Raw genomic sequence first — 72,089 nt, forward strand, 5'->3', positions numbered from 1 at the left:
GAGGATGTGTCAGGTGTGTGTGAGATGTGTTTTGACTTACATATTCATAAATTGGTCGTTTTTTTATAATTAAAATAACTTTCCAAAGTGTTGGGATTACTTTATCGCCACAACTGTCCTTTGATGATCATACCAACAGAGACATTGGAATTCAAAGCCGCTTATGCAAATGGTAAGAGACACGATTGCGGCTCACAGTTGGGGGCGAGGTTCTGTAAACGGTGTGCATATGGGAGGATGATGTAGAATGCATGCTTCTTCATTTATTGTGTGATATCCAAGTAAAGCAACGTGTAATGTACATAATGTAATTACATGGAAACATTCAACAAATTACTATATGTGCTGCAGCACACGCGTGTGTGCATGCATTGTTCCATACACGCATTAACATCTCCCCTCACATGCACACAGTGAACACTTTATACATTAGTGTTGATTATCACACCCACACACTGAATGACTGACTTCATGCATCCCATTCAAAGTGTATGATTAACTGTATTACGGCTGATCTGCAACACAGGCCTCCTTAGCATGAGTAATTGATTTGTGAGAATTATGGCTGTACACTGTCTTTTGCCTTTTCATTAATCATGCAGGCGCTGTTTGACTAAAACAATGTTGTGAATAATGATATTGATGAAGTCTCGTCTGCACACAGTTGTCTGGGGAAATGGAAACATAAAGCTTAACAGAGCAGATGTCTCATAATGCCGGAATTAAGTGATTAGAATAATCGCCTTTGTGCAAATAATCTCAAACAGCAACATCCGCTCTGCCACAGCTGATTGTGCATTCTTGTGATGCTGAAAGAAGGCAGGCACACGCCTGTTTTGTCACTGCTGCAGCTAATTTCCCATAATCCACTCTGCTAAGGCTCCATGGTCCTCATCTACCTATCCTGCATAGCGATGTGATGCACATTAGTCAATTAATAGTGTGTTAAATGACAGAGGTTCCAGTCAATTGAGTTTCTCATGGGAGCGCGGCTGCCATTGTCCTACAATTCAAGACAGAGAGAGATGAAGACAAAGACTGAGATGCAGGAAAAAGCCTTTGTTACATTTAGACGTCACTTCACACATATGATGTATACTAGGCCCACTATAAGTTCTACTTACTGCACGTATTTAATAATATAGTATTTTTGTTTACAGAGCTCTCTTGCCAATAGCGTTCCAGTGCAACTTTGACCAAATTTTTTAATGCCAATCCATTCAACTTCATGTCCGTTATATTTGATAAGTCGGCACTTGTGAATAAGTATGTCTAACCCTACCTATTTGGAAATATCCACCCCACGCTGCCTCAGTCAAAAGGGTTGCGGCCTACGTATCAAACGGCGATCTTTAGTGTTGAGCATTCTCACTGGAGACGGAGGGGGAAAATGTCCCCCTATTATGCGACCCTCAGCCGAAACCTTACCTCCTGACAAGGGTATTAAAAAGAAATAAATCAGCCATTAAGAAGCAGGCGCTGGCAATTGAAACCTTATTAATGTGGCAGGCAGGGAGAGGTAGTCCCAGCGTGATGACAACGGAGCAACACAGTGCCCCCTTAATTGCATTTCGGCCAGGTTGTTTTTTAACACTTCCTCGGACCGGGTGAGGTTGACAGCCGTACGCCGGAGTTAAGTGTGTGTGAGATCACACAGTTGTAAACCTCCATGCACTTATGGACACACATAGGAGCAAAATGAAAACGATACTGCGAGTGTAGTGTATGTTAAAGCCTTTGAAGACATGAGAAAATGTGCATCCGTATCATTCCCTTCTTTTTTTTTTCATAATCCCATTAATTGTGATGGTCACTCCCTCAGTCAGCCAACAATGCCATTGTCCATGTGTTGTCGACGGCCAGGCCCCATCAATGTTGTATAGGTTCCTTTCCCATTACCTCCGCTGTTAGACTAGACACTGGGTGATGGATCGCGGCCCTGTCCGGACCTCATTTGGGTGATGTATCGCTGGTGTTTCCTGTGAAGTGTGTAGGTGATTATACACAGCCACAAAGACAAACACAAACACTCATACAGAGCGAAGGACGACAAATTGGTCCCCAGCTAATTTGAGGTTCCCACTTATGGTGTCCTTGATATGAACAACTTTATCACCATCACATACATGTTTGGTGGTATGAGTGACTACTGTCTTGTACAGCAATCGAAAGAAGTTATGAATGTACATGTCTGCAGGTGAAGTCCAGCACTGGTAACATTAGAGGACCAAAGACTAATGTGACATCAAATTCTGTAATATTTAGTAACCAAAATTTCTTAGGCAGTTCATAAATCTTGCTTATTTGAAAAATGTTCAAATATATATTTTAAATGTTGTAACATTTAAAATAGCTGCGGGTTCGCAGCTGTTAATTTTGTTCTTTCCTGCTTGCCTCGGCAGAATGTGCTGTGGCAAAACAAATGAAGGCATCCAGGAGAGGTGTTAGTGCTTATTTGAAATTTCATCAGTAGTACTCCTTCACCTGTCACTGGTTATTGATATATTCATTAGACGGCCCTATTCTCTTTCTCTGGTATCAGTTTCTCTTGACAGTAGCACTGTTGACAACATCAGTCAATGAATCACTTTACAATTATGATTGTTGATGGCCCATGACACAAACTTGGAGGGTATGTCATTATATGAACATTAAAGTGATACACGGGGATGCCGGGATGGAGGACCAGTGTGCTGCGACCCTCCCCCCACCCCGCTGATGCCTTCATTTAGAACAAGGCCCTGTCTTGTATGCCTTTATCCCTCACAATGATGTTAATACGTCTTTTTCAATGAAACCCACTGGAGAACATGATCGGGCAATGTTTGTTTGATTGCACTGATTTGCAAATATTGCTAATTCCGTTCATGAAATCTGTTGCTAATTATATTAGTCCACGTCCGTTTTGTTCTGTGAAGACAAGTGATGAGGAGATGGGGCCAACATCAGTGTACAATAACTGTGATCATATCAACATCAAAAATCACTAAAATGTAGTTTTGAAAATAAACTTCTACATGTAAAAAAAAATGTAGAAATGAAATTATCTTTTTTTCTCAAACAAATAAAAATAATCTTAAATGTCCATCTTTGGCCGTGCTGCACATTTCACTTCCAGTTCACTCTAATCATCATTCTGGTAATTCTGTACACCAGCAGCACAACCACGAATGCACTGACAACAGTGCTATACGTAGGTACACACTTAAATATTGGCTGTAAGAGATCGTATAACATACCGTCGACAGGAAAGAACATGTCGGCAACCAAACGGTTTGACATTTGGACCCGAATATAATGTTTCAGAGAGAAAAAGTGAGTGTGCTGGGAGAGAAGCCCCGAGGCTACAAATTCACTGGGAAAGAAAAACAGAAGCCTGAAGAGAATCGTAAAGGTGCACCTCACAGAAGTTCAGGTAACTGAACGTTGAGAAGTTGAATCATTCCACTTTACTCTTAAAGCCATATTAAGCGACTACTGAAGGCGTTGGTGTAACAGTATCCATTAGCATCCCACAAAAACGGAACATTTGTTACACGGCTTGCAGATGGACAGTTAGTAATCACTGACAGCCAGTAGCCCAGTTATCTATGGTGATTAAGGTTTTACTAAAGACAAGTTTGTTTTGGTGCAGTTAACATGTCACGAGAGTTAAATGACACAACTTAATTGCCATACACATTTCAGGTCTTGCCGATTTTGAATGGGTCCATGATATCTAAAAAGTTGTCTATTTGCTACAAAATGCACAGTGTATAATGTTCAAGATTTGTAGGTCTGTTAGGCTGTAGTTAGCTGTCTAGTGCATTGTGTGCTTTGTACTTTAACAGGCCACTTTTTTTCATTTACAAATGTATTTGAACAGTAGTGTGCAAACTGTCATTAACACATCTAGTACAACACTACCACTAAGGCTTACAGAATTACAGAATAAAATCAACACCTCTCTGGCAGAGTCCTGACAAAACTGATGAAACCATTATAATGGGTGGGATTTATTGCTGGGCAAGTTTTTGTGAAACTTGCCTGAATGCCAGTTTTTGTGAAATCCCAAGTCCCTGGAATCACCACTCCTGCAATTGTTTAGTAGAAAAGCAAAGTGTGTGTTCACGCATCTGGATCTTCTGGTGTGATCATTTTAACTATATATATATATATATATATATATATATATATATATATATATATATATATATATATATATATAGATTCACACTGTTGCTGCTAGTAATTGTGTCCATCTTTGAGAGACTCATCTCATTTCACATTGCTCTCCTTCTCAGTACTCACAGTACAGTACAGACACACAAATACACAGAGAAAAACACATGTGACTGGCCTTGTTGACATAGCAGGCTAATGGGTTGCGGTAGCAGCAGATTTGATTGCCCGCCTGGCGCTGAAGTGAAGAAGAGGAGACAGGACTAAATGAAACTCCATCCATCTTAATGAAACACAATTATTTTCCACTTATTAATCATTGAAAAATCAATGTGTCTCTTCTCGTCGCCCAGTGTCAGCTGGATTTGTCATGTGGGGCCGAGCTGTTATGTATCATCCTTTGATGCCAGGACAGTCATGAGTTCAGTCACCTGTGTCCTATAGGAGGGAAGGGGAGAGAGAGGAGCGTTACAGAGAGAGAGGGAGAGGAACATATCTGGAGATGGTGGAACAAGGAACAGGAAAGTCATTTGAGAGGAAGAAGAGAAGAGAGCAGGGGGAAAGAGGAGAATAAATGAATGAAAGAGAAGAAAGAGGGATGAGGGGCAGCTCACTCTGTCTCTTGCCCACTCTCCGAGACAAATGGGAACTCATTAGTGGCTGTTGGTGACTGTGTTTTTTCAGGGATCAATTTACTAAACACATTGTTTAATGGCTCATGATTAAAGTCCAAGGCTTCGTGTTGAGTGGGACATTGAAATGTAAGGGAGAAAAATTGACCTATTATTCTTTAATATGTTTTGTTTTTATTAAAATGCAATAGATGTTAAAGGTTTTTTTTATTGCCAACCTTTTGTTTAACTTACATATCGAAACTGAGAAGTGTTGTCACACTAGTACATCTTCTCAATCATATACTAAGCTTAATGCTGTTTACATATCCTTTGAAATACACATACAGTGGGGTCCACAGTGGTGTTCTTACCCACTGTATTGAAAAGGCACACAAGTAAGTACATTCTGGATGGTAAGGAATCCTACATTATGTTGTTCATCAACATTATGAGAAAATAAAAGTTACACCATCTACAGTAATTATCAACATCAGAGCGCATTCCGTGGAAAAACATTCTGACTGAACATAATCCAGTTATTATGTTCCAGTTCCAACATAGAAGGCAATAATAATTTATACAACCATAATGATTTATCCATTCTTTGATTACAATTCCTTGTGTATTTCTGTTAAGTTACCTTTGTTATCCCTTGTGTTTCCTGTATCTTTAGTTTGTTTTTTCCTGTTTTATTTTGAATATACTTTCCTTGTATCTCTTTACTTCCTTTTCCCCTGTGTCTTGTTTTTGTTCTCTTTACTCGTCCTCTTTCTCCCTCCCTTGTGATTGTCTACACTCGTCCCTAATCTTTCACCTGTGTTCAATCATCCCTGCTTCCCTTGTGTATTGAGTCTCTGTGCTCCCAGTCCTCGGTGTCAGTTCGTCTGTTCTGTTCTGCTCCCATCTATGGATCCCCGTGCTGTTCTGTTTTGTCTTTTTTTTTCGTTTCGCTTCTAATACTTCAGTCTGTTTTTAGAACTCTCTCTGCACACATGTGGGTCCTGCTTCATCTCCCCACCTTGACACTTCCTCTACAATGGAATAATTCAAATGTAAATAACCAAAAGAGAAGGAAAAAAAACAGGAACATAGAAAACACCGTAAGCAAACAGTCAGATTTTGAATGGGGTAAGAGACTAATCAATCAATTAGTAGGTGTTCAAATGGTTATGCAATGAGATATCTGCATACATTATCATTTAGACTCGTTCTCAAGGACAACATTTCCCTGCGGCCCTGTGTCAGATATTTGTAGAAAATGGCTCAATAAATAAAAGCCACCAAGTACTTTTACTAAAAACTGCTTCTTTAATCACTCGTGCATGCAAATGCCTTGGTCAGCCTCTCCATCAGCAATAAGTTTCTTTTTCAAACTTTCAATACGTAAAAAAAAAATGTGTGCATCTCTCTTGTTTTTCTCCTCGGCCGAGGAATGAAATCCATCAATCTGCCATTCATCAATTTTATCGCCCATTCACTCCTCCTCGGCCACCCCAAAACCCCAAAAGGAAAGCTCTTGGTGCTGTTTTGAAAAATCGTCCCGAGAAAAAATGATTCCAAACAGCTCAACCCTTTGTTTTCCCTCTCAATAAAGCAAGCGACAAGGCCGACACTTGATGTACGAGCGTTGCGGGCGCCGGGGCGTGCAGCAGAGTGCATAAGAAAAGCCATGTTTCACGGTGAGCAGAGTGTTCTTTCCCCTTCTTTACCTTTACCACACCACCCAGATGAGAATATAATGTTCTACACGACATAACTGCTTCAGGTCAATACTTGATTTGCCCCAGCATGTTGTAGACCCTCTGTTGTGGTAGAGTTCTGGGGGAGCATTAGGGGCTCCAGACACAGGACACAGAGGTGGTGGGTTGGGGAGAGACATGGGGGCTGGGGCTGAGAGGTGTGGGCTGCTTCTCCGTGTCAGAACTGGGGTGTCGATTGGACCAGATTCCCTTGAGTCCCCGAAATAATTTTCTAATGTGTGTGTGAGAGAGCGAGATTGGAATACCGGGCACATCATTTCAAATATGTGTTCCATATGTAGCCTCTACCAAATGTCTACCAAACAGTTTGTTCATGTCTGCACGTCCCCACCAAGCGACGCAAACAAGGATCCAGGCCTGATTCCGCATCGCAAATAGATACACTTCTGTGTGTCGCCTTTGAGCATCTCTGCAGTTTCAGTGTGTGTGGACTATTATTTGGACGCTGCCTGTGTGTCACCCCGGGACAGCAATCCGTGAGTGTCAGCGAGCATCCAAATAATGGATGAGGGCGAGGCCAGTTGCTGACGATCCTTAAATATTAATGTTGTTGAACTGCAGTCCATCTCAACCCTGACACAGCAGTAAAAGAAAATCACTTGCCCTTTCAATGAGATAAAACGCACTGTAGACACCCATGTCCATATGACTCTATATATAGATAGATGGATGACATAATCTCTTGTGAGGACGCAGATGCTGACTGGCACCTAGCTTCTGAGGATTTACAGTTAAGTTAAGTTAAAAAAAAAAAAACGCCTGGGGCCGGTAGTGACAGGATTGGGTACATGCCATGGGCTTGCAATGTTTTGAGTCTAACTCATGACTTTTGTTGCCACTGTCGTTGCTTTTGTCTTCCATCTTTATCACTCATACACTCACCCAGGGAAGCTGTCATTGTTTTATTTTGGCCATTCTCTCTCCTGCCATTCTCCAACAACTCACCGGATGCCCTCGGTTTCTCCCACTGGTCCCCCTTTTTTGACTTTCACATAAATATGCCCTGCAGTATCTTCCCCATCCACTCACAGACCTGTATCCAGATGCCTCATTATCCCAACCAGTATTTTTAACCTGCCTGATCCACCTGCTCCCTGCAGGGTCATTGTCCCACATGCTGCCAAAGATTTGTTGTCGTTGTTGTTGTTGTCGTTGTTGTTGTTCTTGTCCTCTTCCTGTGACCATATGGTCAGCAGTCGGCCTGCCTGTTTGCCCCTAAATCTTGGCCGATATTATTTCTACTAAACAGTCTTCACATCACCTGCCAGCAAGAGTGATGGCATGACGGTCCTCCTCTCTGAACTCCATACACTCATTCATGATGATCTGGACAAAACATGGACCTAACGTCACCCTGAGGAGGACCTAGAGGAGCTAACATATGTCACAGAGTACCAAAAAATCTCCAGCTTGGATCACCAGATGTAGCTCCGGCATTAGCCATTAAACAGGTTACGTCAACACTTTGGTTAATGAAGGTTCCTGCTGTCTCTGAGTTAACAGCCTCTCGGCCAAAAGTCATAATTTCTTTGGATTCACCTCAGAGAGCATTTGCATCTCTGCGTCTGTACCTACCCGCTTCTCCTGCTCCATCCCAGGTCATTGTATGACCTCTTCCTTTTACCTTTATGCCTTGGTTAATATCATTTCTATTAAATGCACTCCAGCGGACCTGCCAGCCAGATTGTTGACATTTTGGTCCAAATCTTGTGCTGCATGCACTCATTTGTGACAGTCTCAATAATAATGCATATATCATAATCAAATTAACTCCAGACTTACTCTGAGTAATAGACCACTTATATAAAAATCTATACAGAAATACCAATGATTGACAAAATGTGTTTTCTCCAATGATATATGATATCATTACATAACATTTTTATAGTATAGTCTAAGAAAAATAAATGGATACACACACAAAAAAAATAGGCAATTATGTCTGATATTTGTCATTTGTAATGCAAAATTAATGAGTCTACTCTGGAACAAGTTTGCCTTCTGGAGGAAAGTATTAATTGGTCGTGTTGGCCTGTAAAGCGCCCTTTGTTTTTGTTTTTTTCTTTGACTTTTTAACACAGCTTGTTTCAGTGGCAGGCATGGAGCTTCCAAAACCGAGTGCAGGGAGTGTGTTTTTATTGTGGTACTAATCCAGAGGCCCTGGGTCCCCCACATTGACCAGATGAAAGACCTTGCCCAGATGTTTACACCCTGTGAAAGTGGCGGGGAGCTAGTATCGGATGTTGGCGCAGCCGCCGACAAACAGAAAACATGTCCGTAAAGCCCCACGCTGTTTATGTAGAGTGTAGGAAACGGGAGGAAAGAACGTGTGTCAGAGGGAAATGATGGAATCGTGAGGTCTGAAGAGCACGCCTTAACGTGTGTTCTGTGAAGGTGCACATACGGAACAGAATGGGGTGCATTTTTGCATAGTACGAACAGGTATTGCAGATGCAATGCAATTAAATGCAAACATAACAGAATACAATCAGAATACAAAAAGAGTGTAATCCGTCTGATGACCACAGATTTAGTGACTGCGCTCAGTTTGTTCAGGTCACAACTCCCGAAGGTGTAACCTTGATCCCAGTTTGCCAGATGGCACTCACAGTGGCACTGCCATACTTAGCACATTGTCCTCTGCAACACTGTTGAGAATTAGTGAGTGTGTGTGTATGAAGCTGTACGAATGGGTGGGGAGCATGTTTGCATTTCCACGTGAATGTGACACTGAGAAGTCTTGTTTAACCGTGCCGGTCTATCTAAAGCCCAGCCCATCTGGTGCCCTGTGTCAGAGCACTCATATTCAGCTCTCCTAAAAAGGAAAAAGAAAGAAAAAGAACTCAGAAACTCTGTATGTAGGAGGACAGACTTTTCTCTGCCAAGGTCAACTAACCACAGTGCTGATTTGAGGATGAGCTGAATCTTTATTCATAGATGCTATGTAGCATTTTATAAATTAATGTTTCCCAGATTAATTCTGAGAAGCTCAAATTTGCATTAAGACCAGGAATGGCAGCATCTACACTACACTTCAGACTGGGAGCTGCTGGAATATATATATATATATATATATATATATATTGTTTTTACAATAATATATGTTTTATTGCTTCACAGTTTAAGAAAATTCCTCTATGGCTGCTTATTGAGTGGCGCCTCAAATGAAGAAAAAGACATCAGTTCCTTGTAGATGGTGAACAAGTGAAGAGACTAACAGGATAAAGAATTATAAAGTAGCTAACTAATTATCAGCAGAGGACCAGGGTTTACAAGGGACACTGAAAACAGGGCCAACTTATCATGTACCTCTGCCAATAGAAGGCATACACAGCTACAGCAGCGAATAATTGAGTTAAAAACAACAAAGGCTTTGGTGTAAGGAGGCTAAAAACATCCTGACCTGCAGATTGAGGGCTTTAACAATGCTTTTATTTACTGTTTCTAAGGAAATATTCAAATGTGGTGCCCTTATTAACCTCATAGCTATTGACCTGATCTTGTGTTTCAATATTTGTGCAAAGTCTGGCCTCGGGGCCCCTCTGCTAAATGTGAATTATGTAGATGTTGCCTCATTATTGCAATTATATATCGTGTCCACTGGGTTGCTAATAAACAAATGAGCAAATGTTCTAAAGGAGGGTTTCTGTGATTTGAAATAAAGTGTCATTTGCACCTCTTGCCTCCTTTCCACCAACCCCAATTAGAGAGCCTCGCTAAATGAATGTGCCGTGTGTTGCCGGAGCGCCGCCCGCTTGTGACTTAATCTGGATTGAGCAGAGCACCCTTTCATTAGGTTATGCACGGCTGCAATGTGTCTTGTCACTTTGCGGCGAGCGCAACCAATAAAATCCTGCTGAACGGAATTAGATTGTCATTGATGTGTCAGTGAGATCGTGGGAACAACAGATCGATGGCAGAATCACCCGCGTGATATGTGAAAATGCAGATGATGGACAAATAAACAAAAGGAATTCAGCAGTGGGAAGTGTGTGGATCTGTGCACAACCTGTGGTCGTGTCTCTAGTCGTAGACACACATGTAGACACACATACATGCACACGCATGCACACACATAAACAGGTCTTCAAACTTTAGCTTGGAGCGATCTCACAACACTGAACAGCAGAGAGTCAGAGGGAAAGGGAAGGAGACAGAAGCCAAACCAATTCCAATACAGCACTAATGGGCCACATCATGCCAATACAATAAATAATGGCCCTTTCAGCTCACTCAATAGTGAGTAAATGAAAATTTAACCTTTCATTAAATGTGGTCGTATTATTTCCCAACTTGTTTCCCAGCTCTATTTCCCTCTGACAGATTTTTTTTTTCTTCTTTCTATTGTCCTCAAGAACAATGTGCAAATGTTATGATGTAGGGCTGCACACCAGTGTTCAGGGGTGTATTTTAATATAACGGGCTGGTTTACTGCTGTTATAGTGCATACAGTGAGGTCTACGGAGCACAGAGGTGAGTATTGTTACTGTGGAGGTGCGCTGGATATCCATAAAATTAATCAACAATTGGTCAGTGAAGAAAGGGTAGTTATGGATATCACGCAAGGGTTTGAAAAGTGTGTTTTCACAGTACAGTTTTCATATGCTGAATACCGCTACTTAAATTCCCATTTATTTCTAATCGGATGTGCAGTGGCATTATTGGGAGGGGAGGCAATAAGTCTCCAGGCGCGCTGTCTGGTAGAAGCTGGAGCGGCTCTGGGCCCGCTCTCCGCTGTGGCCAACCTGCCCTCTTAATTAATTAGTGCTAGCTGGAAGTTGTGGCCCACAGGGGGGAGGAGGACCCTCCAGAGGACTGGACAAGGTGATGATGTCCTAAAGGGGACACCAAGTCCTGTATGCTTGCGTAGCTATAGCAGAACCTACAGTGTAGCTAAAAAAAATGCACTGTAGGGATCAGTAGGGATGATTTTTCTCCTGCCATGCACATATGTGTCCTGCATCTGTAGGCTTCAACAAATTTGGAAACTTCATATCATGAGTGTGTGTGTTTGTAACTGGTGAAGCCGCAATGTCTTTTAGGAACTATGTTTACATATAATTTACAATTTGTAAGAAAATACAATGTACCTGGATTATGTCCCCTGCTTTTAATGTTGTGTAGGAAGAGCTTCATCTGCGTACATTGTGTGATTGTGACAAAGTGCAGAGCTTGGTTTGAGGTAAATGTTGATTAACTAGACTTGTTTCCTTGCTCTTGAGTTCCTGGAAATGTAGCTTTATTTCCTACAAGTTTGCGTTGTGTTCCAAAGGCAGATTGTTTTATTCCCCAAGAAATTGAACAAGTCATGAGTAATTTACTGATTTACTCAGTTTCAACATGTTAGCAGCAGGTCAAGCTAGAGGTCTCCAAACCGTGAGGCATCGTCTGCAAGGCATAAGACAAAAATGAATTTCAGTCAAGAACTATAATCCTTGTCAGAGTGATGACTCAGTCCAATAATTATCTCCTATGTTCGAAAATCGTCAAGACGCCCCAGTTCAACATTCACACGATTTAAATTAGTGCTTGATTTACACAAATTCTCGTGACCCATGTACTTTTGGCAGATATGTGGTGTTGTAACTTCTTACCGTTTTGTTTGTGTGTATGTTCACGTGCGTGTGTGTGTGTCTGTCTCTGTGTGTGTGTGTGTTTGTGCGCAAACTTCTGCCGGTTTCTCTCTGTGTCTCCAATAATAAGCGTGTGCACCTTCTCCGCCCGCGGCCTTCATACACAATTTAGCCAGAAAGCCATAGCTGATCATGATTTAGCTTGTGACACGGCTCGCCCCGAGGCAGGGGGGGACTAATACAGATATCTGACTCCCAGAGCGCGATGCGGGGAAGGAGGGAGAGAAAGTGAGAGGCCTTTTATTGACTAAATGATAAAGAGGTTGGTAATGATAAATAACAGTCATTTTATTGTGGAATTCCCAGAAAAGACACATTCTACACAATGTATAAAAGGAGAAATAATAGATGAGGAAGTTGCTTGGCGGGGTCTCGACGCAGCCGCTCCCCACAGAGCCGCCCATTGTTAAACTCCTATATTCTTCTGCCAGGGTGGAGGTCATAAATTGGGTTAGAGGACCTGCTGCTATGAATACTACATAAGACTGATGCAGAGTGGCAGTGTCATCCCTGTCCCTGGCACTAGGAGGAGGGCCCAGGCTGGACAGCGCCAGTCTTGCCCATGGGCATCTCTCTCTCTCTCTCTCTCTCTCTCTGTCAGTATCTCTACTCTGTGAATCTCTCTTCCTCAGTCTCTCTCTTTTTCCCTTCCTCCCTCTCCTTTTCATTCACTCCCTCTCTGTCTGCACAGCGTGCTCCTTGCGCTGTTTTCCCAGCACATCACGGTGGCAGGGGGAGCCTCTGCTGCTTTTTCGCTTTCTGCTGCCTCTGAGTCGCCAGGTCTCAGCTCTCGGCGAGACAAGATGGCGGACCCTCTGAGGACAGATACAAGTCCTCTGTGGTGCGGCGTGAACGACATTGCACGCAGGATATGAGCTCATGTGGTTGGAGGTCATGGCGTTGCCTGCTTTAAAGAGCAATCCCTCTGTTGAAGTGTAAAAAAAAAAGTAGAATACAGCGTAAGTGTGAGTTCTCAGACAGATAATAGTGACCAAACCTTGTATTTTGTTTCACTTTGTCTTTTCATACCAGTGTGTATGCATAATATCTAAAGAAAAAGAAAAAGCTAGCCAGCTGTCCCCTGTCTGATCAACCTCTGCTATCTAGTGGGAAGTTTCCAGCTCTGTTGGTGTGAGAGACTGGTGGCAGTGTGTGTGTGTGTGTGTGTGTTTGCCTCAGGATACCTCTGCAGCTCACGCAGTTCTTGAATACTGAGTGGAGAGTGGCCCAGAAATGAGCAGTCAAATCCAATTAAATTACTCAAATTAAATTGTACAATGGTTATGGAATACCTGATCAAATTACTCACATTCAGGGGATTTCGACAGCAACCAATTAGTTCAAAGTATAAAGTTCACACGCTCAAATTAACACCAAGAGAGGACAGGGCCTTTATTTGAGGGAAATGATACATCATAATTACATCACGTTGGAAAAATTACGAATTAGAGAGTATGCATTTAATAAGAAAAAGGAAATGGTTAATAGGTCTTGATAAAACAAATCTGGCCCTGTCAACGGCGCAATGTGGCTTGGTTAGCTAAATTAAAGAGGAGAAGTTATTATTGTTTCAAAGGAGCTTAAGGGCCAATTGTGGCTCAGTCAGAACACAGGCACTCGGGGCGCCGTCCTCCCGGTCAGAAACAACAGCAAAAACCAAAATAAGAGAGATAAATAAAAACTGTCAGAGCAGTCTGTAGTTAACTCTCCCTCTCTGGTAATTGAAATATGTTGAACAGGCTGGTCCGACAGTTAACAAGATTTCATTTTGAAGTAGGTCTTTCTCATTAGATTGGCCAAAATAGACACTTTGTCATTCCCTCAATAGTGATGGAATTCTTTAGAAACTCCTGGCTTAATTGTGCAAGGGACTTCCTGACCTTTTTAGTTTTTAAATTTAGCTTCTCAAGGTGCCTTTCCAAGGTGAAACATGTGAGTAATGAGATATAAAACCAGCGCGTTAATTGACTTTCAGCAAATTTAGCTCCACTAGACCAACGTATACATTTCCCTCTTTTAAAAGTGAACCATTTTAGCTAATACAGTTATTAATCTTGCCCATACAGTAATTATCGCTGTAATTATGCTGTAATTGCACATACATCAAGGCCACCTCATATAGCGGGAATTAAGGCTTGAGCATGTTCCCAATGATTTTCTTCACATCATGTAAAGAAATCAGTCGTACTCACAGAAACTGGATGGAACTGGCAAGTGATCAGCATTGTTTAATGTTGTGAATGTAAAAAAAAATATACTGTGTAATCCTCATTTGTTTAGGATTAGCAATGTGACCATAGCTTTATTACAATAGAGCTTCTATGGCAGCCACATCCGTAGGGGCAAAATAGACTTTAGAGTAAGTAAACCCTAATACACTGAGAAGTGACCTTTCCACTGATGCATCCAGCTTGACCCTGACACCCCAGCTTGTTCCTCGCATTGTTTTTTTTCCTCCTTGACTGTCTTGCTAGATATGTTTGGATGGCATATAGAGCCATGGCAGCACCATAAACCACGTAACATGATAATGCTGCTTTAATTACCCCTTGGTCAGCCCACTTACAAACCTATTGCCGCAGCAGTCAATATCCCCAAAGATCCATTCATGCCTTGGCTGATGGTTAACTTGGGAGCCTTTGCTGAGTGCTTTAGCCTAATTGATATCCTTATTTAGCAATGAGCCAGTGGGAGTCGGAGGGGAGTTAAATGGAGCAGTTTACCAGGCAGCGAGCGAGCTAAACCCGATCCCTGACACCACCACCGCCATGCTTTGCTGCAGCCCGGACAGTGATTTATACTGGCTAATTTACTGTTTCAAATTGATTAATGCCACTTTTTTTTTTCACTAATGATTGCTTTGCGCCATTTGTCCTTTTCTTTCTATTTTTCTTTTCCAATAATCAGAACCCGACGCAGGTTTAGTCACAGATTTATTACATTTGACTTTTCCCAGGCCACTAACTAACCCTGGGGTCACTAAAGACTGAGACTTCAGCAGCTTGGGACATTTAGACCTACCCAGTGAACACACACACATGCAAACGTGATCAAAAGGGGTCTCTCCTTACATATTTTCATGAATTGTCTCTGATTTATCTATTAATGTTATTTTTGCTAAATGATGCAATATACAGGACGTGACGCCGTTCACATCCGCAGCATTTTGTGCCATTCACATCCGCCGATCATATCAACAAGCATAGCCCAACAGACTGGCCATATGAGAACAATACATATCTAACGGGTCAAACAAAGCTATCGGGAGCAATGGGAAAATCAGATTCTTCTATTAAACTGGGTTTGTAGGTCTCTTCCTCCTGTCTGTCTCCCCAGATATGTCTCCCTTAACAGCTCAAAGTAATTAGCAACGACCACATGCCAAAGGTAGGGTAGCTACCGTACACAGAATAGGCAGACCCTATCTTTCGTTTGAGACAATGAGATGCACAGTGGGGGCTCGAGGAGAGCTGGGAGCTAAAAGGTAGGCGGGAAGACTTCCCCCGCCTCCCCCTCCAAAGGTTGCTTCACTGAGACAAGATAGTCTGGGGATAAAGGATACCCGCTGCATGTGAGCGTTTAATTATCAATTTCAGAAGCAACCCATTTCTTTTTCTTTTTTTCACAAACCAAAATTCATCTTCTTTGCATTGAAAATAGGCATTTTCAAATTCTAAAAAAAATATTCATTACTAAGTATACAGCAACCATCTTTTGAGCGATGCCTCCAAAAGTCCTCCAGGGCTACCCATTAGTCACATTGTTGAGCACAGAGCTCAGCCACAAAATGGCCTCCAATCTTGAAAGAGCGCCGTCAGCCCATTCTTTATACTGTCAGGATGAAGAAGAGCATAAAAAATCAGTCAATAAAGTCACAGAAAATGCTTGATATCGAAACACGGTGCGCCCCTGTGACTGATTAAGTGTCTCGGTCCGGTTTTGATGCAACTCGCATGGCGGTGGGAAAAAAAGGGGGAAGCCGAAAGGGAGAAAGAAAACTCAATACCGTAGCGTTTGAAATGAATGCTTTTTCTACGCCAAAAAGGGCTGGCATGAATATTGTCTTTAAGTCTTACATTTTTGTTTGATAGTCGGCAAGAATATTATCATTTAGTTTTAACTTGATAACAGTAATCGGTGCAGTAATAACATCCAGTGAGAAGGATGAAATGTATTTGGGCAAGTCCAGTCTTCTATCCATCCATTATCTGTACCGCTTATCCTTTGAGGTCTGCAGGGGAGCTGGAGCCAATCCCAGCTGACATTGGGCAAGAGACCTGCACAGACTTTCTACAGTTAAAACATACCAGTTACTTGAGCATTATTTCCTTTGTCTGGAAATATAGAAACTATGTAATCAATACCGACTGTCGAGATGAGAAAAACGGAATGACTGAGATTAAAAATGAAAGAGAGTGCCACTTTTTGTCCAGATAGTTTTTTTAGCCGGCAGCACCTGTATGACTCATCTTTTCTAACTGAAATCCTCAGTGGTATTTGATCAAACTCGAACCTCAGCTCACTTTATGCTTGAGACAGATCTCCATAAGTTAAAGGTCCTTCCAAGTGAATGTTTACACGGAGGTAAAAGTTGGCTATAGCCTGAGGCGGAGAAATACACTGTTACCACCATACAAACGGGCATTTCTGTCTAAACTTTACATGAATTTTACTGTTTCAATGAGCACGAGCGAAATTCAATTTCCACTGCAGAAAGTCTGAAACTGGAGCTTTAATCCGTTTCAACGCTATAAATCTGATGCCACAAACTGATAACGGAGAACCTCGCTCTTCCCCGCACGGAATTTTCGGTTAGTGTTAAACTCCTCAGACTAATGCAAACAAACATTCTTTGTCGGGCTGCACCTCCAATTTGACATTAACACACAGAAACATTCCTGACTTTGAGTGGACCACGAACCTGACATCAATGTTTTTTGCACATGCAAAGAGGAGAGAGGGAGAGAGAGAGAGAGAGAGAGAGAGAGAGTTTTGGACAGACCAAGTTAAGATCAGTGCTCGGGGCTAGGCAGGTTGCTATGCGCTGAAATGCTAATAAGCTTCCTGGCTCTCGGTGCAGGTCGTCTAGCCTGTGCCGACTCGTCTTGACACTTCACACACATGCTGTCTTCCACCATTTTTAATCATTTTGATAGGCCTCCCTGGGATGTCATCCATTTAATTTGAAAGGGTTGAGCCACCCAAACATTTTCACCATCTTTAAATAGGGGTCTGCCTCGACACGCCTGCCGCATTGTGATTCAACAAGGAGCAGAGTAGAATCCAGTTTGGGTATAGGGGGATAATATAAGGCCAACACTTTTAACTCTTGGGAAAGATGAGTAAGTGATGCTGTAATGGGTAAATGAAAGAGAAAAAGATGTGTAATTCTAACAATACAAAAGCAGTCGACACAGGTGTGGACGCACAGTCCCTGTTAAAGATAACATAATATTGTAGAGGCTTATTTCTTTTGGAAGGAACGCAGGGGTTTATCCTATCAAAAAGACACAAATTAGATTAAAAACATAGATAAAATATTAAAATGTGAGGCCAAATGATTCTGGCATCTGCCTTAAACTGCTGCAGTCAAAGATTGAGTATACACTATATGGGTCAAATGTAATCAAGGCAGCACAATGTACCGACTAAGCTTCCAAATCAGTTTGGAAAACCATTTCTGTTTTTGAGAAACAGCTCGAGAAATGTGTTTTCCCTCACAGAGTTTAACAGCCGCTGTCCTACTTTATATACCTTATAGTTCTCTCTGAAAAATCTCAGAGCCTGCAGCAAACACAGTATGGTCAGAGATGAACCCTTGCCATGTTGTATGATTCATAGGGAAGAAATAACATATCTTATTGGGGTCTGAGAGATTTATTTACTGGCACTGTGCTGGATGTGTAAGGGACAGAATCACCGGGGACCTTACCATCCAATTTGCTGGTGTACTCTTCTATAAACATCAGTCAGTAAGAAACTGGACAAATTCTACAAAAAAAAAATGTAATCATAAACAAACCATTACATTGCATTTTGGTAATTGTCAGGAGACGCTCTTGAGGATGACTATCCACTTAGAGTCAAAGGCAGAAAAGCCCAAAAGGCAAGTGGGGATGTCTGTGTGTTAGATGATATTACCGTGACTCTCAAGATAAAGATATCATACATTATTGGTTTAGACTGGCAAAGAAAAAGAGAGGGAGAGACCAGCAGAAACAGATAGCGTGGGCGAGAGACAGACACATGTAGACAGAAAGGGAGAATGTACAAATACATTGCCTCTCAGCAAAGGCAGAGAGTTCTGAGTCTATTGATGTCCTTCTATGTGAGACAGCTGGAGCTCTGCATGAAAACCGTGTTCAGCCCCACAACAAGCCTGCTTGTTAGTGTCTTACACTGACTGATCCCATTCTCTTCTCCCTCTCCACTCGCACCCTGTGCAACATGCACGGTTACACCATCACTTACTCGGGTCTAATGTAGTCGTAAGCATTTGCCCAGGACCCAGTATACAGAATTGCTGCGCTTGCTTTCATCATCATCAAAAAAAAAGCACGGCTGCAATCACGGTCACGAACCAGCATGTAACCAAAAGCTGGAAAGGAGGAATTGACATAATTATTAATTAGTCGATATTACTGAATGGAAAAAGTCTGTCTTTGGTTTCCTCCCCAGAGCTTAATCGAACACAGCCAAGATGAAGCTTAGCTAAACAATACCAGGCAGTTAATCTCCACTACCATACAGTTCAGATGCTGATAATGTCCACGGGTCTTAAATAAGCGAGCAGGCCCACGTTTTTCAGATTTACTTGTTTGCTGTTGTTTGCGGTCTTTAAGTGGTCTTTTATTAAAGCCAGTCATCTTCCATAGAGCCCTAATGCATTTACCTATTCCGATGCTAATGATAGCCTAAGAACACATTATTCAGCATTAGTTTCATTTCCCTTTGAGCCTCAAATGGCGACAAACTGTCTTGTAACCATTAGTGCCTTAACGTGCATAAGGCACGCCACCCGCAGTCCCTCTGACGATGGAACTATTTAAACTTACCGGGAGCAAACAGCTCAAGACAACAGGCCGACTGTGTGTGTGCGAAACAATCCTCAGAATTATCACTTAAATACATACAGAGAGCCCCATGAGGGAATGACTGCTGAAAACAAAACTTGTAAAAGTCGAGGCTACCGCACAAGAATGGAGGCTTTCTCGATTGCTCCTCGTCTTCTTTGTGTCCTCGTATGTGAATGTGCTTTTGTGCTCGCACGTGTTTCTGTGCACATGTTGAAAAACTTTATGTGATGTGACTGTGCGTGCGTGCATGCGCGTGTGTAGGCTGAAGAATCTCCATTTACCTGCTGTTTGTGTGAAGCCAGACAGACAGAGTGGAACTGGCCATATTACTGTTCGTACCCTGCCATCTGCTGGCTCACATCATTCTAGGCCGTGCATCGATTCCCTCTGTCATTAACAGGCCCCCAACCCCCCCCCCCCCCCCCCCCCCCCCCCCGTCTGGTCTCGCTCTCACATGCAGCCACGTCTCTTTCTTTTTGTGTTTGTCTATCCCTTCCTCTGTTTTCCTTTCGCTGCTTTCCGAAGTTTTTTCTTTGTCTCTTCTCCCTCTTTTCATTTCTCTTCACACAGGAGCATCATCTGCCCTCCATGTACACTTTACAAAGAGGGAGACAGCAGAGAGAGAGAGAGCAGAGGTGGAGGGGACTAGAGGGGAGCGGCAGACGATTGTTATCAAAAAATAAGCATGGCGTTTGAAAGGGATTTTAATTGAGGCATTCGTTATATTTGAAAAGGTGAAGTCCTGAGGGTACAGAGGAAGAGGAGTGGCGACCCTATTCATACCCTCAGACATTCATAAAGAATGGCATCTTTTGACTTTCCTTTTTAAAACCGTGCAACCTTAAATGGCCTAAATATAAAGGAGGGAAGCAGATACTGTAATTCCCTGCACCTTGGGGGGTGCCACCAGAGTCCGGGACAGTAGGATACAGCTGAGGACTCCAATTAACTATGAGAGAGGGTCCAGCCACACTAAAAAGAGGGAAAAACTCCCCGAAAGGGAATGTCAAATTCGTCTCTTTTTTTTCTTAAAAACCATCCTCACTCTACTTCTACTTTACCAGTTTTTCTTTGTTTTCCTTTTACACTCGCTCACCGTCTTCGTCCTTCTCCCTCATTCTGTGTCTGTTTGGCAATTGTGTCATTAATAATGCGAGGGCCCTGAAGATTGTCCTGCTGATACCAGTTGTCCAGTTTGTATTTCGACAGCTTAGCTTCGGAGGAAGTGGACAGAGTGCACATTTGTTGTTGTTGGGTAAGGTCAGCACTTTATGCGCCCTATTTCCACTGAGGCAGACAGCCCCTGATGTTGTCTTCGACTATATTTTGACTGTCTGACCACTGAGTTAAACTTAGATTGTTAGTTTATTGTAAAGCTGAACAACAGCTCCAGGCAACGCACGGTAGGTTTGAAGGTTTTTGTCCGTGCGGTGTCTCTCCAAATTCATCCCGCTTGCAGATGTGTGCCCTTTCTGGCGGAGACATTGCCCCACGTCTGCAGTTCTGCGCTGACAACAGTGATCATCCTTTAGCGTAGAACTTCTTTATCCTGTCATGTGATGTCTTGTGCAGTTTTACAGTGACTAAGTGAGGAAGTCTTCCTGTATTATTAGTGAAATGTTTTATCCCCGTGCCTCGGGAAATACGTGCAGGCACGGCACTGTGTAAGCATCGCTGGTGATTTATGAAGTGTAACTGTAACCAAGGCGGCATCCTTGATGATGAAGTTATGAAACTTTGTTGGGACAACCTAGAGAAGGTGTTTGTCATCAGCCTTCGTCTTTCGATGTCAGAATTTCTACAGTATCACACAGCATATGTGAAATGCTTGTAAAGGTGTGTGACAGATGATGTTGATAGCATAAGGTTCTTTGTTCTTTTGTCCGTTCGTGATGCGTAAATTAGGATAATCTCCCAGCAGTGAGGAGAAAGTGATGCCAGCTACATGAAAGAGCTTGAATGCTCAATAATTGTGAGGCTCCAAAACTTGTTTTTCTGCTCACTAACCTCTGCTTGTGTGAAGCAACTGGTACAAATTAATGTGTGTATGTGTGTGTGTGTGTGTGTGTGTGTGTGTGTGTGTGTGTATGTGTGTGTGTGCTGCTGCCAGTAATCACCTGAAAGATTGTTTAGCTTCAGAAATGCTACCTGACATTCCATGTCGGATGGGATGGGGCATGTTCAGCCTCATGACTGAGGTCTGACTGGCTAAGTGGTCTATTGTCAAACAGAAGGTGAATGAAATAATGACAGCCAGATTATAAGATCTGCAGAGGATAAGTATTCTGGAAAAATTGAAATGACGTGCGGATGCATACACGAGAAAGCAGGACGTACGCCCATGCAATGTAGAAACGTTTATGTGCACATGAACAAAGACATACACACACAAAATACTTCTGATCTTACAAAATCCCAGATAATAACAATGCTGATCATAATCACAGATCAGCCATAATAACTCATAAAAACTGCCTCAGTTGTTCCTTGAGCTGCATTCCAAATAAAATATAACTTTGGTCGCGTTTAATTTTAACTTTTACAGTGAGTAATAAAAATCTCAATCAAACTCAAAGGCATGCTGGCCAAGTTGAGTTTCTGTCTGAACCCCTTGGGATGTGGCTTATAACTGCATGCCTAAATAAGGTGAAGGATATTTGTTAAGATAAAAAAAGGATGTGAACAGTTTTATTTGACCACCTTTTAGCCTGGTGTGTGTCACTTCGATGCAGAACAACACTCTGCACATTCCTGACCGCACGTCGAAGGCCTGCGAGAAACAACTGCGTTGTAGACAGCAGGCACACAGACACACTTCATGCATTCCTTACTGTAAGTGTGCTCACCTATCTCGTGCATTAGCAACTATGTGCAGCCTTCGTACGAGCAGCGAGGCACAAACTGATTTGTGCACAATGCATATACAAAAACACAAAAATCACTACTGTACGCATGCAGAGACACGGATGCTCCCATCCAAACACACGACAGCCCCTCAACAGTTCATTTGTCTCATAATTACGTTAATAGCGCGCACTGAGCAAACCTCAAACCCCTTCGGAGCTGCAGCAGGAGAACTGTGGAGTAAAGCAAGCTCCCCTCCATGCTTAGTTTTACAATTTTTTTAGCTTAAGAGGTATTTCTTTAACTCATTTGATCAATTTATTTCCACGACCGTTTGTCCCCTGTGCCAATAAATTAAATGTAATTTTATACTTTACTTGTGCAACAAACGTGAGCTGCCACACCGGGTTGCATAGTGGAACTCATTTGCAGCAAAAGCACATTTCTAATATCAGAGAGCATGTTCTGAGCAAGTGACCAAGTTGAGGTGTGATCTGTTATTTAGACAGGTTGGATGCACTTCCCCACAGCCTGAAATTTCCCCCGGGGCTTTCTTCCATTTCTCACTGTCATGGATTTGAATCTTTCTACCACTGAACTCTTACAATTACTGAACATTCATCACCTGCCTACCCTCTTTGCTACCTAGATACTGTATGGAGAGCAGAGATATGGGGCAGACCGGAGCAGTCGGGAATACCAAGTATTCACTGCTGTTAACCCAGTAATGAATTCTCATATCCTGGGATGGCAGGGATATATATATTTTTTTTCTTGTTTTGGTGTCTTCAAGTGCATGTTTTTGCAGCTGATCAAAGATTTTGAGAGCTTACATTTCTGATTTATACCTCTCAAAATCTTTGATCTTTGCAAACAAATGCAGCTTATATATGTATATACACATTTGATAATTAATTTACAAATGTTTATAGTATGCACAAAGTAAAGCAATACATTTGTTTCGCTCAGTGATTCATGACGTCTCACAAAAGGTTCCCCGAACTGTGAATCCTCCACGATAATGCAAAATGATCTTTGGTAGCACTGTATATCTCTGCAGCTTCCAGCTCATGAATAAAAGGCCTTCTCTGTGAGGTGAGAGGATTTGCCCCCAGTGGCATTCCGCGCTCATGCCCTCCAGTCTGCTGTGTTACTCGTGCTCATTTGTAGGAGTCTCTTAACACTAACCCAGGAACCATAAATATATTATAATCTCATCGCCTGTCCATATATACAGGTGTCACACTGCCTCGCAAGTTGATTTCCAGGAGGGCAGCCGTTTTTCCTGTGGCGGCGACTGAAGTCACAGCGTTATTATCAGGCAAAATGTATTCATGATAGCAGAGGTCTGAAGGCCCCCTGGGCATTGTTATATAATACCAGACCTCTTTATCAAATTTAACAGTTTATTGGAAACAACTTGTACACATGATTTAAGCATGGGGCGATAAAGAAAGGCTCTGCGTATCCTCCTAACACACCTCACATATACACACCTCCACAAACAAGCCGACTGCACATACACACATTTTGAAAACCAACAAACACACACTTATTTTATCACTCTTCGTCCTCCACCTCCTGCGCAGCAGCTCTCCTCTCCCCAATCATATCTGATGCAAACATGGATGAGGCTGTGGTTTTTCTGTGGAGCTCTTTTCTCTGAAGAGCAGAGACCACAAACTTTCAAAAAAAACAACTTAATTCGACCTTCTCAGTTCATATTTCAATGATTTTTATTTCTATCTAAAATTGTGGGGTTTTTTTGTTACCTTTTGTCTTGATGCTTTAAAATTATTCATGTTTTATGCAAGGAACTTTCAATTCTGGAAATGTGCTTTACAAATTAACTTGTCATGTTTTATCCAATATATGGATTATATCACTAATTATATATTTCAAATTCTGTGCTTGATTATTTTATGTGTGTTTGGGACCATAAATCTTGGTATTTAATAGTATTTTAAAAATATTGGATCATTGAAAGGATGTTTTTGTTCTGGACTCTGCACCATCTTCAACTTCATCACATTGCACCAAGTGCAGCTTGTATTACTTATTCTTATATATGAAGAGCCAAGTTTAAAATACAGTCCAGACTTTTTAAAGTTATTAATTTATCTCCTCTTTGACTCAACTAACTAAATACAACACATACACTCCACTGTCACAATATCCAACAATAACAGACCTTCCTCCCTCCATAAGATCTCCTGTGGGGACGGTAAATAGAAACCATTGGGTTGGCCGGCTAATGATTTAAAGGAATGGTCAGAGGTCGTACGAGGGCTATTAATGATCCCTTTTAACAAAAAGCACACACAAGATCCGTCCAATCAGAGGGAGCCAAGAAGTCACCTGGGGCCTCCAGAAGAAGATGTGTCTGGTTAAGGTTATAGGCTGAGGAAGAGCAGAGGCAAAGCGATCTGCTCTGATGTCTGTGCATGCCTACGTGTGTGTGTGTGTGTGTGTGTGTGTGTGAGAGAGAGAGAGAGAGAGAGAGAGAGTGCTTGTATGTGTGTGTGTGTGTGTGTGTGTGTGTGTGTGTGTGTGTGTGTGTGTGTGTGTGTGTGTGTGTGCACAAAAAAAGAAGAGGTCAGTCAACTGCCTATCAAAATTTGTACAAAAACTGCGTGATTTGAAGTTCACAGGTTTGATCTATTTATACTTGTAAATGTATCATACCTTTTTTCACATACAGTATTTATATACAAACAGTATTTATATACCGTTTTCACCCTATTTTGATTGTTGTATTTTTCTTAAGTTATAGTCATCTAAATTACTTACGTGTTATGTTTTATATGGCAACATGCTGGTATCTAAATAGGAACGAATACAGGTCTGTGCAGTGTTGAAATATCTCTAACATTCTGAACAGAAATAAAATATGAATAATATTTGGGACTGTGACTACAAAATATGTATACTTCAGTCTGACAATTTCAAATTTGGAAGAACTCTTCGACTGGAAAAAAAAAAAAATAATAATAAAAAATTTAAAAAATCACTGGAGCTCCAGATTTACCAGACATAGCCTCTGGATAATACAGTTAACATTCTACCCTGCTCATATTGTTGGCAAAAGCGCCATATTCAGAATGCTGGTTTAAAATGTTGCCGGCGTGCCACAGCTTAAAGGTTTCCAAACATGTTCAGCATTTGCAGAGCTTTAGGTATAAACATTTATTAATCCTTTCAGCCAGTTCTGCCCACGACAGGAGCTTTCTGTATGATGGAGGTTATCTGCATAAAAAAAGGAGTAGGCTTTAAGCATGACTGACCCAAGACCTCTGTCAAATGAAATCTTTGTCTGTTTACTTGTAGCCTGTATTATCATTGTCTCTTCTCCTGCGTTTGCATCTTCAATTTCAATACTATCGTATTCTATTCCTGTTGCCTCTCACTAAGGCTTCCATCAGTCCTGTGGAAGTTAATTATGGGCGCCGAGCTGTTGACGGGTTCAGGAGAAGCTTCTTTCTTTTTTTGCCTGAATACTGGATATACACCAAGTCTGGCAACGCCACTGAGCATTGTCTGCTGTGATAAAATATGGACGGAAATGCTGCTAGGCAAATCGTTTATCAGCCAGGTTTAGTATGCACATGTTAAAATGAAAGACTGTGCTATCTGCATAGGTTGTGTGAGCTTAGTTTAGTGTAGCCAACACCGTTTGTTGTGTATAAATGGCATGCTGGCTGTCGCCCCTGTGGGACGTGATCAATCACACATTGCCTTGCTTTGCTCTCTCAGCTATGGGCAAATCTATTCACAATATTCAGACTAACGTTTCAGTACCCACCTTAGCTGCACACTTTGTTGCTTTGTACTTTCTGTGCCTTTGTTTTTTGGCAACTCTGTTAGAATATTAAAAACATGATTTCCATCGTGCTTAACCTAAAAAACAATATTAACTTGACTTGGCTCCAAACTCCGGTGGCACACTCTGCAAGTAACTATTTAGCATCTTGGCGCAGAAGGTGCATTATGATAGTTAAGTCTATCATATTTCTTCCACCCCGACAAGCTATTATAATGGAGCATGAGCTGGCATGTTTGCTCTGTCACAAAGTGGCCGCTGAAATAACTTTGCTCGCTCAGTTTAGTCTCACCGCTCCCAATTTGCCTTAATGAGCCAGTTCAAGCTGTCAAGCCACTGAGAGAAAGGAGCTCTCACGACTGTCAGTCTGTGGTGAGTAGTAGGGGATGGGGGATGAATGGATGGATGGAAGGAGGGGAGGAACAGCGAGAGGTTTAAGGAGGTGGAGAAAGGTCAGGCACAGATTACACTGGCAGTCACCAGAGCTCCAGGCAGAAGAAAGAAGCGAAAGGATGAGAAAGAGAAGGAGGAATCCTTCTGCTGACGGCTGGTGTTAACAAGATAATCTACCTATAAACTTTGCAGATATTCTGTCTTTCTATTAACACGAGAAAAATGTCACCTACAGACGTCATACACTTACCTTTAGAGAGTCTTTTGTACAAATGTCAAGTATTTGCAGATGTAACAGAGAAAGACAAAGGCGGCGAGGAGTATTAAATCTACATATCACTTTAACTTCACTTTGACATATCTTAATGACTTAATCATTGACCGAAACAATGTCATTCTCATAAAAAAAAAGCTGAATTCCCAGTGTTTTTGTCAAATTACTGGGGGGACCATTAGTATATGGCTATTAACAAGTAATCACAAGAGGTGTAATAATGAAGAATGCCCTTCATTTTTGCAGAGGGCAAGGTAGACACCGGTGTCCAGCCCTCGTCTTCAGAGGAAAATATGGAGGGAACTTAGGTGTTTGATGATGCGTTTAATTCACAAAGGAATACATTAATATGATAGTCAGCAGAGCGGCAAAGCCCTCAAGTAAGGTTCTCTCATTAGTATGTTTCTCTATTTCTTTTTTTAATTATTCAACAAAAAAATGAGGAGCCACATGACAGATGTATTGGCGGTGTCAAGAAGGAATGATTTGAATTTGAATTGTGCATAAAATCGTGTGATTATGAGGGCTCGTTTGTGTATGGGAACAAAGTGTTTGCCTCTAATGAGTGTTGGCTCTGAAGTACCAGTCAAATACATTTAATATAATATTTATTCTGTTGTCTTCTTTTCTTTTAAGGATCTGCGCCACAAAATATTCCAAAATGCACCATCCTGAGCATAAACAGTGTCCCGGTAATGTATTTCAGTGAGGTGGACCAGACGGAGTCTGCCACACCCCTCGGTTTCCCTGACTTCAAAAGCATACCGTTTCAATTGTGCAATGCCCCGTACGAGCTTGACACTTGCACGAGTCATTCTCAGTTCATCCTGATGGGCTATTATCTCACTTCGCCATTGTCACAACTGGTTGGGCGAGGCTTTCATCATGCTTATGAGGTAAGCACCTGAACTCGCACACTGGGGTATTGTCTTCTGGGTTCTTCTCAGACAGAACACAGGGGCCAACTGCGTGAAGACGGGGACCTCTTCGTGACAATGCTAGTTTTAATCATGAGAGAAACAATATTGTACATGTAACACATCAACATTTTGGCAACCATTTTTTTTTTTTTTCATGTGGCTGGTTTTGAAAAAGCTTCATGAATCAAAGGGTTGTGCAATTTTCTCACCACATGAATAAGTTACAAGTTATGACAACAGCATTGTACGTGCATTCAAGTTACAAAGCCAAGGGTTTTGTTTAACACAGTATTTTTGAAGTGGTGTATCTTTAAACGCTGACAAATACTGAGATTTGCTACGAGCGAACCCCTCTTTCTTTGTCCATTGGAGGAATAACCTTTGAATGTGCATTTCTTCCCACTTGTTTTGAGGTCTCACGTTACTTATTAATCAGTGTCCTTTTTCAAACAATGGGCCCTTTCACAGATTTGCATTATTGTGTCTCTGAAACTTTCCTGGTCACAATTAACCACTCTGGTTTCCACTGCTTTGACTTGAGGTTAACACCAACCTACTGCAAAAGGCAGGAAAATTATTGCCTGTAATTAATCACGCTTAAATGCATACCCTCACAGAGTGATCATTTAGGAATGATGATTAATGAACGTGTCAAATATTTCTCCTGATTGGGCAACTGCATTGATGTGGGACACCGCAGTAACCCTCAGCACACCCTACGACGAGGTGGAGATCATGTAAATTCACTTTCTCTCTGTATTTTTTTTCCCGGTTTCTTGTGTCTCAAGCCAGCTGCGGTGCGGTGGAAGTGATTTCTGGGAACCGGCACACATCAAAATACAGGTGCAAGGTCGAGAGGATAAGCGGCGCACCTTGTGGCCGTGCGGGACAACGTGTGAGATAGTTGTGTGTCAGTGATGGTTGAGTCAATTAATTTTTGAACTTGGCAAGAGATCAATCGTTCCAGTAAGGTGATCCCATTTCCAACTGGCAGCATATTGAGACAATAACCTATGACAGTATTAATCACTAGCACAACAGCAGGCTAATTCCCACATGTAATTAGTCTACATTTTAATTCATTGAAAACTAGCACTTTTCGTAACTTGCTTAATTATGTACTTACACTTAATTATAGACGCGCCCCCCCCCACGGTTTGTTTTCAGTGCCACAGATGGAAAAACATATTTATTTTGGGGAGGAAGAGATAAAATAAAATCTCCACCTGGGAGAGGAGCGGGAGGTCTCTGCTGAGTTGTGCTGCGTCTGGTAGGAATTTACTGGATTAGCTCAGTCACAAAATGTGAGATGAACCACACTGTCAGTCACCCTCAGGGCAGAGCAAGAGAGGAAGAGCTGTCAATCAAAGCGGGTCTTCAATAGTCCCATTCACATCGCTTCATGGAATCAGTCTCCCGCTGTCTGCTCTTTGACATTTAACGCACTGGGGCCACAAGGATGGAGAGGGGAAAAAACATCCTCAGATCCTCCCTCTCTTTCGTTCTCTCCGTCTTTTCCGTCCTCGGTCTTTGCGCTTTTAGCAGAGGCAGATAAGTGTGTTTTAGGTAATGACGCTGTTCATTCAGTGTGAGGCAGTGCCATAGTGTAATAATTGTAAGGTAAACAAAAAAGTTCTTCAGAGCAGTGACAACGGACAGAATAGTGGTGTGCAATGAAAATGGATGGGATAGGAGCAGTTTTTTTTTTCATTCTGAGAAATCTGTTATAATGTTCTGTTGCAAGATAGTACACATATGACTTACCTGGACAGCGTCTCCTTTGGACCTTCAACATTTCTTGATATGCATTATGAAATTGACATAGAGCTCATCAATAAGATGTAATGCATTGGCTAAAACTAAAACAATAAATGCACATCTGCCAACAGAGTGACTGAAAAGAAAAGCCAACGTCTGAGGAATAAAGTGCTAATCTGCTGAACAGATAATACCTTCCTCTGCGGGATGAAAAATCCTGCTTCAGTTTGCTGTCGGTTTTATGTTTTCTCTCCTCTTGTTTGTATTCCGGGGCAGCCGCCTGGCTCCGAGTGAGGCGTACAGAGTCATTGCTCTTTTGGCTCCAGCCCTGACATCTCGTGCCCTCAAGTGTGGACTCCTTAGCCACGATCTGATCAGCATCTTTATAGTTTATCAGCCTTGGGGTTCAATTTTGGCTTGGATGCTTTTACAAATGAACGCAATCACTGGTGAGCCTTCGCATCCTGATTGCATTGAGAGAAGCGGGTGGAGGAAAGTTTAGTGGATTACCGTGCCACTTGAGGATGGAGCACAAACACATTGAGGCAGCCACAGAGGGGGCCGCCTGTGCGCACCCCCCCCCCCATCCCCCTCCCCACCCCCCGCCTGGGCTATTGGCACTCGCTGCTTGTACTCTGTCTTATTTTACTAAAATAATATAATTGTCTCCCATCTTATTGCTTGTAAAGCCATCTTCTGTCTGCAGGCGATGTGTGTGATCAATGTACTATCTAACAGAATCAATTCTTCCAGGAATACCTTGTGTTTGTGAAATGATCCCAGGCAGCTGCAGCAAAAGACTGCACGGGCAGGAAGTGGGAAACCGTGGTACTAGGATTAGTTTAGTGACTTGGACCCTCCAGTTCACACCGAATAGTATGGCTCTTCATCCATTTCTCATATTGCTGTTGCTGTTGTTGTTGTGTGTGAGTGTACTTGTACTTCAATCTTTTTGACAACCATTGGATTACAGACCTTAGAGGATGAGGTTGGGTAAGTGAGGATATTTTGGCTGGTCCTAATAAATTCAAATGGCTGTTTGAGGGTTAAGACTTTTAGGGGTCAGGTCAGAGGTTTAGGTTTAGGTTAGAGGTAAGGTTAGGGCTGGGGTTAGGTATTTAGTCGTGATGGTTAAGGATAGGGTTAGGGTTAGGGTTAGGGGGTTAGAGTTAGGGGCTGGGTAATGCATGTGTCCTCACAAACACAAACAGGTGTGTGTGTGTGTGTGTGTGTGTGTGTGTGTGTGTGTGTGAGTGTGTGTGTGTGTGTGTGTGTGTGTATGTGTGTGTTTGTGTGCGTGCATGCGCTTGCGTGCATGTAAAAAATGCTTCCCAAGGGAAGTCACATTTATATTGTGCATTACATGCATCATCTCATCAAACATCTAACATCCTCCAAGTATTTTATTCCACTTGTAACTGCTACGGCGTTGAGTCCCCTGAGATGTTTTCAATTGCGCAGGAAAATGGTAATAAATGTTATGTCATCTGTTTGGTAATAAAAAACAGATTTGCCGAATTTTACTAGAGAAAAATCATTTATTATTATACCACTTTCAATATTTATATATTTTCATCTCGCCAAGTGTTTATTACATATATCAACAGTGTAACATCTGTCACTACTGAATATTGTCGTGTCAAATACTGTCTAGGAAAAAAAAGTACATGTAGTGGTATTAAAATGATTCTGAAAGTAAACAATAAGACTTTATACAACAGGAACATAAGGAAATAACCAAAACTTAATTTACTGGCAGTAATATATATATTTTATTTTTTCTTAATCCCACTATAGTAAGTTAAAAACTACAAATGAACAATTCCCCAAATATAAAACTGCACGATTCATGTTTGCAATAAATGTTTTTATCACATCAAATCCTAACTGCCCTTTTCCCAATGTGAACCGCTCGTCTAATTCTGCAACTATACAATGATATCAACAGTGAATCATGGGAGACCTCTGGGGCGGACTGAGGTGAGTAACGTGCCAAAAAAAAAAAAAAAAACTATTAAGGGGGAATATATGGGAATAGTCTCCTCTGGAGAAGCAAGAGAGAGTGAGGGAGGAGAGGACTGAAGAGTGGGATCAATCCAGAGTAAACCATTTGGCAGGTCAGCTAGTAAGTGGTTGTGAGTGGAAAACCACCGAGGCAGTGGCAGTTATGTTATTTATGTTTTGTTATGGATTGTTTCTGAGGTACTGTAGAGATTCACACAAAAAAGACACAAAGGTCTCCGCAAAAGGTATGGCAGACTTTTTGCATGTTGCTGTAATATGGTGTAAACTACTGGCTTGGCAAGACTTTAGCATAAGCAGTATCTGGCTTAATAAGCATGGAGATCTTTCCAAGAGGTACCGTGACATATTGAATTACTTATAAGCGTTGGGGGGAAAAAAGAACACTTCATGCAAATTCAGGCATGCTTTAGCAATTGTCATTCAGTTATTTAGTCCAGTGGTTTAATTTGATTTGGGGGAAAACAGCGATGCCAAATTGTGTCTTCTGATAACATCGCTGAAATGATTGAGTTATGTGTTATTGCATTTGTGACTCCGGGTTTGGACTGATGCTCTGCAGTTCCAGCCTTTTACCTGAGAACAGCTGAACCAGCAAGAGAAGTCAGGTCCAAAATCCTTTCATTTCCTTTGCAAACCACGTCATGTTCTATATTAGGTGGATACAGGATGTATGTGCCTTCTTGTCTGTGCACCTTAGATCCCCCCCCCCCCCACAGACACACACTTTTTCCTCCCCTTCCTCCACTCGGTTTACTTTCCAGCAGTCTCATCTTTATGTGCCTTGTTTTGTCTTTCTCTCTTTGTCTCATCCCTCCCTCTCTTGTCTCGTACTCTCTCTCTCTCTCTCTCTCTCTCTCTCTCTCTCTCTCTCTCTCTCCCTCCGTCCTGCCAGACTCAGCTGTGCCGGGCCTCAGTCCATTCTTTGGGTAGCACAGGAAGTGAAACTGTAACACAGAGTTCACTGGTAATTGGCCACGGTCACGCTAACCAAACAGGAAGAAATCTGCAACTGATTAGAACTCTTCCTCCTGCAATAATAGTACCCCCCCCCCCCCCTGCCCCCCCTGCTTAGGCCCTGCCCCCACAAAATTAATTATATTTGGGGGTCTATTCCCACTATTGGTTTTCCTGTTTTCAAGCTACATTATGAAGGGACAAATCCCAAAACAACAAGGCCAAGCTATTTTTTTCAATTACAGGGGGACAGGCTAAGTCATAAAGGGCTGCGGAAGCCCAGTCGGCATCCATCTGTCCATCTCTTCTTCCGGACAGGGAGCTCCTGCCAGGTCAGATCAGTGAGCAAGACACAGTGCTGAATTATATCTGCAACTCACACACACACACACACACACACACACACACACACACACACACACTAGCACACACACAATTTAAAAGGCAAACCTGTTATTGGGATGTACCCTCTATTAAAATGGTTAATTGCTATTCATACTATGTCTCTCTTCACTCAGCGAAGTATACTTTTTTCCTATAATTGCGGTAACAACATTTTATTTCATTATAAGAATTTAATATAATAGCTGACTCATTAAATAATTTTTTCCATCAGTACACAAAACGCCAAAAACCTGTACATATGGAAATGCTTCAACACTTACATACATTATGAATCTCATGTTGAGTGGCGAGTGTGAAGTTCCAGCTGCCGTCAGTGGCACAGGAGCCATTATACAGAATATTTTGCAGAAATGTCCAACAACAATGAGCTTGCACGAACACAGCCCACCTGAAATCGTTGTGATGTTGCTTTTAAGTGCATTGCTTAATGTGACATATTCATTTCACCAGCGCGGTTAAGCACACAAGCACAGCAGGACACCTTGGTGCACATGAAATGTTGAAATACTGCGGTGTTCAGCACCTTTTCAAAATGAAATGAAAATAAAATCGGGGGAGATACATTTTCATCTCATCTTCACGGAGAGACACAGAAAGTCAGGGCAGCTTAAAAATAAATCAATGCTTAACAATGTTTTTGATGTCCTATATTTAAATTTGTACGGTTACTTACATTACTCCTACTTCCCTGGTCTTGGAACTAATCCGTTTGATATGGAAATGGGGGTGCTCTGTTTCATGACAGGGTTTGGGAAAAGAGAGGGAGAGAATTTCCAGGTTCGCTTCGACTCAAAATGTGCTGAAAACAGATTTTCAGAATCCTTTGGCTTCATGGCACTGGTTATAGGGGATTACACAAACCACTTAAAGTGCAACAATGAGACGCTTTTTTCAACCAACAAAAAGTCCTTCATGCTGGACGCATTTTCCACGCCCCAGAGGTTAGTCAAATCAAGTCAATATTCTGATCTTGTTGGGCACCATCGGCACACATGACACTCAGTTCTTTTACAATTTAAAAAAAATAAAAAATTCTTTGATTAAGGGTTAGACCTAGTTGTCTTTTTTATTTGTTTTTTTAATTTAAATAGAATTACATATTGAATCAACAGACTAGTTTTTTTTTATTTTATTTAATTTGAAGCTATTAAGAACATATTGTTGCAAATGCAGCCACAGTTTCTGTACGTAAACAACTATTTTTGAGAGCTCTCTTCCAACATACTTTGTTTTGTTGTTGATTTTTACATTGTTTACCACACACATGAATCTTCTTGATAAAATGAACTTCCACAGAGGTAAAAAAAAAAAAGCAGTTTGTCCTTCATGTCAATCTAACAGTAGTCTACAGCAGTGGTTTTTCCTTACGCTAGGTAACATAAATCACACACGTGGTATGAGGCTACAACGGCAGCGCATTCAAACCAGTATCTCCGAGCTTCCCGCTCTCTACCCATGCAGGCGAATCCTTATCTGCTGCAAACTCTCCTTCTCTTTGTTTTTATCTTAAACAGCATTGACAATCATCACTTACCAATTCCCTTCTTTAGCTAGACAGACATTCCAGCGTGTGTTGTCTGTCACTGGGGTTGAAAATTGGGGAATGGGCTGGAAATTGGAACCATCGAGGATGCCGTCCTGGAAAAAGAGGAAATCAAAGTTAAATGAGATCATGCATGCCAAGAGAATGTTTAACCAAAGGGCAAAAAGGAAGCTGGAGATAACAGAGAAGAGAAAACCGCTTAATGCTGTGTTACTGCACTCTGTTTGGAGTCCTGCGTGCGTGTGTGTGTGTGTGTGTGTGTGTGTGTAGGGAAGTGTGTGGGGGGGGGGTGTTGCTTGTCAATACACATTAAACTGTCATATTATACATCTGTTAATGTGTATGTGTGTAACTGCACATGTGTATTTTTAAGTAAATACATTACGCTCTTTTTTTGATGACTTATGGAGATCAAGAATACAAGTGTGTGTGCACACGTGCTATACAAATGTATGTCTTAACAGCCTCACGGGAATGTGAACACATATTTACAGTTTTTTATTGTGTGCATGTGCCACGTGTGTAAATAGGTGACAACAGGCATTGCAATAGTTCATCCCATAACGTGGTGTCTTAAAAAAAAATAAAAAGGTTTGAAGTGGTGCACCACACACACAAGTCGTTTGGAGCCCGTGACTGTACTGAGCTCCAGTGAGGCAGATTTCCCACAAGTTCACTTCAAAAGGCTGGAATCCTGCCCCATCCCGGGTGCTCGTGGTTAGATGACAGACAGACACATGCTTTTGTTTTAACTGAGGACATTAGAGCACGGGGAGCAGCGAGAAGAATGGGAGTGTCTATCTTTACTTCTACACTTCTCGTTTGATTATCTTTGCAGTTTTCGGACATTCACGAATCACCTCTGCAAGCGATCTTGGCGACAGAAAAAAAAAAGGGTGCTGGGTTCAGTCGTCAGGTGGCATACTGTACATGCAACATTTTTATTTACACTGAAAATAAGCCTGGAAGAAGAGGGGGGGGAAAAAGGTCTTCATCAAGGCAATTTATAGATATGTAATGGTTCTGTCAGTGATCATCTCCCTTCTGATTTCTTTTGAGTTTTCTTTTCTGTGTGTAGGTCTTCGTCATAAGAAGATATACATAAGAAAATTGGAAGAAACACTGAATTAATTAATTTAAGATAAAAAAGAAAACAATGAAACCAGTTCAGTAAAAATCATAAATTAACTGACGCTTGATTAAAATTTTGTTCATCACGAGAGCTGAGGATCCTCCTTTATCTGACGCTGGCCTTTTGAGCTGACATCTAATCTTTGCACTTCTTCAGTGATGGAATCAGTGAGACAGACAGGCTGGAACAGAGCATGTCTGGATTATGTTTATTTAATTTAAGGGAGTATTTCTCCTCCCAGGTATCGCTGCCAGTGTACGCTCTGTACGTGTAAGCTAAGAAGCAGAGTGATCACAATAGAGCGGGATGACAGGCGCACAGTTTCCAGCTCATGATGGGAAGGTGGGGGTGAACCAAAAGGGAAACGTTCAGTCTGCCTGCACATGTCAAGGTCAGAAGAAGGGGAATGAAGGAATGAAGGGAGAGATAAAGAAAGACAGATATGTCGTTCTCATGCACCTCCGTTTTGCTTCGGAGCAACATCTGTAAACGATCTGAGCCACCAAGTCACCAACCGATGAACCACAAGATTTTATTATCACATAAAGTAAATACTAAATTTGTATTGCTTCACATAATTACAGAATTCGTAGATGGATGTCCATAACTTTTATGTCTCTCCTGAAAAGAGAGACTTAGACTCAGAGAACCTACCAAATTCCAAAAATGTTTATTAATAAACAAACAAACAAGAACATGAAGTTGTGTATTAATACACAGGGTGATGTCATGTGAAGATCTTTTCACAGAATCATTTGGCACGACGCTACATTTTTTAATTCTCATTGCCATGAAACACTTCAGAAAGAATATCAACCCACAAGCGATATTTTCTGCAAGCAGAAACTAGTTCAAAGGCATTTGTCTGACACCCACCGCAACCGCCCCAACCCCCCCCCCCCCCCCAATCCTCAACTTACTGTCCTGGCATCCAGTCAATTTCCAATTTGCAATACCTTTTACATGATTTTTTTTTTTTTTTTACTGACTTTGTAGCAGCACCGAAGCCCTCGGGCCATTCGGTCATATAATAATTATGTGCAGAAAATGATAAGCATGTTTTTAAGTGAAAATTATCTTAAATTGTGGTGTATGGTTGCACTGTGGGTATGTAATCAAAGAAATCTAACTTAGGAGACTTTGGCATTATTTAAACAAAACAAAAAAAATAGCAAGCTTGTCCAGATTTTCAGTGACTCATGACATTTGGTATTGATAATATTTTGATACGTTTAAAGACAAAAATTTATATTTGTGGAAAATGTTGTGATTTAATCCATTTCTTTAGTATAAGATATGTTTGTTTTTTTATTGGATGTCAGATCAGATTACTCTTTTTGATCCATTGTATGACAGTAAATTATAAAAAAAAAGGATTTAATCGATTAATTACTCAGTGACTGACTACATCTCAAAGTAATCTGACCTAAACCTGATGAGTTTGCTCAGAAAATAAGCTTTTGTCTGTGTTTCTCTCCATTATTCATGGCACCAAAAATACAATGTTTTCTGATGTTAATGGTGCATGCATCTGGCCGCATCAGTGACATACGCATGTTCAGTTATTATGGAAATTGTGCTATGATGAATGCGTTAGAGTAAGTCACTGTTAATCTAAACTGGATTACATGTTGTTTTGAATATACCCTCCTGATATCTTTGATGTACTTTCGTGTGCAGGGAGCAGAATTGCTTTAGTTTCAAAATTCAGAGCGGTGCAAGCGAGAGCGAGAGAGCGAGAGGCTTTAAAATACTGTCTGTGAGAAATGCAAAATTTATGAATGCCCCCTAACATCTCAGCTTGATTTATGTGAAATAATAATACACTATTTAATGCTTAAACATAGCTCAGAGCGATCCCTGGCTATCAAGATGTACAATAGAGTAATGGGGCTGGAAGACAAATCACCTTGTGGACTTGTGATGCTTATTTAAAGGTGCTCAGGCAGATATATTAAACTATATGTAATTGTACACTAACTCTGTGCTGTAGGCAGAGGCAGCAAACACAGGAGGAGGCCAGTCATAATGCAGATGGAGTGGTGTAATCAATTTGACTCAAGTATCAGCATCCGCGGCAGAGAGGTGAGAGAGACAAGGAGGAGCAGAGGAGAGACTTTTTGATCTGCTACATTGTGATCGCATTAAGGATTCCGCCATCATTCATACATCTTATACATCCGCCTATACTTTTAAAAAGTTTTAAACATTTTTTGTATTTACTGATTTTAAAAAAAGAACAGTGGAGAAAAGACTGCTTAATATGCCTGAAGAGATAATAAATAGTTAATAAAGTGGATATAATGTGATAGAAACTGGTTGTTCATTCTCAGGAGCTACAGTACAGTAGGCCAGTAGTGTGTGTGTGTGTGTGTGTGTGTGTGTGTGTGTGTGTGTGTGTGTGTGTGTGTGTGTGTGTGTTTAATGTAATTTTTAGCACCAGGTGTGTCAGCTTTGAGGAAGAGGACCAGGTTGAAACAGAGCTAGTGGTCACACCAATAGTGATTTATAATTCGGTGATTGCCTCACTTAATTGAAGTAAATGGCAAAGCCAAAGTCAGGCCAAACTGTCCTGATCTGATGAATCGGCCGCCGTTTTCCCACTAAAGCAGATCGGGTAAATAAACCAGGTAATTACCATGGTAAATGAAGCATCTGCGAGCGAGCCGCCTGGGCTGTGTGCGCGGCTCACCCAGGATGTACTGAAGAAGTGAACAACAGGCGTTCCCGTCACTTTCTTTTTATCATCTCCCCTCTGCATCTGAAACTAGGCTGTGCCAAGGAAAACATAGTTGTGTATACACACAGACACCTATGAGGTGCGCACACTCTCAGTCACATACTCAATGACACACACAAACCACAACTCTCCTCCCACTGCCATCCTGGTGCGTTCATGTACAATTATAGCTACGGTGATCCACAGGTGTTGAATTCCTTTGGCAAGCCATAAAACATCATATGCATGATTTGTGCAGTCACCCAGGCCTGTAATTTCATTCCCCTTTTCTTTCATTTTCCCTTCCTGGGCCACACAATTCATTTCCCTGCTTTATGAGAGTGCAGACACCCAGAGAGACTTTCAGGATGATTACATGCCATGGGGGGGGGGGGTGTCTGAGGAGCCAACACGCCAACCTAAGAGCCTCGTCAAACCTGGGTGAAAACCTATTTGAATAAGATTTGGGATATTTGAACTGCTGGAGTCATGCTAAATTTATCCTCCTGGACATTTACAAAGATCCTCCGGTGAAACTATCAACTTCCAAAAGCTGTATCAGGCGCTTCTAATATTTATTTTTTTATATTAAATAGTTTGCCCATTATAATGCAACCTGCATGTCACCAGGGGAAACACTGATTTAAGAACAGGAAACATCCCCTCTCGGTCCCGTGAGTGTCCGGGAAAATAAATCAAGCATACCTCACATGGCTCATGTATTTAAGGCGATATTCACATACACAGTTGGGACTGATGTCACAGTCTCTTGACAGAGAACTGTGATGTCCTCCAGGGAAAACTAAACAAACTGTCTGCCTCTTTCACAGCGTTGCCTAAACTCTCTCGCTTCGCTCACACACACACACACACACACACAGAAACCTCTTGGGTTATGACACACCTTCAGTATAAACGCAGAGGTAGGAAAACTGCAAATTGACATCCAATAAACACATTGGTGTATTTTTAAAATGACTCCTTGATTTACTTTAAACATAATATTAATATATATGTTAATAATTGCCTCTCATGGATGTAAGATGTTAGAGATTGGTGTTCAAGGATAAACAAATGTGAAAAGCTCAATAGGCCACAAAGCAAATTTTAGTATTTTGGCACAATCTCATTGTGTGTGCACACCTGTCGGATGAAATAACTCCTCCAGCTTAAATCAACAAGTAATATGCAAACATAAACCACAGCATTAATCCCGGTGAGTGATTGACATTTCATATCTTTGACAATACTCCAAATAATTAAAAACAGAAATCTTGAAAGGTAATAGCTTCTCAAATCCATTAAGTAGTTAAAGGTTATGAGAAAAAAACAAAACAGGATTATTGCTCACAGCAAAACTCCTAATTAAATGACACTACGTAATTTGTTTCTCAATCCCTTTCTCTTCATAAACACAGCGCAGGTTAAATGAATGGGCAATGAAACGTGTGTCATTTACCGTCACTGAGGAGACTAGAAACAATCTTCTTTTTTTTTCTCCTGCATATTCTTTCTATATGTATTAGTGCAAAAGCGAGGATGGTAGATTGGATAAGCAGGCGCACAGTTCCTGGTAAATTGTTTGTTTAATTACTTTTTCTTTCCACTTCTTCTAGGAACAATTGCAAAGAGGGATGCTTCCCCCTCCTGGCTGCTCATAAGAAAGCCACAGACTCTCCAGTCTCCGGTGCCTGCCCTCAGTGCCAACTATTCAGTCCAGTGTGTGTGTGTGTGTGTGCGTGTGCGTGTGCGTGTGCGTGTGCGTGTGCATGCGTGAATGCAAGCATTTCAATAAATATACCACACATCCGAAGGAGTGCACAGGGGATGACTCCGATTAGAAAGGTGAAATTCATTGCAAAAGTTAAAGTGACTTTGTGCATTAGCAGTTCAGCTTTGAATTATGACCAGTAGCACAAAATCATAATTGCTTTTCATATTAGCTTCAAACATGATCTAATGTCTATAGAGGAGGTGTAGTCCCTGAACTGTTGTTTGCAGTATGGCTATGAATGGAGGTAGTGTCCTGTTAGTTAAAGCTGTAAGTAGTATAACTGCAGTTTGAGTTCTGGTTATTGAATAGAAACTCAACATCAACCTTGACACGAAGCCCTTATCTCATGGTAAAGTTATACTCAAAACCAACCCCGTCTCCTAAAACATGCGCTTCTGTACAATTAATCGTCAACAACAAATTTGTTGGATTATGTTCAGACGTATTATTTGAATGAATGATGTGCTTCATTTATTAACAGTGGTTTGGGCGGACGGCTGCCAAACAAAGCATATAACTGTCAGACCAGAATCCTGTCAGTGGTCAAGTTAAGGTGACAAACACACTTTATTTTAAGGTTCAGGGATTGTGGGTTTCTGTAAAATTGTAATAACATTAACCAAGTGCAGTGAGTTACTAAACAGGAGCATAGAAAAGCCAATAACGCTGTCGTCACCCACCTATTTAAACTCATTCATGAGGGCTTGTGCTTCTTCTCTGCCACTGTGTTCCTAATGGACATTGTTTGGCGTTGCCATCCCCAGACACAGGGCAATCACAGCTCAGACTGTTCTTGTTTGTGGTTCCCCAATGGTGGGACAAGCTACTAAATGCCGATCAGAGCAGGGGCCTCCCTCTCTATCCTCAAGAATCTCATGAAGAGTCATCTCTCCCAAAGGCATCTCCTCAGTTAACACCATAATGTGCTTAACTACTGTCCCACTAACCGTCCACTCTATTGACCTGATCCCCTGTACTTTGTCTTACTATACAGATGTAACACTTAGTACTTATTTGAAGGTCTCCCACTGTACTGAAGCTTCAGTGTTGTCCCTCAGTGGTAAGTCGAATTTCAACAAAAGTGTCCAAATGAGTAAATGTAAAAGTAAATGGTGGTAAGCAAATATGATACCTGACATATTCAGCATCAGCATTAACGTCAACAACAAATCCTTCGAGAAAACATGAGCAGGTTTCAATAACGTTTTCCTAAAAAAACACATTTACTGTTGCAGTTTAGTCACACAGAGGCCTAACTTTCTAGGCGACAGGGTTGAAAAATGGTGAGCCTAATATGTTCGACCCACCGTGCACCTCTTGCCCTCTGATGACAGAGAACAGATGAACTGAATTTCTAATGTCCACAGCCACCGTGAACCAGTCGCCCTGGTCTCTGCTCTCTGGTCATAGAAGGGAGAGGATAGAGGATTGGGGGGAATGCGGGTGGGGGTAGGAGGCTGGTGGGGGGGTGGCTGGGCAAGAAAGAGAGCAAGCCTAGCAGATCAAAGAAAATAACATGGGAGAGGATATGAGTGCTTTGAGAAGTAATATAGCCAAGATAGCATCTGTTTTCCGTACCATGCAGGAGGCTTGAGACAAGCCCAGGAAAAAGACAACGCAGAGCGAGTGCACTTTAGCCAAATATAAGGCCAAACACAAATGGGTTATTAAGGAGTGCTCTGTGTAATATCTGGCTGACATTAAAGTGTCTCTTTTGGAGATTATCCACAGCTGGGGATAGGGGGCTTATTTGGTGAACAAATAATATAAAGGATCATCGTCCTTCATATTATTTATTTATGATCTAGGCTGTGAGTGTTTATACGTGCGGATCTGTATTTTATTTTAGGAAAACAGATAAAAGAAGAAAAAAACGAAATGCCATTGTACATTGCTGGACAGTTTACAAAAAAAGAAAAGCTCCAAAACAAACATTTGGTTTGGTCTGTAAAAGATTAAAATAGACGTGTGGTTAGTTTCCTGAGTCCCACATCTACAATGAGGATAGATTGTAGTAGATAATGTACTGAATTGGATAATCATATAAAATCACATCAGCAGACATTTATTGGGGGAAAAAAACTAGGAAATGTATGTAATCTTCCATTTTATTTCCTTTAAAACAGATGTTGTCAATTCATGACTAATTTTGAAATCTGAGAGATCTGAGAATCTCTGTGCAGGACACTGACCCAATGGTCCATTTTTAATGTCTATATCCCATATTCTATGTATATCAAAAGTATTCATAGGTCATGCTCCCATATGAGCTTCCTGAAGATTGAATAATGCCCTTCCTGATGCGTGCTGCAAGAGGCCATATTGGATCCAGATTTCTCTTGTACAAAAGTCATTTGGTTCCCCTTCACTTCTCCCTCTCCCTCCTTCGGTTTTATTCCTCTCTGTCTCTCTCAGCCCCTCTCACTGCCTGCTTTATTTATTGCAGGTCCAGTGGTGAGGTACAAAGCCATTACCCGCGCATATGTACCTTTTTGAATAATCAATAAATAATTATTTTATTATTTAATAGGATCGTATGGGGAGAGGAAATGGGTTTTATTACATAAATCCATCACACGTGATGAATGGGTACACTTGTAAAGTTGGACGGGGGAGAGTGGCTGGACAGGCCTGCACCTGTGCTCGACTCCTGTGCATTGCTGATCACTTTTCTCCATTCAAGGTTGTAAATATGACATTTTTGTCTCTTTGGGACTGTCAATTGGAGTGCAAGGGGAACGGTGAAAGGGGACTGTAAATTCACAGAGATTAATTAACCTTTTACATTTGCGATTCAGCCCTGCATCTTTTTCTGGTGTAGTGTGACCCCCTATGAGCAGAGGGGTGAAAGACCTGGCCACAGACGGCCCAAGGAGTGCAGACGTCTCATTCCCAATGAGTTATTAACAGAATTTTTTGAATAGATGGAAAAATTGTAGCCCGGCCATTTAGTGTCATAAAAGCCGGGTTGGTGAGGCAGCAGGGGCCTCCCAGGGACAGGAGGCAATACCATTACAATCAAATCTGAGATGGAAGAGGGATTGAGCTGTCCATTCTGAATTTTTATATTGTTGGAGGGCCGGGGAGGAAATAATGCCATCCTGGAGTGTATTAACCTCTGGCTGGGGACAGAGGACAGGGAGAAAGAAAGAGGGAAGAAGAGGAAGAAAGCAGGCGGAGGGAGGAATTTTAGATTGGACAGCAGGGAGAAAGGAGAGCTTGGAAAGGAAGGAGGGGGATGAATGGACCAAAAGGAGTTTCATGCCTTATACTGGGCAAGCCAAAGACGGAGAAGCAGGAATATGAGATGGCTAAGTGACATAGGCAGAACAAAGAAAGTAGAGTAGGGAATAATATGATAAGGGGAGGGGACAAGTGAAGGAAATGGAAGGGTGGAATGAGGGGAGGAAAGCTCATATGGACATGGAAGCAGGCCAGAAGGATGAGGAGGGTTTATGGGAAAATGGGGGAAAGTGGAAGAAGAGGAAATTCTGGAAATAATGTTGGAAAGGTAAATGATAGAAACCAATTCCATGAGCTATACCCCTGCCCTACACCCCATATTTGCAGTGGTGGAGGAAGTACTTGTAAACTTTCCTTAAGTAAAAGCAATAGTGTAAAAATACTCCATTACTAATGATTACACCACTTGTTCTGCATTTTCAGATTTTCCATCACTTTTGTTTTGCACCTTTATCTTGTATTTTTGCCTTTTTGTTCTTTCTTTATTCTTGTACTTACTGATATTGTCTCTTACTGTATGGCGGCAATGATACATTTACTTCAGTAGATGTACTTAGTGACATTCCACTAATGGAGATTGCCTTCAGGTTCGTGTGCTATGCTCTTCATATTATTAATTTGACTCCCCAATAAATAGTCATTTTTTTAACGATACCAATGAAAGGGGATATGAATCAATACACTTTTCTTTAATTCAATCTTCGCAGTGCAAAATGTCTGTAGGGGCTTATCACAGGAGGAAACAGATTCGCTAAACCGGAATTCCCATACACACTTGTATTTGTCTGATGACGCGAATCTACGGATGACGTGCACAGCGCTGATGACCGGTGATGACAGGGGACAGTGAACTCGACATGGACTCTTCTGCACAGGTGAGACACGCAGCCTGTACCGTTTTGCATGAAGCAGCATTGACGTGTTCGCCTCCACTGTTCCTCTTTTAAACCCGCACCTCGTTCTTCTCATCCGAGACCAAACTCACACGTTCTCCTACCTGCTGTAGCGTGCAGCTGGGTGGACCAATAGCGTCACAGTTCAGAGGTCGCAGCAGACCGGAAGTTGTTGGCTGCCTGTGCGACTCGACTGCAGCGAGTGCCGGGGCTACCTCTAGCGGGCTAACACCCTTCCTCAGCGTGTTTGTCCTTGTTTATCACTGGAAAGGGATAAAAAGAAAGTAATGACAGGGTTCGGAATACACGAAAGATGAAGCCGGCGAGTGCAGGGGAATCTTTTTCGCCGGCATCGCCTCCGGAGAAGAGGATAAGCTAACGCGGAGAAACCCGGAAGTGTTGATGAAGGTAGCGAGCGTTCTGTTGTAAGCTTTATTGTCTGATCGAGACATTGAATCAAAGTTATTGATGAAACAAGTCGCTACCAGTAATCGTATAACGAAGTGACTGATTATTTGAATCGCCGCTTGTCTTTATGGGCTTAATCTACGCTAGGTAATCAAATGGTGAGCTAAGTCGTTAGCAACCTGGTGCTTCATGTAGCTTAGCTCACGTCATACTCTTTGTAAAAACATGCTGCTTGTATCACATGTTCACATCAGTTAGTGTAAAATAATACGGTGGATGTTCAGTTGAAAGTAATGTAGCAGCTCGGGGTCTTGGACTAGCCTCTTGTGGTCAAATTGAGAGTGTATGTGACACTGTATGTGTCACACTCCTCCAACATGCAACTGTTGTGTTTGGGAATACATAAAAAGAACAATACCAGTTATATGTTATATATATAATGAATGTGAATGATTTGCATTCCTCAACTACGGCTTTTATGCAACACATGACGTCTGCTGCAACACTCCACAACTCTGATGTAAATACAGTTTAGTGTACATGGACACCTGTAAAGTACTTAAGCAACCTGTTGGTAGTGTTGTTATGTTTTCATCAGTATCAGTTTGTATGTCAGCAGCATTAAGCAAAAAGTACAGAAACTGTTTGCAACCAACTTGGTGAAAAGATGGGGCCAGGGAAGCATACGATTATTGTTTTTGTTTTACCACTTCATTTAATATTGCAAGATAGGACATTATTTTGATAAAAGTCATAGTTTCTCAGGAAATAAATTGTGGATATTGATGAAAAACATCAGACATATGTAGGATTCTTTGGATTTGGCAGTGGTATACTCTACTGTATGTTGAGTCCCATTCTAGTTGGTGAAGTGTTTCCACTTTTTTCACTTCATATTGCATACATGCATATTGTCCACAAGAACCATCTGGACATACTGCGTTGCTGATCTACTCAAATGCTGTAACTTTGCTCCTACCAAAGATCCAGGCTGTGCTTGAAGATTGAGCAAGAGAAAATGATGTCCGAGATGATCAGTGTGTAATTACCTCTTTATGTTCCCACAGCTCCCAGTAGCCAAAAACACAATGAGTGCCAAATATGGCCTGGTGGGCTACAACAGTTCACGGAAGCACATTTCGATCTCCATCCCGTCGTCCACGGAAGTGATGTCGCCCCACATAAAGTCTGTGGAGGAGCTGAGGGTTCTGGGAATCAACCTGAGCAGCTTCAGTGCTCCCACACAGTTTTTCATTTGTGTGGCGGGAGTCTTCCTCTTTTACCTTGTCTATGGATACCTGCAGGTAACAAAGGAAGAAAGACGCGCAACTAACAAACAGGCAAATGTGGTAAAATGTCTTGAAGTAGTCAGTTGAAGCTTGTTACAGTGAAGGGGCAGTGCTGTTGTGCATGGACAGATACAACAAATGGCAAAATTAGCCTCATTTGTAATGTAGAAAATAGTTGTTATTGATATGTACACAAAACACACATGTACAAATTCATTGTTGATATTTTGACAGACAGTAATTTTATGGTATACTGGTGTATTTCCTCTTTTTTGAAAGAGTTAATGTGACTTAGCAGTGTGACTTATTTTGTAGGTTAAATTATTAACTGAACTGAAAAGGGTTGGTATATAGGACCCCACTTGAAACTTTTTTTTTATTCACAAGATGGGCCACAGAACAATGTCAAGGCCTGCTTTTTAATTCTTTCCTTCTCCCTTCATCCAGGAGCTGATCTTTTCTGTGGAAGGATTCAAGCCTTTTGGTTGGTACCTCACGCTGATTCAGTTTGGCTTCTACTCCATGTTTGGATTAGTGGAGCTTCAGCTCACACAGGACAAACGCAGAAGGTACTGCAAACAAAATAGTCTTTTCTTTCACTCATTTAACATGATCACTGTCACTCATTTGTGACTTCCTGTGTTTGTTTGGGGGGAACAGAAGGTAGAGGGAGTTGTCCACTTATTGAATGGTCAGCGGTTTGATCCCCAGCTCCTCCAGTCCTCATGTTAAGGGGGAGGGGGCAGTCCAAATGAGGGAGAGCTCTGGGACTTCAGTCAAGGAGTTGATTAAAAATTGATAAGTTCTTTGCCAACATTAACACCACTTGGAAACACTATGGGGAAAAGTTATCACTTTAAATCTATTGAAGCAGCAGAGCAGTTAAACATGGAAATCAGTTTCTCAACTACTTTACATGTTCTTGTCTTCCAGGATACCGGGGAAGACCTATATGATCATAGCATTTCTAACAGTGGGAACCATGGGCCTGTCCAACACCTCTCTGGGCTACTTGAACTACCCCACACAGGTCATCTTCAAGTGCTGTAAACTTATCCCTGTCATGATTGGAGGGGTGTTTATTCAAGGTAAGCTGCTCCTATCACATGTAGATTTCTTTACAGACCTTACAGGTGCATCTCAATAGAAAAACGTACTTGTGCGGGAACTTGCTTTTGTTTAAATAACTCTGATTTTTCATATAACGCTGTTAATTTGCTACTCTGTGGCCATTAATATTGGAACAACGGCTCTTATTTTCAGATGATAATACTCATTCAACATAATTATGATAATATATATATATTACTTCAGGTAATTCAGGTTATTAATATATATATATATATATATATATATATATATATATATATATATATATATAATAAGATCACATTTGTATGATCAAAAAGATAAGGAATCACCTTGAATGATTTATAAATATGAAATAAAGTAATTGTTTTTCGCTCAGAATCCAAATTCTTTTCTTTTTTTTAGGACAAGTAATTTTTAATCAGTAGATTTAAAAGTAATTGCTCAAAATGAAGGTTTGCATCATTACTGCTATGACATTTCAATTTAAGTTTTTTTTCTTTTGTGACTGTAAAATTAGTTGATCGTAATAATCCGTCAAGAGAGTTGGAGGCAACATCTCACACCTTGTTTCAGCCACGGCAAATGGTTCCTGTGAAACAATGACCACCTTTCAACTTTGGGTACCTTTTTTTTTCAATCCACGTCTGTTGTTTTCGGCTGTCAGAGGCCAGTCGACAGTACTCACTTTTTTCCTCCCTGCTCTTGGTTGTGTCTGTCCTTTCATCCTCACACTGGGCTTCTCAAGGATCTGTGTCCTCACCGTCAGACATGTTATGAGCATTTTTTCTTCCGTTTCTCCCTTGATGGTTAGATATGAAGTCCATGGTCCCTTAAGGGCTCAAGTGGGAAAACAGAATTTGTTCACTTAGAATGCAAAGAGGAAAGAAAGTGGGAGAGAGGGATGGATGGAGGTGTGGGTGTGCATTTGCATCTGATGTGAGGCCCTTCAAAGGCGAGTCAGGGAATCAAAGCCGACCACAGCCAACCTGATGCTTCGTCCCCGTGTCAACCTCAAGGCATCCATCCGTCAGCTTTTCTTTTCTTTTTTTGAAGACTCCTTCATCCTGTTGTTTTTTTCCCCCTTTTTTTCCACACAGGTTTTTTTGTGCATTGTTTCATGCACAATCACAGAAACCTTGGTTGTGAAAAGTACCCCTTTTAAAAACTTTTACCAGTTATATTTTTACCTGAATCCAGTTTCATGGGGAGTTGTATGTTCTCAATAAGATTTTGAAAGTGAGGTTCACAAATCATTTTTAAGTTTGTTGTAGAAAATCTGTAAAATAAATCTGGATGAGATTCAATTTTGTCTGGGAAAGTTTTCTTATGTGTAGAAAAGATTTGTATTTTCAGGAATTAATTTCCTTTCTACCTTCAGTTTTTCATTTATGAAATCAAAATGCTGCAATTATATTGAAAAGGCATTCAAAATGATTAAATTCTATATGTTTTTTGTTCCAGGTAAACGCTATAATCTGGCTGACGTGTCTGCCGCTCTGTGCATGAGTCTGGGACTCGTCTGGTTTACGCTAGCCGACAGCAAAATTGCCCCCAACTTCAACGTCACAGGTGAGATCTCCCACATACAACAGGAGATTCCATTGGTTTCACAAAAATGCTGTGATACTATGACAGCTGTCAAACGAGTATTCACATCACCATCCTGTATTCTCAGGTTTAAATCTCAGAAATGTGACTGTGTTGTTGCAACAAAACTTAGACATAGTGTATGTCAATCTCCATGTCCTTAAAAATGTGTATTTGTGCGTGTTTGGCATATAGGTGTTCTCCTTATCTCCCTGGCACTGTGTGCCGATGCGGCCATTGGAAACGTGCAGGAGAAAGCCATGAAACTTCATAACGGCTCGAACTCTGAAATGGTACCTACCTTTATATAATGTTTATAAATATGTATATATATATACACACACAATAGGTTACAATAAGTCATTTGAGTAGATGTGTGCACATGAATATTGGAGATGAATGCAGATTGTGGAGCTCTGATTGATTGCCATCAAGACTAGACTTTGATGTGTCATTGAACATGTGGTATTGTGTTGACAGGTGCTGTATTCGTACTCCATCGGTTTCGTCTACATACTGACAGGCCTGCTCTGTGTGGGTGGGCTGGGCACAGCAGTGGCATTCTGCTCAGAGGTGAATATGGACCCTAAGACAATATGAGTATGTACTCCTGGTACTTCATGTTGCTGCAGACTGACTGTAATTTATGTATTCTATGCGCCTGTCAGTGGCAAAAAAATCGACATCCTGGATCTTGTCACCTCTTTTAGATATCTAGTGTGTTAGTCCCGCTGTGTAGTTTCTTTTTAAAAACATTTTTTTTTTTAATATGTGGTGTACTTTATCTACCTTTATTTCTTCCTCCCTCTCAGCATCCTGTGAAGACGTATGGTTACGCATTCTTCTTCTCTCTTACGGGTTATTTTGGCATCTCTTTCGTGCTGGCCTTGATCAAGCTCTTTGGTGCCCTGGTTGCAGTGACAGGTCAGAGGAGCCTTTTCTTTGTTCTTTTTTTCCCTTCTTTTAATATATGGGGAAAAGAATAAAAAAAATAACGGTGTATTTCCCAATCATGCAATATACAACAAAACAGAGCTTACTACTGTGAAGTACTGTACCATTTTACAATAATTATAGTATTTTCAAATGATTAAATTATATTTAATCTTAAATATAACTTAAAACTAACCAATTACATAGACTATATTGAAAATGAAAACAAAAGACAATTTACCTGTGATCATGGCAACTGTAGTGGTTACACTTGTGGTTTTCAGAGAATTAAGGTTATTAAAATATCTTGTGAGCACCACAGCTTCCACACCTCAGTCACATGAAATCTGTGTATGACTGGTGCCTTCCATGACCAGGAAGATCAAAGATGTCATCTGTATTATAGGCTGAAAATTACAATATAATATATATATATATATATATAAACTAAAGAAAGGAATCTCGCTGTTAAAGGATGTACTCACATTTTTGCAGTTTGTCTTGCATGCCTAATTTGTGTTTTACTATTCAAACATTTCTTTCTTTTTTTCAAATTGGCTTTTTCTTTGTTCTAATTTTTTTTATTTGAATTGCCAATTCTTCCTGGATTGTGGCAAAATGTAATAAATGGGCAGCATTCATAATTACATACCTTTTTATTATTTTGACCAGGGGTGCACGCTGGTTACAGGGATGTATCTAACTGTATACTCAATTACCCAGAAAGTCACAGCCTTCTTTTCATATTTCTAGCTGGCACTGAACGTACCAAATTTTTTTTTACTCCTTTGCAGTGACCACCGGGAGAAAGGCCATGACTATCATTCTTTCCTTCATGTTCTTCACCAAACCTTTCACTTTTCAGTAAGTACAGACATCTTTTGACTTGATCAGTTTTCCTCATGTTGAAAGTTAGTCCACAGTTTGACCATTGACCTCTTCTTTTGTCAAAGAAAACTTAATTTGGCTTCCATGGCCCCTGGTTTTCATGTCCTTAGTCCATTTAGAGACCTTGACTACTCCGTTGCTCTTGCTACTTCACTGTCTTGCTCACCATCTAAACTCCTCTGTTCTGTCAAAGGGGTCTGGTTTTTCGCTGTACCTTCCCTGCTCCGTTTCTCCATTCTGACTTTTATAACAAGCATATTTACGAGATAAAACAAAACTTTGTTTATCCTCATGGCCACCTTCATTCCCCCCTCCGGCTCATGTTTGCCCTCCACTGAACTCGTATGAACTCCTTCCATGATTGCATTTTACTTTTCAAGCAAGAGATTTATTATCAGCGTTTGTTATTTTCAGTAAATTCCTGGTTTGGCAAAATTTGGTTTGTTTACCTTGTTATAGGAAAACTTTAGAGGATGAATTGTGGCTGTGACAGGCACAGCTGAGTTTTTTCTTTAATTTATCATTGTATAAATACCCAGTTTAGCCTCAACTATTTCACCTGGTAGTGAGGAATTAATCACTTCTTTGTCACCTTCCTCAATAGTGACCACTAAAGGGATATTTTGTGGCCTATTCCTAGAGCCAGTAAATGCATAAGTCTTCTCTGTTATATACTTCACACAGAAGTATATAACAGTTTCATCAACATAAAAATAAAAAAAATGCCCGTGACATGATTTGAGCCTGTTATTAATGCAGGAAACAAAATAAGACAGTACAGAACCCATTAGTACGCCATCGTAGACACATTAATATATCACAACATAGACCACCATACAGTATCTAATGTACTCCAACCTCTTTAATTTGCATATATATTTGGGATACATCAACATGATTTGCATATACTTTTTAACATGTCAAAATGTAATTTTCAATTGCCAACAAACCATTTGAGGATATGTCACCCTTATTTGCATCTTCTTTTTGAATATGTTCCCTAATTTACATATTCTTTTCTACGCGTCAAAATATCACTTTGACACGTCAACAAACCATTTAGGATTTGTGTTCCCTGATTTGCATATTCCGTCTTATGTTTAATTCAAGTTATCTGTAAAAGAACATGTTACAATTTCATTTTGTACATCTACTAAGTTGCATATTCTTTTTTGGATATGTCTCCTTAATTAGGAGATTTGTTGTTCAAAATAGCCACGCTTACGATGTGGGTGAAATCAAAAGATTCAAATATTGTTGTAATACCTGAAACTTGGTTAACAAATCAGTTGAGTGTTTTTACGCTGCTTTTGTCATAGCTCGGACAACAGAATTTAAATTTCAAATTGGGATTATTTTTTTTACAGTAACACTTGGACATTTGCTACCTGGGGAAACTTGTCTTAGTAAAGTGGTCATGGTGGAGAGCACTAACACATTCGTTCAAAATCACCCATAGGTGTTAAACTGTCTTGAAATCTCTTTTATACTCATTAAATATATATTTATTCATTCATTCATTCAGCGTTAACAAAAGTCTTTGTGTGGATCCTTACAGATTGAGAAGAGATGTAACGTGTTGAATATATACAGTATGTATTTTGTCACTCCCGTAGCTACAAATGTGCACAAGAACAGGGTCCCACTCCTAAAAAAAAGTTTGGCATTTTTGCATTTCTTCTGTCCCTTTCATAAATAATCTAATCTACCCATCGTTCCTTCCTCAGGTACATCTGGGGCGGTCTTCTGGTGCTCTTCGGGATCTTCTTGAATGTGTACAGTAAAAACAGAGATAAAGTGAAGCTTCCCTCCATCAAGGACGTCAAGACCTGGCTGCTCACTGGAAAGAAAGTCCGCTTTCTCTCCCAAAATGTATAAGGGGCGCCCACGGGCATAGTGGAAGTCCTGCACAGGCAGACTGCACGTCTGTTCAGATGTAGAGTTGCCCCGCCCCCTCCCCTGTATCAGGGGATATGCCGAACCCTGTGCCTGAGCTACGGCCGCATCACCACCAACATTGAGCCAAGGATGGGGGTATACAGGGTTTGGCGACCAATCGGCCTCACAAACTGTTGACATGATTAAATTACCATGGGTGATGGAATTTCTTTATCCTGTCAATCTGTATCTATACACCACCGGTGTAGAACCAACCAGGATGACTCCATCTGCAGCAAACTGAAGGAACCGTAACTATCGTTAAAAGGGGATCAATGGCTGGTGGGCTCTTGTAAAGCAACGCTTCAGAGCCCCCACAGAAACATTCCCAACACGGAGGACGACACCGAGAACCTGAAGACTCGAAAAGGGAAGCCTGCGCCTTAGCTAACCAAATCGTACAGTTTTGCACTGGAAATTACTTGTGCACGTAAAGCCTTGAGTGGTTAGGAACAAGAAAATGACATTTTGGGAGTAAAGAGTCTGGAGAGACATGTTAATGTGTCATGTCTGAAATGAATGTTTGATCCCCAGTCGTTAAACAAAAAAACATAATGATACAAACGCCCACTTGTCTCCACACATACCAGGTAGACAAGGCAAAACATTTGATTGACATAATTGTCTCGATGTAAGTGGTGGGTTTTTTCTTTTCTTAGTTCATTGGTGATTTATAGATGACTGTAACCTTAATCATGAAACGTGTGTGCTCTGTGTCATCATGTGGTGACATTTTGGGGAATGTGGCGACCTTTACTCAACTGTACAACACCATCAACTACCATTATTTGCTAATGATGTGTGTGGTTGAAAGAGTATTGCTCTTTTTACAATAAAACACATTCATTAACTTTTTCTTTTGTATGTGTGGGGTCTAGGTGTTACTGATGTTGTGGGGACCCCTGTCACATTATGAGGACTTGTCTTCCTTATGGGGACAAAAAAGCAAGTCCCCATAATGTAAATCACTTTAAGGTGAGGACATGTTTAAAGGTTAGCCCCCCCCCTCTCTCTCTTTCTCTCTCTCTCTCTCTCTCTCTCTCTCTCTCTCTCTCTCTCTCTCTCTCTCTCTCTCTCTCTCTGCCTTTCTCTAGCCCTTATTCTTTCCCCTCACACCACTTGGGAGAAGAGTTGAAATGTTGCCAAACTCTGTGTGTTTATCCGTTCAGTGGCCTCGGGCATGTTTGATTAGGAGTCCAGGAGAAAAAAAAGGCCCTAGCGCTACTAGACAGAAAATAAACAGAAGTGTTCACTCTTTCTCGGCCCTTCCATACATTTGGATCTCACCCGCGAGTTTGTGCACGCGAATGCCGGTCTGCATGCAGAGATTTACACCCAGTGTTGCGGGGCCTCTTGCAGACGATCGCTGTGCACCTGCTTTCACTGGGGAAAGTGGGATCCAGTGCACTTGTAGTCCTCTTCGCTGTCATTCACTTGTGCCTCAAACAGCAGAGCTGTTCTAACGCGCAACGCTAGATGTGGTGAAAACATTACTTGGCATCTCTCAGAGGGGGTTGTGCTATTCTTTTGTGTTTGTCATTGCATTCATGCTTAATTTTACAGGTGACATACTGTTGTAACAAAATGTTGGTCTGCTATATTTTCGTTGCTGAATGTGTCTGTACTGTCTAAAGATCTTCTGCGGTGCAAGGTTGCAAAGTGGTGACGGATGCCTGTTTTTTTTGACCGTGCAGTCTTGGAATCTACCCCGCTGAAGTGCCCTGGAGCAGGAACCCAGTGCTGATGTTCTGTCTGCCGACCTCGCAAGTTGACACTCATTGCAGATATGCAGGTAAGAACTGATGGAGAAAACCCCACCAAGGAAATATTTACGTAGACGGGGGGAAAACACTGGAAAGTGTTTGAGAAGTCTTTTGTCCTTGACGATCCTTTTTGTGTGTAACTGTGTATGTGTCGGTGCCATAGCATAGTGTGAAATGACAACTTGCCAGCTCAGCGGGAGGCAGCTGTGTGTGGCGCTCTCTGTGATCGTAATAGAGGCCCAGATATTACAGTCTCTCTTCTAGGCAGGAAACCTAATGCTGGGCCAATTAGTAATTTGGTATTTCATAAAATTTGGCAGCTTGAGTCTGATGGCAAACCGACACAGATCCCCTTTCCTCCAGGGAACCTTTGGCGGTACAGCAACACACACACACACACACACACACACACGCACGCTCACGACTGCTACGTTTTTCTTGCACAAATTGGGTGCATGTAACTCAATTGAAAACAGAACAAGGCTTTGGATGCGTTGCTATTTTGGCTGCAGATTCAGTTTTTTCACACAAGCGCAAAATGAGAAAAAGATCTACTTCAACAAGCCTTTTTTTTAATAACATACGGCACCTCAACTAACTACTGTGTTGATATGATTTATGAACAATGGAACAGTCCATTAGGGGCTGAGAGGTCACGTTGCCCCGTTAAAACATTACTTTGTCATTATGTACACTTTGATGTGCAGATATCAGCCATGCATCATCGCTACGGGAACGGCTCTTCTCTCCCACCTCCTAAAAGGTCATTATGGGATGGGAAAGCTCAGTTGACCCAAGGCAGAGTACATCATTCGTCTTTTGCCACCGGGAGAACCCACCTAACAAAGCAGGCTGACCCCTGTTAGAACACTGAGGATTTGGGCCATTTTTCAAAGCCACCCAAGACATTACCGTCCACCGAAGTCAGCTGTTCTTTATTGTTTCAGAAAAAAGTACATTTTTTAGTCATGCGTTGCCTGAGGTGGTTTTAATAAAGCTTCGAATTTACAAAATGTGAAACTGGAAAAATCTGTGTACGATGAAGGGGTTTCCAGTTTGATATAATTAATATATTTAAAGTTCATCATCACCATCACAGCAAAAACATTTCTTTAAAAGATGAAATCGACTTCAGATAGGTTGCGATATAATATGTGGCCCGGGCGCAAGTGGCTACAGCGGAGAGGGCTGGCAGCCCATCCATTATAGGTGCAGTCGGTTCAGTGGGGACTGCAAGGTGGCCAGTTGATGCAGCCACTGGGACATGTGCATACACACAGAAACACAATCCCTGTCGCCCTTGGTTCAATAGGAGATGCACTCACATCAGCAAATATGCGGCTAATACAGTTGGTCAAAAGCAGATGTTAGTATTTAAAGAGCCAAGATTCACTCCGTTTATTTTCCTTGAATGTGTGAACATTTTGAATCCGTCTATATTTGTACAAGAAATTCAATTTTAACAAGCTAGAAATAACAAGCTTAGCATTAAGACTATTTATAGGGAAATTAACAGCTAACAAAGCCGAAAGACATGATTAGGTGAAGAGTTTTTCTGAAGCTTCCCGAAAATAGATGGAACGTCATTTACCCAATAGGTATTTGTGTTTAGTGGCCTCTAACAAACGCGGAAATAGTGTGTTAATATTGTTAATAGTGCATAACCCTAGATGTCTGTTGGCTTTAACATCCCTGTCAATGGCAGCATGGCGGAGAGGTCCGACCAATGTGGAGGTTGTTCGACAGACCGCTGAGAACAGCCACATTAGAGGAGAGCAGTGAGATAACTTCATTAAAAATCCACACAGTTTCAATTTCCTACAGCAACTGCTGCACTGGAAGTTTTGCTTATACGAATATGGAAAGTAAACCCCGGGAACAAGCTTCAGTTTCAGCGGAAGGAATGCTGTAGGAGGCGTCACATCGAGTTACAAAGAGCCAATCAAACGGAGGCTAGCCCGGACTCATATGTATTCATGTGTTAAAGACGTTCCAACATCTACAATAGGTGGCCTTTCCAGTATGTTCCCGCCGTTCTTTCTTCTATGCGTTGCCATTAATTTCCTTCCTTCCTTCCTTCAGTCCATCTCTCCTCCTTTCCTTCCTTCCTCTGCACTCTCCACATCAGCTCCACTCCCCGGCTCCTCCTCCTCCTCCTCCTCCTCCTCCTCCTCCTCCTACCTCAGACTCATTACACCCAGCCACCCATACCCCAGCCTCTGCGCGAAGCTCTCCTCATATAATATGATGGCCATCTGCTAGGCTGAGCCACGCTTCCCAAAAGCCCCGGGGCTAGATGTTTATCTATCGTCCCCCCTCTCAAACTCCTTTAAGGATGCAAAACATATCAGCAATCATCGCCATTACAATTAGCACAGGTGCTGTTGAGCTGTAAAGTGATCAGGAGAAATGGGAGGAAACATAATTGAAGTGGATTAGAGCGGAGAGGTGGGAGGGGGGGGGGAAATGAAATAAAAATTCTGGAAGGTTGGACAGCGGCCCGTCTCTATACTGATGTTCGAAAAATTCACTGTGCTGTGATTAAAACTGGTGCAGAGCAGTGGTGGAAGTCCTGGCAAGGATTTTTTTTTTTTCTTTTTTGCAGCTGTCTAGTGTTTATCTAGCACGGCTTCTGTGAATGTGGTTTGTCACTGTGCAGCCAAAATCAGAGCCTTTTTTATACGTGTGTGTGTGTGTGTGTGTGTGTGTGTGTGTGTGTGTGTGTGTGTGTGTGTGTGTGTGTGTGTGTGTGTGTGTGTGTGTGTGTGTGTGTGTGTGTGCGTGCGTGCGTGCGTGCGTGCGTGCGTGCGTGCGTGCGTGCGTGCGTGCGTGCGTGCGTGCGTGCGTGCGTGCGTGCGTGCGTGCGTGCGTGCGTGCGTGCGTGCGTGCGTGCGTGCGTGCGTGCGTGCGTGCGTGCGTGCGTGCGTGCGTGCGTGCGTGCGTGCGTGCGTGCACTGTGTGTACAGTGCATGAGTGTTGCGGTGAAGATCAAAAACATGACAAACTCCACCTTGTATTCAGCTTGTCAGCAGCTACTGATAACATGGCAGCAAAATATTTGCGCACATGAATACAAATACATATAGATACAGCACCGAAATCCTGACACACCATTTTGGGTCCATGAGCAGGGGCTGAAATATTCTGCAGTAGTCACTCATGAAGAGAAATTCTTAATAATAAATATCTAGGCAATAATGAATGTGCTGCTGGCTGCAGTTGTCTTGGGGGCATGATATCTAATTTCCTCCCGATGTTTCATATCTACCTACTCCTGCATGTCGACACAGTCCATCATTACATCCAAAATGCAGGTTCCTATCACTTTTATTTATTTTTCAAATCAATATATAAATCAAAGCCCCGGACAGATGAGATCCGATAAATTACATATCGCCGGACAAATGCAGAATGCTAACTGTGGGCCACGAGAGGAGATTCCCATGGGTGCTGCCTTGTCTGCGCCGTGTGCTCGGGAAAAAAATCTACTAAATGTCATAATGAATCACAGCTAACTTGAATATTACTCAGAGCTGTTTTTAATACAAAAGGAAATACTAATCCAAGGCATGTGAATACGTTTTGTAGGATATCTTGTGTGATGAAATGTTCTAGAAGTGAGGGATCCTATTTTGCATCCCTTCTGACCACTTAAAATAAAAAAAATGTATTTGAGGGCGATTCATAAAAGAGCAGCAGAGCTAAAACCCTCCGTACACCAGCCACAGTATGTGAGTCACCCCCCTTCTATTTCATGCTCAGCCACGTGGAAAAGTAGGAGGGTTAGTGGAAGACGGGGGGAAAAAGACAGGGGCAAGAGGATAGAGAACCAGGTGAAACAGAACATATAGGAGTGGAGGCTCTGCAGCCTCACAAACCTGCAGCTGCCATGTTAAATCCTCACTGCGGACTCACATAGGTGCAGGGGGATAGCCAGTCATCTCGGGCATAGAGCCGTAACATGAAGGGTGGGCTCAGAGGGCACACACACACACACACACACACACACACACACACACACACTAAGAGCTTATACCTGAGCATGGCAGTCATCGCTATCAGCGGGGAATATGCTGCCATCAGTCCCCATAACGTCAGAGCACACCTTGGCGCTGACATCACATGACATGCATATGTGCAGAGGCAGCACGAGGCGATACCAGGCCAGGCAGAGGAAGGGGTTTGAAGGAGATTCCCACTGACAATGGTCCGGTTGGGGGGAAGTGGAGACCTCCGCGGCAAAGTGAAACAGCAGGCCACCTTCGCTACACAGGAACACAAGGAGAGCAGCAGAGCCACATGGGAACCTAGAAAAACAGAATAAAAGAAACGTCGGCTTATGTCAGCTGACATGCTGCACGTCAAAATGATAACAAGAGTTTTAATTCTCCATATTAGGAAACGATAGTGTCACACATTTTAAGTAGTTTAGTCTCGTCTATGTTACTAACCCTACTGTATTAGGCCATTGAAATGAAGCACAGTATTGGTCCATGGAATAGAAACGACGTAAGAGCTGCAGCAGATAAGGAAGACTTTTTTTTTATCATCCTCTAATCTGCTGATCATTTTGTCTTTTCATCATTAGTTTTATAAAATGTCAGGAACTAATGAATCACAAGTCCTAACAACCCCTTTCAGATATAGATTAAGATATTTGTTAACTCTTACCATCACATTAGACAAAAAAATAAGCAGCAAATATCCACCAGTGAGAACCTGGAACCAGGCAATTGTTGGCACTGGCACACTTTTGTTTGGGGAAAAAATAATAATAATAATAATAACAATAATGAAACCATTGATAATTGATTTTCAGTTAAACAACTACTTCATTAAACACCCACCCTCTTCAGCTGTAGACGACACGGCATATGCATTTTAACAGACGGTATTTGCTTCTTTTTCTTCCTTTTTTTTTTTTTAACTCTCTCAAATTGAAAAAAGTACACAGCTCTGAGCAGAAATAAATGTGTCCAACGTCTGACCTCCGTGTTTTGGTCGAGATTTTGGCAGCAGCATCGTGTAGGACTTGGGGATTATGGACGCTGGTGTAGTCGACTCTGAACAATAAAAATCCATATAATATATAAACCTTATTGTTTGTCTTCTTAGGTCAGAGGATGTGAAAAGGCAACACCTCTTACAGTCAGCGTGAAGAGTGTGAGTGAAAGTGTGACGTTCATGGACACAGGCGGCTGCAGAGCGCTCTGCACTGCTGTACACATGTAGAAGATCTGTGATGGCTGTGATGAACTGTGAGCTTTTTATTTTAACCCTAACCCTAACCCATCTTGGTGAAACTTTGGCCCTTAGTCAGATTTTTTTTTGTTGATCAAATACAATTCAAATAGTTAGTTTAAATATCATGTCTTTGCTCATCTGATGACTTGGTTAATTATAAACCCTAAGCCTTTGATAACCTGCCAGTTTGAGGTTAAAGTGGAAGGGGGGGAAAAGGGCATTTATTTAATATTCTACTTTATGTTTTCGATTCATATTATAAATGGGGTTATTCAGAGATTGAAAAGACTGAACAAAATTCCAAACCTCCAACCGTTTGACGTTTTCGGAACAATTACATTCGGTATGTTTAAACGCTACACTGGGAAACAAGATCTCATTTCGAAAACAATAGCAAAGCAGAAGGCAGTGGTTTTTAATATGGAGAAAATAAAGAATAAATAATCCAGTTGTCTGCAGTGCCCAACGCAAAGCAATTTAACGCATCAGTGGCAGCCACCTATTAATTTCCCGTAGAAGGAGCGAGGGGAGAGCCTGGGAGCACTGATTGGAGGGACGACGCAGCCGCATCATGCATCACTTTTGTCGCCAAACAAAGACACGCATGCAAATAAATACACACAAGGAGAAAATGCATGCAAGTCATAGTTGTAATGATGCATCTTTATCCCACAATGTCAGTGGTTGCACGGGAGAGATGTGACACCATAAGCCTAATGATAGTGAATTAATAAGGAAACCCTAAAGATAGAGGGAGGCCCATATGTGACTCTTGTCCTTAGGGGGTGACATCAATAATATAGGTCTCCTAGGTAGACTGTCGTCACTTCACCTATGCATTCGCTGCATGGACCAGTCCACTTTCATTAGGTACCTATAGCAGACCCCCCCCCCCCCAGCTTCCCATTTAACTAAAGAGGCCACGGCAGCACCGACGTCTCTGGCACTGATCCAGCAAACAGCACCGCTTTCGCCATAAGGGAGGAAAAGGCCGAGGCACCATAAATCCAGGGCAGTTTGGACACAGGACACGATCTGTCCCAATAACCACTGTTGTGGCAATAAACATGCAGGAGGAAAAAACCCATGAAAATCGGATCTTCTGAAAATATTATAACTGCTGAACTTCGTATTGTGTTTTTACTGCCATTACTTCTCCCTTCTCAGTGGTAAACAAATGTCTCTCATAAAAACGTTTAATATTTACCCACAAACAAAAACCAGTGTACCGGTGACACACCACTTCCCCTTACTTGGTAGATAGAGGCTGGACTCTCTCGCTCTTGCCGCCGCATTGCTCGCTATTCATTTGACCCGTCTCCTAGAATCAGTGCGTTTTGTTTAATGCATGGTTTTTCATTATCGCCATTGCCCGTCATTACTTTCCTCTTATTATAGTCAGGGGGACATTCAAGATAGTTCAGAAGAGCTGTTGGTGAGGGACAAACACACAGAGTCTTCTTTTTTTTTCCCCCAAAAGAAAGAAATGGGATGGGGGGGTGCCCCTCAGACATAATGTCTGTGTTTTCCTACAATTAATTAATGGGTCCCCAGCTAGTTAGCAGTAGGCAGCACTTGTTTCACCGTGACGAGTGAGAGAGGGCAGAAGGGGTTGGAGCCAGGCTCGCCTCGGTAGCTGCGGGCTTTTAGTTGTGAGCCGCTGGATTTGGACTATTTTTAACAAAATCCTTTTATGGATAGATAAATCTGATTTTATGCACGAAGAGTCTCCTGGGTTTCAATTAACTGGGGGTCATGCTGCAGATCTATCACAAAAAGAAAGAGGGAAGAGGAGAGAGAACGGAGGGGGGGGTGTAAAAAGAAAGAAAGGGAAGGGGAAAGCCTCTAATTAATAGTCTAATTAAACATTTGTGAAATGCATTATCTGCACTGCTGTTGTTTTTCTCTTTTTCCTGAAGAGCTACAGTTGCCTAATTGTCTGCTGTTTGTTTGTATCTTGGCACAATTGCTAATAATCAGTCAAAGACGCTATGTGTCTTCCTCTGGGTGCCACTTTCCACGAAACATTTGACCAACTTCGAAGATGGGTGGGTGGGGGTGGGGGGGGGGGGGGGCTCTACAGGTGACTCCAGAAACGAATTCGATTTCTCAAGACACGCGCGATGACAGCTCACCGCTGCACGGCGGAGGTAAATCCTGACACTCAGTTTTAATCACAGGCCAGGAGGCATGGCGAGTTGCTACACCTGAGGAGAGTCACATGAAGAGTGGCAAGCATGCAGGGCCTGAGAGAAAGAGAGAGGGAGGCAGCGAGGGTGAGAAAATCCATAATAGATTAAATAGTGCTTGGTCAAAACGCACAGCATGATATGTGCGTCTATCACCTCTGCACTCTCTCCGTTTCACTGCGATGCATATTTCTTCCCGGCCAGCCCGCTCCCTCATTGTTAAACTACCCACAGGGCACTTCTTAAGGGTTTGTAGTTGCTTACATGGAAACACACACACACACACACACTCACTCACCAGTACCTCCCCCCATTGCTACAATGACATTTCTCTCCCCCATTCAATTCTCAGCGTGTGCAGCAATAGCAAAGTATATTATGTCCATCTGTTTTGCGATTTCTTCTTTCTTTTTCCCCTCTGCATTGTGCGCGAATGATTCAGTTCATCGGAGCACGGAAACACACTCATAGGATTTTTTTGGGGGCCGACACTGTGCTGCACCGATGCGCAGGTCCATTGGATTGCAACACCTGAAATAACACATGCGAATACACAAGTCGTGCTGATCAAGCAGTCATTTGTAACGGTGTCTCGGTGACAGATTTCTCTGTAATTACCTTTTATTATCTCGGGCACTGATAGTCTCCATCACATATATGAACATCTGGACTGGTAGGGGGCGTGGCATTGTTACATTATCATGTTCAAATCGTCCCTAACATGCTTGAATTAAAGCAGCTGAAAATCAATGTTGTTGTTTTAACAATGGCTCACATGACAACTTGCATGTAAAGCATAAAGTTGACTGTATATAAAAAAGGGTATAGTCACCGGGTTTCCAAAAAACTGAAGTCAATGTGAAAGTGCCTCACTTGTTGCAAAAAGAAGTCAGTTTCTATACAAATCTATGAGAAAATGATCGGACTTCTCATTTGATTTATAATGTCAATAAAAAAAAAAAAATTGTAAATTGTGGTCTGATTTAGATTAAAATAGAAGATAAAGCACCCCTATACATTGGAGCTTTTGTAAAATGATCTAAATGATTGTAATTTCCCTGCCTGCACCTTTTGATTCATTCCTACCGCAGCGTGCCTCCGTACAGCAGGCTTTTGTGGTGTCACACGCCAAAAGTGGCCGTGGGGAGGGACCAGATACAAACGAAGGGGGCAATTTCAAACGAAAACGCCAAACTCGCTGTCTGTCTGATATGGAAAAAGTGACTTCTCTGCTTGTGGGTGGCTTCAAGGTGCTCGAGAGGTGGCAGCAGCACTGAGCATGTCCAGACAGCCAAACTGACTCATTAGAGATCTCTCTCTCTCTCTCTCTCTCTCTCTCTCTCTCTCTCTCTCTCTCTCCATAAGCATGTGTATCTGGGCCCAGAAATTACTTAATATGATATATTAACATATTTCTCGCAGGAGCAGCAGGAGGAGGGTGCTCGTTGGAGACAAATTATCCAAATTAATTTCTAATTTAAATCCTATGGCTTTTATTATAAGCTGTGGGCGCCCTTGGTAGCGGAGACACAGTGAGGAAGGGAGGGAATGAAGGCAAATAGAGGGAGAGAGAGAGAGAGGAGTGAAGTCAAGGATGGAAGGAGGAATGAGAGGATGCCTTAATAACCGGGGCTGTTTCTTGCCCACAAACGAAATGAAAAAACCAAGCGGGATATGAAGACACGGGAAAGATTTAACTGTACATGGCCGGCTGAACTCGGCCCAGCTTAATTCAGCCATGAGACAACATCCCCAGAGAGGAAGATGAGAGAAAGGAAAATGAAAATGGGTCTAAAAGTTTGAGGCATACTTGTATCTCCCCTTTGCCCTAATTAGCGGCCTCGCATCCTCACTAAGCCTGAGAGGAAGTGGAACCCAGCGGCCGTGACCATGTGTTAATCTTGGAGAAATTGTTATGAGTCTGCACACAACAGCCCTAGGTGCTCATGGGAAAATGTAGGCCCGAAAGCAGGCCTGTGTGGAATGGTGCTGGAGATCTTTAGATGCTCAGTGACCAATTAAGACGCCTTATTTTGGTCAGATAAAATACAGGGAATCGGACAACGTCCTCTGTTCATAATCTATGCTTATTGAGGCTTAGCTGCAAGTCGTCTTGTCAAGGGCTTGGCGGCTACAAACAGTTATAATGTGTGGTTGTAATTTACAGTTTTGGAAAATAATTCTAAGATAATCAGAGAAAATGTCACTCTGATAAAAGTGCGTGTTGTATTGTGTAACATATAGGTCAGCGGGCTTCTGTCACACTTTGATTTTAATAAAACACAAGCTCAAGTCTGGAAAATCCAGTTAAAATGGAAAACTGACAGAGCAATCACGCCTCCACTTGAAGGAATTATTAGCCATTGTGATATATTGTTCTACGTCCTTCACTGTCATATAAGTGCCATTGTGCATTTGTGTTACGGTGTGTTCACTCTCAAATTAAGCATGAGGCAGGAGCTCTGGATGATGAGGTTCTGTCAAAAGTTATCCCATTTTACATAAAAATCTGATTCTTAAAACGGAGCGTTACGCAATATAAATGTAATTTGACCAAAATAAAAAAAAATCCTTTCGTCGCGACGTTTCATCTTAAAACTCATGTTTCTCTCACTGGCTATTACACCGTGTTCCTCAAGGCCAACTGTGAACAAAATTCCAACTGCACGTGTCCCGCCTTTAAAGAAGAAATTAGAAGACAACTTTGTAGAGTACAAACAAGGACTCCTATAGGGGTTTGCATCAGTATGTAAACAACCAGTGTATCCGTGGATGTGTTCCTTGTTAAGCTGTATTATCCAGTGACGCTCTCTGCGTCAAGCATGGTCTTGTAACCGCATGTTTAATCACCAATCTGCCCAGGAGCCTACAGCATGTTTCGTCTAATATCAAATAGTGGCACAGCTCACCGTGTAACGAGCAAACACCCGCTTCCCGACACAATGACACGCGCACACAGCCCCGCTGCTCCGCCCTCCAAACATGGCGTGGCGGAGCAGCGGACATGGACGCGTTGCTGCTATTTCGGCTCTCGGGGACGAGGAGGTTTGTGGCGCCTGTGTTTCAGTGTTGTCTTCTTTTTTTCTTCCTTCAGCTCGGGGACAGGCATGGCGCTGTAATTAAGGACAGAGGGAGGAAGATGTTCGTCAGATGCAGTGTCCTCATTAGTGTAAGTTCCACCCGGAGGTGGCGTTGAGCAGCGGACACCTAATGAGACGCATATTCTAATGAAGGCGGGGGAACCAACGGGAGAGGGCCCCTAAATTTGGGTGAGTGGAAAGTCTTCTTTTGTGTATTGCACAATTTATATACATTCCCTTCTCTGTAGGGTGTATGAATTGTAACTGTATACTGGAGTAGGTGAAAAGAGATTGTCTAATACGATGATCTGTGTGAGGTCATTGAGCAAAAGATACTATTCAGTTCTACTTTCTTACCTTTTTTCCTCTCTCTCTTTCCCTCCGATCTGTTCATTCAGTGCTCAGATGATAAGCACAGCATTTTAAGCCAGGCTACAAATCACTGTGAAATACTGTAAGCAGTCAGCCAACCATACAGACACTGTAGGGGCTCACCTGCCCTATGGCTAAAGACGACTATAGCCTACACACACACACACACACACATCGACAAACTGTCTCACAGCATGCCACAAGTACTGTACAGGTAATCTCACTTAATCATCTCAGAGGTCAGTGCAAAGTGAGGTGGGGCAGTAATTGCTGTGCTGAGCTGCAAAAACTGAACTAGGGGGAGAGGGAGGCAGAGATAAAGAGAGGGGGGATGAGAGAAGAGAGTGGAGATGGAGAGAAAGGGGGAGTGTGTGTGTGTGTGTGTGTGTGTGTGTGTGTGTGTGTGTGTGTGTGTGTGTGTGTGTGTGTGTGTGTGTGTCTGTGTGTGTGTCCGTGTGTCCGTCCTGATGGGTAGACAGGGAATGCTCCACGGAAGTCCTCTCAGAAAGGGTGTTTCATATAAAAACAATCCACTTACTGCTCTGTTATTTATGTGTTTTTCAAGTGCAAAAAAGAAAGGAGATGCAACAAGAGAGTAATGCTGAGTAAAAGTGGAGGAGGGAGACAAACGGAGGAAGGGAGAGAGTGACAGCGTCTCTACCCCGGGGGGCTAACGGGGGCCGGCCTGCCCTGGCCTGCCGCAGCCGACGAAGCAGGTACACTGTGGGGTGATTTAAGGTGAAAATAACATCCACTTTGGCAGATGGACGACGTCCCTCCCGTGGCTGCAGATGCTTAATGAATGAAACATTAGTAAACACTGCTAAGCTCAAGATTAGAGATTGCTCTTGCTGATAGCAGGCGGAGAGGAGTGAAAAAAGCGACGAGTGCCCAAAAGTGTCTTAGAGCAGCGCCACCACCCACAGATACACACACACACACACCACTTTCTTCTCCCTCTCGTCACTTTGACTGGATCGTCCAATTCTTTTATTCCTGCTCAGCACTTTTGAATAAAAGATGAAAGAGAGGAGAGGGGAGCCTCAGGGGGCAAATATGTATCGGCCTGTGTGAGAGTGTGATTTTTTTTTGGGTCATCTGACTCTGTTGCCATCAGACCAAATAATATGTGTACAGCAAGGTGTGCCGCCTGCAGATATGCACAATACATATGTGCATACAGTACATATACTGGCAAGGCCTGAGATAAAGCACAGTAATGGTTTGGGAAATATCATAACTGTGTCAAATAAAAGTAGGGTTAAGGTGTGTTGAGGGTTAAGCAGCTATGATCACTTGGTTTAGGTTTAGGGAGAGATTGTGGTTACCCAGGCATTTGAAAGGACTTGACCTGCCGTCTCCTTTATGAAATTTAAACATCCCATCCATTCACTTGCTTTTCCAATGTGGATATAATTCCTTGGGAACATAATGATATATTGGATTTTTTTTTTTTTATCGAATCTCAATGTTAATTTGTTTGATGCTATGCTATCACTACTTATACAGTATTATTATTATTATTATTACTGGGATGTGTTTCTCCGTATTTGGTGCATCTTTACCGCGTTACTCCCACGTATACAGTAACCTCAATGCCTCCTCTACGCAGACAAACAAACACAGAGGGAGACATCCACTGAAGACCAAACTATAAACTGAAAGCTGGCTGGGTGTGCAACAAGGTCGGCAGAAACGGCAATTTACTGTGACCAAGGGGAAACCGCCAAAGTGATATCATTGGCTAACAACACTAAATAGGACAATAGCGAGTCAGAGGGGACACAACAAGAGGAAGGGCTCACTCACCTATTTCTAATCACGGACATGTCTTTGGCAGAGACGGAGCGACACACAAGGACACACAAGCGGGCCAGACCTATCTTTGACTCTGGAGGGGACGACAGAAACAAACAAGGGCACAGAGAAGAGTTGAATATACGTGGAGTGAAAGGGACAGAAAGAATGAAAAAGATTCATCCCCATTTATAGTCATGTGGTGTCGCAGAAGCTGTCACTAATCAGCGAACGCTCCCAGCATACACCTAATATGTAAATACGGATTTGCGGAGCTCACTCCTCGTGCCCGAAAATGTCAGGGGACTTTTTTGTTGTTGTACAGACATAGACTAATGTGAAAAACGCATCAAATCCATTAATGACATCGAAGACGAAACACGAATTTCAGTTGAGCATTGATGGTTACTATAATGTACATGTATAACACAGTGTGACTTCAGAGTCATATTAAGTTCACTGGGCTAAATTATGCCGGGCTGAATTTACCCATTTATATGACTCTTTTTATGGCTGATTCAAAGCTGCCTAGCTAATCAACGCTCTATTACAAAGCTTCTCCGTGGCGGCGGTTTGATTGGCTTCAATTTACATAATGGCGGAACGCTGAGAAACGTGAGGCCTCAACTGCTTCCCATTTCTCCGCCGCGCCGATTAGATAGGTTTATGGATTTGAAACATGTGCAACGCATCAATTTTATTTATTTCATTATTCATTCATTGGTCTATTGCGCCCGGGAACAAGCAAGTTGTCGGTCTGTGACAATCATGTGGGGAACATTGCTGCCGTCCTGGACTCCGCTCAGTGCCGGAATCCAATTTGTGTTTGGAATGAGAAAATAGTTCAATCTGCACGTGTAGACCTATGGAAGTGACACAGATACACACATGCACACACACACACCATCACATGCAGGGTCTTGTGCACACAACATGACACTTATATTATTCATGCATTACAATGACCATCCTCACACTATAACAAGTGAATAACAGCTAATAGCCTACAATTAGGTACATTTGCTTAGATTAAATTCATCAGTCATTATTTATCTGCTCTTTTTTCCATCGCAATGTTATCCTCTGCTACAGCTGCATGTTGTCAATAAGAGTCTATGCTTGCAGTCCTGTTAGGCTAAACAGTGATGCTTGGAGCTAAATGCTAAAGAATTAATGCTAAAATGCAGATTTTGAGAAAGTATACCACCAGATATTATATTGTATTATCTATCATACACTGTCACTAAGTAGGTGTGAAAGTATGCTAACATTTAAAGTACTGAGGGTGATGAAATTGTATCATTGGTTTGGCTGTTATTAAGTTATAAACCTAAATATTGGACAAATTGAAATGTTGTTAATCAAATAATTAAAATTATCATCTAAAATAACGAATGTAAAACTATTGGAAGACGCACGGACGGATTTCCACTAAACTTGGAAGGAATATTACTTGGGAGGGCATCTCCAGATGTTTAACTTTAAGTTGGGCTGGTCACAGTTCTACTATGACGCAACAATGCAAAACCACTAAGACCTTTTATGATGTGCAAAAGATTTGTATCATTATGAAACTCTGGCGGCAGAAATATATTATACATAGTGTATATAGTAGCCTATGTACAAGGTGTGTGCAGCGTATGCATGGCCCCTCATATGAGTTTTCATTTTTGAGCTGAAAACAGATTTAAGATTTAGGTGTGGGTTAGGGTTAGTCAAGCTGTAGTTATGGTTAAGGTTAGGAAAATAATTTTGAGTCAATGCATTGTCCTCTAAAGTCACGGACACACGACTGCCGGAGGCACCTCAGCAGGAATCTCTGCAGTCAAATGATTTCACATTACCTTTTCTCCTTGGCTATCTAATGCTGCTCTTACAAAGAGCAGCATTAGAGGATGGTCATACATGCTGCGGACACGCACATTACACACACATACCCAGCCGGCCCACTCATATACCTATATAACCAACAGCATTAAAAAAAACGTCAACCGGTTTGAATGCTGTGGCCAATAAAGGTGTGGGCTATTGTGAAAGAGTTTGAGTTGAACCAGCAGTAGTGTGATGAAAAACTTAATTTGTATTTTCTATATGAACAAGCTAATCAAGTTTAGCTATCCTCAAAAAAAAACTGAAAGCACAAATTGTCAAACTTTGATCATCTGTCAGAAGTAAGTAAGTGAGCCTCTAAAGCCTTTTATTTCTTTGTAACACCTTAAGCTGTTTATTTGTCATTAGAACGTCTGTATTTCAACACAACACACACACACGTGCACACACGGACACACATGGCATCAAAGATCCCCTCTTCCTTGCTCTGTGTCTCATGATCAAGCCTGAAAGTCAAGTGGTGGAACGTATAAAACCAGTAGAGCAAGAAGATCAGAATTACCAGAGCAGCGAAGCTTGGGGCGCAAAGCCCCGATGTGTTCCCCCCCCCACTTCCTCCCACTCAGTCTTCCTCTCTCATCTGATGCCACATGAAGCCTGGCCCAGGTAACTGCACTTTTTTAATGATGCCATTTGCCTAATGCCTTCTTGTGCTTGTCAATCTGTCTCACATTATCCCTCATCTTGCCTGTCTTGCTGTATCACCCGCGCCCCTTGACTCCGGCACACCAAAGAGCCTTGCCTGAAACATCGCTGCAGTGGCCCATTAGGAGCAATCCTCCAGACTAGATTGGTGGGAGACACCTCGTGAAAAAGGCAAGGATGAAACAACAGCGAGCAATAACAAAAACAGGGGAGAGGAGGATGGTGATGGGCATATCTTTTATCGTGCAACTTCCCCTTTCTGCTGATCCAGGAGGTTCCACCAGGGCACAAATTGGGTGAGTGAGTTGAAGCGGGGGGAATCTGTAAAGCCACGAGTTGACAGCTCATGTTCAACCTCTCTCTTTCTCTCTGTTCCTTTCTCTCGGTCTCTTTCTCTGTCTCTGTGAAGCACGTCTGCCCCTGTCAATCTACTCAAACTTTCTTCTCACCTTCTCTCCATCAATACATTTTCTCCGGACTTACTTCCTCTGTCCGCATCCCTAATTTCTTCCCAGTGAGATGTCTACTCTCAAACATATTACCTCAAATCTACCTGTTACTTGATGCAACCCTGAAACAAGTTGGCTGACAGCGGGGTGAGGGCGCTGTAATTGGTGTTACCGTGCCACGGTTGATCTGTTTTTCGTGGCCTTGTCTGACAAAACACGCAGCTATGAGACACGAATCCAAATATTGCCACTCAATCATGTTCGGCTTTTCTTCATCGCAACATTGGCGTCGCTCGTGTCTGTTCGAAATGGAGGAACGCAAAATACCACCTGCGGTGACGACCAAGAGGATGCAGGTTTATCTGGCAATTGTTCAAGTCTGACTTTGCACGTGCATAATTGAATGAGCAGGGACAGTATGCAAAGTCACGTACACAAACATCTAACTAACTACTTCCTTCATTTCTACCGCCCCAAAACATACACAGATATAGGAACCATTCGTTTTTTACTTAGCAAACAATGGAACAAAAGCATGCACACTCATTCGTCTCTACCGCCAACACGCACGCACACCTTTCATCTACAGCACACGCACAAACACGCACATCCGCAGCACACATATCCCAAAAGAGGCTTTTATGACAGGGTGACATGGAGTCGGCTGGATGAATAGTTTGATCGCCCCGGGCGGGCAGGGGGATAGGATAGGCCATAAATAGGATTGAAGTTTAAATGGAATAATGCAGCCTGAAAAAGAGCTAGGAGTGGGGGCAAACCCAGAGGTAACATAGGGGTGACAAGTTCGCCTGGAGAGAAACTGAATCAATAAAAAGACACCTTTTTTGGGGGGCTGCTTGGAAGCAAGAAGAAAGAGGTGTTCGAGACAAAGTTGGAATATCATACAATGGCACAGTGAGGAGTGCAGATCAAGAGCGTTGTTTTAGTTCGGGCAAACAGCAGAAACGTATCCTCGGGAGCAGCGTTTCCACTTCACTCCAGTTTGCGTCCGGTTCACTGTAGTGGGATCACTACATGACATGGTCGAGGGCTGATGATGAGTGGACTAATGGGTTGGCAGGCCGGTGTTCGAGTGCGAGGGGGGTGATCCCAGTAGGTCCACATTAAGAACAGAGCACCGCCTTTGTTGCAAGTCATTAGACAACCTTGAAGCTGATGGCATGAGCAGCGAGAAGATTAATATCCAACAGTATCCAACAACAGGGCATTTCATGGGATGTTCATGTAACGGTTGCATGCATTGTGCTGTATATTTAGTTAGTTGGTTGGTTAGACGGTTTGCTAGTTAGTTTAAGCCACACAGCAACCTCACCATCTACCAGGAATAAGTTTACTCGAGTGAACGTACACCTGAATATCTTCTACAGTACGACTGCACTGTATGTGGTATGTGCTTCTTTGTTACGTGTCTTTCGATAAATGCGCAAATGTATGTGTATGTCAGTGTGTGAAATATTATAACACAATACTGAACTATGACTAAATGAATGCCGGATGATAGTCGCTTTCATCTGTATTCTTTGAGAGGGTTCTATTTTACAACCACTCTTTTAAAATTCTGCATTGAAATCATCATCTTTGTGGGTGGGAGTTTGGGTTTCCGTGTCTCTTGGGTACTACATGACTATAGCTAGAAACTGCCAATCAAAATAAATTGGAATTTCAAAGTTTTTTAAATTATAGACATGAATCTGTGCACGCAACCTCCCTTTCCCTTTGCCCTCTCTGCGATTTGAATCGATAAATAACACGCCTCAAGACCATGCTCCCCCAACAACTGCAGCTGTACCAGACATCAACAACCCACCCAGTCACTGTATCTGAGTTAGTACAGTCCACTTTACCATTTCTCAAATCAATGATCTCAGTTCACCCTGTAAGTGTTTGCTAACAAGGCCTGGATGTGGACAATTAGATTGTATACAGGGGATGACCTTGATTGTCACTTTAGTATTGCTGCACCACACCGCCTCTCTACACAGTGACAGTAGCAACTTGGCAACTCCTCGGCACGTCAGGTAAATATGTTTCATGTCTGTGATTATTAAAAGGGACGTCCAACATTTTTTCCTAACAAGCTTTAATGCGGGACCTTTTTCGTGCCATCTTGTCTTCTTCTGTTCTTCCTGGATAAACTTGGCTTCTATAAACTTGAATGTGATCGAGCTGTCGAACTGATGCTACACAAATGGAAAGAAAAAAAAGAAAGATGAAACGTCTAGGTCATGCAGCAGTTTCGGGCAAAATGAATACAAAGGCAACTTCTTCTCTTTTTTTTTGGCATCAATTATGACCAAAAAGGGCTTCATTTTACCTTTGTTTCTCAAGCCCAGCTGTGTCAGCCACATTTTGTAGATGAAACAAGATGTACCTATTGTTCACCATGTTATTATTTCCTTACCATTGATAGATATCCATTAATATCCTGTGTCTTAAGCACAATATTATACAATTTTTTAAATGGTAAAATGTTTTTATATTGCTAATGGAGGGCAATGTCCCCACAGAATCACGCTGTGCATTCAGGTTCAAACCTGCACTATACTCAGTCACCCGTGTCATC

At 41.9% G+C, this 72,089-nt stretch overlaps 1 protein-coding gene and 2 long non-coding RNA genes across 4 annotated transcripts in view; 2 read left to right on the forward strand and 1 right to left on the reverse strand.

Moving 5' to 3' along the window:
- Positions 1-32,358: 32,358 nt before the first annotated feature.
- Positions 32,359-45,939, reverse strand: LOC118291301. 2 transcript variants are annotated; one of them, XR_004786602.2, is made up of 4 exons: positions 45,399-45,939; positions 44,046-44,204; positions 34,172-34,275; positions 32,359-33,368 (listed from the first exon to the last, which is right to left on the reverse strand). It is a non-coding gene; the product is annotated as an uncharacterized LOC118291301 (long non-coding RNA). The 2 variants fall into 2 exon arrangements; XR_004786601.2 differs by having other exon boundaries at positions 32,359-34,275.
- On the forward strand, positions 44,116-52,931 carry slc35b3 (solute carrier family 35 member B3). The gene is made up of 10 exons (XM_035619454.2): positions 44,116-44,349; positions 45,417-45,653; positions 46,086-46,207; positions 46,572-46,726; positions 48,192-48,299; positions 48,513-48,610; positions 48,798-48,890; positions 49,130-49,241; positions 50,045-50,114; positions 51,866-52,931. The coding sequence occupies exons 1-10, from the start codon at positions 44,344-44,346 to the stop codon at positions 52,014-52,016; spliced, it is 1,152 nt and encodes a 383-aa protein (XP_035475347.1). The 5' UTR covers positions 44,116-44,343; the 3' UTR covers positions 52,017-52,931.
- Positions 52,932-68,108: 15,177 nt separating this feature from the next.
- The window catches only part of LOC118291482, a 21,360-nt gene continuing 17,379 nt past the window's right edge, over positions 68,109-72,089 (forward strand). The window contains exons 1-2 of the long non-coding RNA XR_004786675.2: positions 68,109-69,017; positions 69,146-69,352. This is a non-coding gene — a long non-coding RNA (uncharacterized LOC118291482). The remainder of the gene's footprint in view (positions 69,018-69,145; positions 69,353-72,089) is intronic.

Source organism: Scophthalmus maximus, chromosome 21, assembly GCF_022379125.1.
Source record: "Scophthalmus maximus strain ysfricsl-2021 chromosome 21, ASM2237912v1, whole genome shotgun sequence".
Lineage (NCBI taxonomy): Eukaryota > Metazoa > Chordata > Actinopteri > Pleuronectiformes > Scophthalmidae > Scophthalmus > Scophthalmus maximus.

What these genes read in the sequence shown, in the direction of transcription:
- slc35b3 (XM_035619454.2), top strand. An exon ending in CAGTGGCATTCTGCTCAGAG is followed by an intron (nt 48,891 to 49,129) that starts GTGAATATGGAC and finishes CCTCCCTCTCAG; the next exon opens with CATCCTGTGAAGACGTATGG. An exon ending in ACCAAACCTTTCACTTTTCA is followed by an intron (nt 50,115 to 51,865) that starts GTAAGTACAGAC and finishes TTCCTTCCTCAG; the next exon opens with GTACATCTGGGGCGGTCTTC.